Genomic DNA, 72,089 nt, shown 5'->3' with positions numbered 1-72,089 from the left:
GGATAAGATGCATCTCATGGCACACGGCCCAATTTGTAAAAGTGATCCAGGTTAACAAAAGAGTTTTATGTCTAGGAAGCATTCCTAAGCTTTCCATTTGGGATTTGTATTCCTAAAAGACATGTAATTCAATAGAGAAATGGACCTATTCTACCCTATTAAAAGTACAAAATATTATGACATTTTAAGTATAGGCCACAAGAAAAAAATATGCATGTAGCACACACACACACACACACACACACACACACACATATAAGATTACAGCTTGCATTTTTAGTCAACATGCCATTCATTTCATTTTAATTTTAAAACTTTCCACCAGGCAACTGATTGGAAAGTTAGTGCTATATGCAAAGAAGCTTTTATTTTCAATTAGTTATGCCCATTAAATAAATGAATGTGAAGATTTGGGTCCTCTCCACCCTCAAATTAGCAGGTACATTAACTAAATTTGGATAATAAATCATTTAATAATTCATAAGAACATAAATATGACATAAAAGATAATTGTAAATTTGTACTGTTTGCTTTCCTCTCAATCATAACCGAAGAAGAGAGTTGGCCCTATGGGTTGTTGATTGGGTTGGAAATGCAAGTGGGGAACTCATTTTATAAGCACAGTTACCAGGCTTGGTCAGCTTGGACTTCAACACTGAAAACAAATCCAACAATCATGATCCTACACTATAAATGCTCCATCCTGGAACTAGAATGGGAGGCAGGACTCTCTTCCTATTTCAATAATAACCTATTGCCTGGCATATACCGATAGGTACCAAAGCCAAGTTCTTTGCAAGAAAATGAATATTAGGTCTCATTGCATGAATAATAATTAAATTGGCTGGTTAACTACCCTAGATATGACAGTCTGTTAGGTTATGTTCCATTAGAGAACTGAAGTATCTGGATACATTACAGTCAGAATGGGTTTAAAAACTCCTTTCTCTATGAAACACAAACATGACCTCAGAATTATCTTTGCAGAGCTGTGAATTCACAGATGTGCCTGAAAGTCCGAAGTGTTAGCAAATAAACTGGATTTTGTGATCGCAAATGACTAAGAGATTAAACTTTTGAAAGAAAACAGTTTCATGAATATGTCTTATCTATCTGATTGTCAGAAAATTCCCTTCAAGTTGAACATCATTATAACCATTTTAGAGATGGGAACTGAAGCTCAATATGCATCAATAACTTGGGAGAATCACATGATGTAGCAGGTTGTTTTTTGCAAAGATTGCCACAAAGAAACCTCCTCTCCCACCTGCACTATGATGTGACCATAAGGTGACATTTGTACTCCTCTCTCTCTCTTTTGGGTAATTTGTGAGTACTCTAACCGACAGACTCCAGTAGAAGTGATTCTATTTGACTTCCAAGGATAGGCCACAAAAGACCATGTAATTTTTTCCTTTTTCTCTCACTCCCGAGGAAGCCAAATACCATGTAGGAAGTCCAGCTACCATGGGAAGTCACATAGGTGCTCTGGTAAATAGCCCCTCACTGAGCTTCCAGCCCACAGTCAACACCAACTGCTAGCCATGTGAGTGGACATCCAATCTAGTTGATTATTCAGATGACTCCAGCCTCAGGGAACATCTAACTGCAACTATATGAGAGACCCCAAATGAAGACTTTCCAGTCTGGCTCTCTAAAATTCAAGAATCGCTGACCTGCAAAAATTAAAAGCAAAAAAAAAAAAAAAAAAAAAACTGGTTGCATCAGTCCACTAAGAGTTGAGTGAATGGCTGTGAGACATACAGTTAGCAAATCACCAAGGTAGAATTTGGAGCTAGGTGTCTAATACAAGTGAATTAGTCAGGTTTCCATTGCTATGACAAATACCTGAGATGACTTATACAGATAAAAGGTTTAGTTTGGCTCACAGTTTTGGGGGTTTCAGTTTATACTTAGTTGAACCCATTGCTTTTGGTCTGTGGCAAAGGAAACACAGAAGGTTGAGGAGTGTGTAGCAGAGCAAAACCACTCACCTCATGCCAGAAAGCAAAAGAGAAGGAAAGGAAGGAGCCTGGACCCCACTATCCCCTTTAAGGGCATGCCCAATGACCTAGAGGCCTCCTACTAGAACCTCCTCTTAAAGGTTCTACCACTTTACAATAATACCACAGACTGGGAACAAAGCTTTTAACACACTGACCCTGGGGAACACTTATCCAATTACAGAATTAGAATGTTGCTTTTCCCATTGTTCAACATGATAAGTGTCAGTAGAGAGAACATAGAGCTTTCAAATCATCTTTCCTTTAGTTGTTAAATAGGTAGATCCAATTAAGACGAGGTGGAGCAAAGGCAGAAGTATGAAGCAGGATGTTGTATTAGTCCATTTTCTGTTGCTATAACAAAATGCCTGAAGTACTTTGTAAAGTAAGTAGATTTGTTTGGCTCATGATTCTGACAGCTGGAGGGTCCCAACAGGCCCCACCTCTTATTCTACTTTCTAACATTGCCACATTGGGAATCAAGCTTCCAGGATATGAACTTTTTGGAAACACACTGAAACTATCTCCAAACCATAGCGTATGCTGAGGCATAACATTCAGTGAATCTTTAAGCCAAAAGCATAAGGGTTCTTTGAGATACTGGAATCTAGCTAAGTTCTTGACACTTAGTGGTTCATTTGGAGACAAAAATGTACCAGAATGAAGGTCTTTACCTTATCCTTACTCCCCTGAAATAGTCTGTTATATAGTTCAGAAATCAAATAAGGCACATAGTTGAAAATGGACAGCTCTGTAGATTTTTATCTTCAACACAACACAAAGAAAGATGGGACAGTTCGTGGGTGTAGAAATTTAGTGGAAATGAATATCTTTCATAAGTGTGAAGCAGAGCTACTGAATTTATTCTTGTCAATCATTATCAAACAAGATATACTGAGTATCCATAGTGAACAAAAAATTCTGAAATAGAAGATAGGAGTTGCACTGAACTTCTACCTGCAGAGAGTTTCAGCAAGTTCCCGAGAGATAGGTGAAATATGTGAATTGATGCCACAATTTTTGTTTAATCACATGTATTTCTACAAAAGCTCTACAAAAACAAGGAGAGAGGAATCCAGGTAGAAAAGAAGTAATCTAACATTTAAAGACACAAAGCAGACATTATTTTTAATAGCAAAACCTGTCAAATTCAGTGTTCTCATTTACAAATACAAGGACACAACTGGAGATGTGAAGTGACTTTATCAAATCACACAACAGTGTCGAGTTTGGTTTTGGAGTCAATTTAGAATCATGCTTTCTCGAGTTCCGGCCGAGAGCGTGGTGAGGAACGGAGTGCGGCCTGCTCTCCGGGCCCTCTGGGGCCCTCCGGCCTCCGGCCGGTGGGTGAGCTGGGAGGCCCGGGGACAGGCCGCGGCCTCTTCCCTGCAGACATCCGGAGCTCCCGCTGCGACTGCCCACTGGCTGGCCTTGCCTGTGAAGGACCTGCGAGCCTCTTCCCCTGGCTGGATGACCTGATGGCGGCGGCGACCTGTCGGATCCCGGCCCCCGGACCCCGCGGGCGGCCGGGTCTCGTGGCCCAGTCCTGTTCGTCCCAGCCGAAGCCGCCGCAGAGCTCGTGGCGCCTTTGGGTGGCGGCGGGCGTGGCGGGGCGAGAAGAATGGCGGCCGCCCGGACGCCGCGGAGGCCGGCAGGGGCTTCGAGGGCCCTCGGAGGAGAGTGGACGCGCCAAAGCTCGGCCGCGCGTTGGACAGAGGAGCCGCGCAGACGAGGGCCCTCGGCGACCGCGCGGGGCGGCTCCTCGAGACCGCGCCCGGTCGGGACGGGCGAACAAAGGCCTTAACCGTCCCGGAAGGTGAGCGAAGCCCCGAAGACGACGACGGGTGGAACGGTTCGCGGCCTCGGGCGGTTGGTGTGCGTTCTCCCGAGAGAAGCGGTCGTCACGTGCGTGGCCGCCACCTGGGGAGAGGTCCTGGCCGTGTGTAGAAGGCCTGTGTATATAATATGAAAAAGCTGCTCTCAACTTGCCCCCAACCTGTTAAAACCTGTGCTGCGTCTGGACATCTCAATGTGAAGAGGTTGCCGAGGTCTGATGGTTAGAAAATAACGTCTTGTAAATGGCCTTTTGTTTTTAAAAATCGGAAATGTCTTCTGCAAGTGGCTTTGGAATGGATTCCTTAGCCCATCTCTGGAGCTGCACGCGTCCACTTTTGTTAAGGGGGTTGGAGGACGTGGAGAAGACTGACCTGAGGAGGAGGAGGTCCTGTGCAGACTGATTTTATGTCAAAGACATTTTCCTATTGTAACCATTGTTTTGTGTGTGCATTTTATTCCTCATTACTGTATAGATAGTTGAAAATGATAAGTACTTTTTTGGAAATATCTAGGCTTTTTAGATGTTCTAAAGTGCCTGATATATGTTAAAAGTAGAAGTGGTAACATGCAACACGTTTTGTACATTTCTTTTTGTTAAAATTCTTATGAAATTTTTTTGGGGGGGGCAGTAGCCAAACCCCCTTTTGAGTCGTACAGAGTTGTGTGCTGGTCCTTGGGTGTGCCTACCGTGAGCTAAGACTTGTACCTTATGTCTATGGGTTTTGTTTTACTTTGCTGTGTATATAGTGTATATAAAGGACAAGTGAATCCTAATCTGCATCTAGTCTGTCTAGATGTTAAAGAGGTTGCCAGTGTATGACAAAAGTAGAATTAGTAAACAAATTTTGTATGTTTTGTGTTAAAATTCCTAGGAAGGATTGTCTTCTGAAAATTTTGAGCATTATAGCCCACTGGGTCGGTGACAGGCCAGAATGCTCGTATTTTGAAGACATTTTAAAATTAAAACTATTGTTACATGTGTGCAGTTTATTCAAGACTGTCGTGTACATAGTGGACAAACTGAGTCCTTACTTGAAACATCTAGTCTGGCTAGATGTTTAGAAGTGCCCGATGTATGTTAAATGTAGAGATAGTAAAATATCACTTTGTAAATATCTTTTTGTTAAAATTCATATGAAATAGTCTTTTGGGGAAGGGAACTGTTAAACCTCCTCTGTGAGCAGTATAGTACTGTCTGCACTTGTTCAGTGATGTGGAGGAGGTGGGAGGGAAGCAATTGCAAAAGGTAAAATGTTAGTGTGTTCATACCTGGGACATTTTCAGACATCAATTTTCTTTGTTTCGTGCATTTTGTTTTGCTGTGTATATAGTGTATATAATGGGCAAATGAGTCCCAGTTTTGCAACATCTAGTCTCTAGATGTTAAAGAGGTTGCCAGTGTATGACCAAGTAGTTAGTAAAATTAGCACATTTTGTACACTTTGTGTTGAAATTCATGGGGAAGCTTGTCCTCTGTAAATGACTTTTGAATATGAATTTGTTCAGCCATCTCTAAGCGTTACATATGCCCGTAATTGTCCACTGGACTGAAAGAGAGGGATGCGAGGATAGAAAGGTTCAAGGACAAAATGGTCATATTAGAAAATACCTCAGATTCTAACCATTGCTACGTGTGCAATTTTATTTACCAGTGCTGTGTGCATAGTGGACAGGTTCTTATGTGGAATATCTAGTCCTTCTATATATTTAGAAGTGCTTGATATATTTAAAAGTAGAAGTGGTAGAATTAAAACTTTGTAAATAGCTTTTAAAAAGTGATGGGAAATACTGTTTGGGATTGTTAAGCCACCTCTGAACAGAATACTGTCTGTACTTGTTCACTGGGTTGAGGGAGGTGGGAGGGAAGAAGTTGCAAGGATGTTTTGTTAAGAGTGTGCTAGAAAACCTCAGCTTACCCATTGCCCTGTGATGTGCATTTCATTTAACTTTGCTGTGCTGTATATATTGTATATATACTGGACAAAGGAGTCCTAATTTTATAATATCTAGTCTCTAGATATTAAAGAGGTTGCCAATGTATGACAAAAGTAGAGTTAGTAAACTAACACATTTTGTACACTTTGTGTTAAAATTCATAGAAAGGCAGTCTTCTGAAAAGGACTTTTGGAAGTGAAATTATAACATCATGTGACACTCAGATGTGGCACATGTGACATGGGAGAAAGAAGTGGAAGAAATGAAGGATTCTAGGCCAGAGTGATCCTACTTAGAAGACACTTTCAGATGTAACCATTGTTACATGTGTGTAGTTTATTTAACACTACTATGTACATAGTGGACAAACTTAAGTCCTTATTTGAAACATCTAGTCTTTCTAGATGTTTAGAAGTGCACAAAGTATGTTAAAAGTAGAGGTAGTAAATAAAACATTTTGTAGATATCTTTTTGTTAAAATCCATAATGAAATAACTGTCTTTTAGAAATGGAATGATCAAAACAGTTCTCTGAGCAGTACACGTTGTATTTGTGCTGTTCAGGGAGGAAGAAGGAAAAGAAAATGCAAAGGGCTTTATACCAACGTATTTTCTGTGAAGCAAGATTGACCATTGTCTCTTATATCTGAGTTTTGTTTTACTATGTAAATAGTGTATATAAAGGACACAAGTCCTAATTTACATCTAGTCTATCTAGATGTTAAACAGGTTGCCAGTGTATGACAAGTAGAGTTAGTAAACTAACACATTGAGTATGCTTCATGTTAAATTCATAGGAAAGACTGTTCTTAAAACCACTTAGGAAGTGAAATTGTTAGTCATCTCTCAGCATTACAGATGCATATATCTGACCCCTGTGTTGATAAGAGACTAGAAGGGGAAGGGTTCTAGGCCAGAATGTTCTTGTTTGGAAGACACTTTCAAATTCTAGCCTTTAAAAAGAGGGGGTTTTGCTTCAGAGTGTAGCCTTTGTTCAGTAAGTTGCAGTTTATTCAGTGCTACTGTATGTATAGTTTAAAACTTAGGTCCTTGTTGGAAACATCTAGTGTTTCTAGATGTTTAAAGGTGCACAACACATGGTAAAAGTTAAGGACTAAAGTAATGCCTTTTAAGTATTTTTTGTTACTGTATAGGAATGGTTGCCATTTAGGAGAATGGAATTGTTGAACTTGATGTCTTGGAGAATACGTGGAAGATTCACTGGGTGGTGGGTGGGGGAATGAGAAAGTATGCATAGAGAAGCACTCTGTCCCCTTAGATTAGTTCCGATTGTCTAGCCATTGTTATATGTGCATTTTAGTTAGTATTGCTGGGTATTAAAGGATAAGTCCCAATGCCCAAAGTTTGTTAGAAGTAGCAAAATAATCCCTATATAAATATCCTTGTTAGTTTTTAGGAAGAACTGTCTTCTGGGAATGACCCTTGTTAATCCACCTCTTGGAGCTAGGGGTAGTCCTGAATTTAGTCACTGAAATGGTGCTGAGGGAGAAGAGAAAGGGTGAGGGGACATGCTCTTTGCTAGTAGCTCCATATCTGGAAGGCAGGTTTAGATTATAACCATAGATCTATATGCATTTTTGGTAAAGTACTTGTGTTTATTGTACACAAAGTTCATACTTTATTTCACAACATCTAAGCTTTCTAGATGTCCTGAGGGTAACAGTGAATCATAAAAAGTAGAGCTAGTGAATTAACCAATTTGTAAATAACTTTTAGTTATAATTGATAGAAAAGATGCATCTGGGACATGGAATTGCTTTGTCTCTGGGCTTTGTGTATCAGGACTTGCTCATTAGGCTGGCAGCAAAGGGGCACAGGGGCGCACACAGGGAAAGACAGGAGCAAGTGCTCAAGGATTGACATTTCCATGTGAGCCACTGGTGTGTGCATCTTCTGGCTGTACTATAGGAATACTTTAATTCACTGGGAACATGCATTCTTGCTAATACTTTAGTAGAAATCTGGTAATGAAACAAGCTTGGTGTATCCTGTTGCTTTGTCTCATTTTAAATTGAGCATTAAGGGAATGCATTATTTTAGTTGTAACTCTGCCAATATGTCTATCCTAGAGGCCTGTTGCCATTTCTGTCTTCAATGAAATTTTTGTCCACAAGAAAGGATAACAGATTGAGTTGGTATAGTGTATTCTTGGTTATCAAAAATACTCATGTAGCTTTGGGATTTTGAATTGGTGAGTATTCATGATGTGTGGAAAAGCATGATACACACTACAATCTCAATCACAAATGGGATATTGTGTATGTATATGCACGACCTGGAGGGACACGTCCAACTAAGCTGCTTGTGACTGAATGACTTTGTTCTTTGCTTGTGTTTTTATTTTTCCTGTAATGCACACATTAACATTTAAAAAATAAATGCTATTTTAAAAACAAAAAAAAAAAGAATCATGCTTTCTCTTCACTGTGGAGTGAAGACGGGGGTAGACAAAGTACAATAGACCCTGAAGACTGCATAGGATACTTCTTGAAATGCAAAATTAATAGGAATGAATGGCATCTCCTCTAATCCTCCCAAAATCCACCAGTAAAATATATGTGCCAACTTGCCTCCATGTCCTCTGCATCACTTGATCTTCTCAGTCTTTTAGTTCTCCTGTCGGTGAATTGGATTAACACAGAATTTCTCCTACTCATCCTACAGAACTCATGACAATCATTTTTACACATTGCATTTGGGGGGCCTCTAACTTACCTCCACAATCACATATGTGTGACCAAATCACATGCTGTTATTTTGTATTCTTGCAAGCATTTGTATTAATACCTTGATGAGAGCAAAGCCTGAGAATTCTTATGCACATGCTTCTATGCTTTTAAATTATGTTTCCCTCCCTTCAACTTGTTCCTCTGAGAAACCTAGACAATCATATAAAAACAGTTCAGAGAGAAATCTGTATCTGGACCTGAATTTGTTAGGAATATTTTCCTTGGTGAAGCAGGACTTGAACATGACACGAAAATGGGCAGAATGACTTGGATCATCGGGAAAAGTAGGAAAAATGATTTGGGGGAAGGGGTTGAAGGTATAACATTTTCAAAATTTAGTGATCTTTCAGTGAAATAATTTCACCTATAATTTAAAATAAAAGTTATACTTACCAGGTACCCGCTCTGCCCCAGGCATTTTGCTGTGTACTTTATTTCTGATGCACTTTGATAATAAATAGGGTTTATATAGAACTGCTAGCTGGAAGATGGAGACCCCATGGTAGGCTAAACGGCAGGGCAGGCTGACAGCAATGTATCTTGGAGACTTTTTCCCATCACAAGACAGATGACATAATCCCAACAGAGATGAACCTTGAAAAGACAATTTCATACTGAAGACTCTCCCAGTGCAAACTGATGTCTGAAGCAGTGCACCCCACCCCACACCCCCACCTCTCACACAGTGCTTGGTGCTTCCTGGAGAGGTTTCTGCCCTTTTAAAAATAACATTATTGGAAGCTTATTTTAACTGTCTTTCAGAGACATTGGAGAAAAAACCTAGATGTTTATAGCATTTAATTTTTTTTTTTAAACTCAAACACTCCCCAGATGCAAGGATGATAAGGTCTTAGTTTTTTTCTTTGTTTCACCTCTTTATTCTAGCTTACCCTTTGGGATCCAATTGATGATGACCCACATAGCTAGCAAAAATTTGTCCTATTTGCCCCATTTGCCTTTTCAGCAGATCTCACTACTCTAGATGGAATATCTGAATCCCTCAAAATTTCATCTTAGCCAGATGTAGTGGTCCACCCCTGTAATCCCAGTGGCTTGGGAGGCTGAAGCAGGAGGATCTCGAGTTCAAACCCAGCTTCAGCAATTTAGCCAGGCTCTAAGCAACTCAGTGAGACCCTGTCTCTAAATAAAATACAAAAAAGGGTTGGGGATGTGGTTCATTGGTTAAGTGTCCCTGAGTTTAATCCCTGGTACCCCTCCTCAAATAATTTTTCAAATCTTGAAATCCTAACCCCACGTGGGATGGTGTTAAGACATGAAGCCTCTCACAGTAGTTTTTTAAGTCACTAAAACTCTCTACGTTTTATGTGGTCTGTAACCTATGAAGATTTAATCAAAACAAATACTTAAGATTTTATACATATTTGTATGTTCAGATTTCCATGGTAGAACAAAAGCACTTCAAGAACATAAACTATATCTGATTTGTCCTTGTATCCATCATAGTGCATAGTATATTTTATACAGATATTCAATATATATTTATATGAATGAACAGATACTCTCTCATTTACTGGCATCCCATACAAACTACATATAAATAGTTCAGGAGAAAACATACTTGTTATGTAAAATGTCTATGTTTTCCACCATCTTCTAGTTTATGTCATATTAAATAAAAACTTTAGTTTTTTTAGCTAAAAAATTTTAAAAAGGCAAGAAGCCTTTGCTAAGTGGTTAAGGTATGAGGGCAAAATGCTCATGAATGGGATTAATTCTCTTTTAAAAAAGAACCTGATGAGCTCCCTTGACCTTCTATCATGCAAGAAAGCAGAGGACAGCACTCTATGAACCAGGAAGCGGGCCTTGCCAGGCACCAAATCATTCCCTGACACCTTGACCTTACTGAGACTTCTTGCCCCTGGAACTGTGGAAATAAACTGCTGTTGTTTTTAAAACCACCCAGACTATAGAGTTTTTATTATAGCAGCCTGAATAGACTAAGATGCTTGCTATCTGAGAGCCACCTATGGAGAATGTTGGCACAAGAGCGTGGCTCTGCTCTTGTGAGCACCTGAGTTAAATTCTCAGTTCCAATACACACCACAATAGGGCCATGGCACATTGCTTAGCCTTTGTGTTTCAGTTTCCCCATCTGTAAAATGAGAACAATAATAGCATTTCCCTTGTATGGTCTTTTAAGGGATTAAGTAGGATAACATTTATAAAGTGTTTTAGGAGATTCCTGGCAAGTCCTTTGCAGGTGTTAACTATTATAAGAACTGGGATGGAAGATCCAGGGGTGCAGAAATTTTTGCCTTTATTGTTCACTGCTGTGGATGTAGTACTTAGCACAGTGTCTGGCTCAAAGATGAGAAGTGTTATGCACAAAAGCATGAATGCAATGATACTCGGAGTAGGAAGAACATTAGCAGTCACCTAGAATAGTAGTTCTTATAATTCAGCCTGGGCCAGCAGCAGCAGCAGCAGCAGCAGCAGGGAATCTGATTCAAGAAATGCAATTTCTAGGCCCTCGCTCCAGAACTAAACCAGAAATCTTGGAGTGGAGTCTAGCTATTTGTTTTTAAAAATCCCTCCAGAAGAGCACTTCAGTAACTAAATAGTGCCTACCACATAACAGGAACTCAACACGTAATCATTCAATAATACATAATTTAATTTGCTCTTTTATTCATAATAACAAGGTAGACTCTGCTAAAATTGTTACTCCAGAACACTATAAATAAAAATTTAACTAAAGACAAAACATTAAACTCTACTGCTGACCAAATAAATTAGATTCCCATGCAATGAATCATACCTCTGAAGTATCCTTATTGGCCCACTAAACACAAAGAATTGGATATTTCAAGGGAAGTTGTGATAAATTTGTGGCTACAGCTAATATTTATTAAACATATACTATAAACCAGGAACTTGACATGCACAATTTTATTTTTTGCTAGCATAACTTTACAGCATCTGAATTTTATCATGTTACACATGAGAATCTTGAAATTTAGAAAAGCTAAAAAATACACCCAACATCACAGACCTAACAAGAGGCACAGCAAGGTATTGAACCAAGGACTTCAGACTCCAGAGATCACATTTAATCCCTTCAATAGGTATAGAGTACTTATTTTTAAAACAATACATTGAACGGTTACAGTATGTCAGTCTCTGAGTATTCAGCAAATGAAAATGTGGTTGAGGAATGGTTTCTAGGAAAAGGTGACATTACAAAAGGAAAGTAAAAGGATAAGGTGGTCATCTTGGTTACAAATATAAAGGAACATATGTACCAAACAGTCGTGTAAATTGACATATTTTCACAAGGTACTGTAATCAGGCCTTAATTGCCACTGAAGGTCAATGACTCCCAAAGTTCAAGTAGACAGTAAGTTCAACTAATAATAATAGCATCTGTTCATCTTTCATTAACCCAAGACACTGCAAAAATATTTGTATTATTTCTTAAATATCTATAACAATTCTGTTTTAATCTATACATTGAATTATATAACATGGGTTTAAGAAATCTAAATCGGGAACTTCTTTTATGAATGTACAGTATAAGAACCATCTACATAATAATTATTCATCACCAAACACATTCCATGCACTGGGAAAGGTTATTGACTTAGATCAGCAAGCTATGGTCCAAGGGCCAAATCTGGTACCTGATTTTGTATAGTCCATAAGGTAGGGATTTTATTTATTTATTTTTTTAATTTTAATGGTTTTAGAAGATCAAGAGGAGAATGATATTTCATGACACATGAACACGATATGAAATTCAAAATTTCAGTGTCCATAAATAAAGATATTGGAACACAACCACATTCATTCATTTATGTATTGCCTGTGACTGCTGTCAAACACAACAGAACTGAGAAGTTGCTATAGAACCATGTGACCTGCAAAACTCAAAATCTTTTTATCTAGTACTTTACAGAAAAAGCATGCAGACTCCTGACATAGAATACCCCTAAACCTTCTAATAACACTATAAGCAACATTCTTTACACAAAGACACTGAACCTCAAGTAGGTAATTACCTTGCTACAGTAGTTCAAAAAAGATGGCCACAAATTCTGTAGCATTCCTCCCAGTGAGAGATTAGGTTAATGTCTCCTTCCTTGAATCTGTGGGGTTAGAAGGACGTGTGAGTCTATTATTAAAAAAACCTGAGCTAATTAACTTATAAGGAAAAGGATTTGCTTTGACTCATTGTTGTTGAGGTTCCAGTCTATGATCTATGGGCCCCATTGCTTTGGGCCTGTGGCAAAGCCACACATCATGGCAGAAGCACATGACAAAGCAAATTTGCTAATGTCACAAGCCAAGGAGTAAGAATGAGGGCGGGGTATGGTGGCCACACCTGTAATCCCAGCTGCTCGGGAGGCTGAGGCAGGAGGATCCAGAGTTCAAAGCCGACCTCAGTAACTTTGAGGGGCTAAAGCAACTGAGTGAGACCCTGTCTCTAAATAAAATACAAAAGAGGGCTGGGGATGTGGCTCAGTGGTTGAGTGCCCCTGAGTTCAATCCCTGGTACCGCCCCCAAATAAAGAGTGAGGCAAGAGCATAAACTGCACAATCCCCTTCAAGGGCTTACTCCCAATGGTTCCATCACCTTCCAATAGTGCCACCATGGGATCCGAGCCTTTAACACATGAACCTTCGGGGGGTGTTCAAGAGCCAAACTAAAGTAACTGCTTCAGTGAAGGGAGTATGGCAGAAGTGGTACTGGTTTGGGTTCTCTGGCACTCCAGCTCCCAGGATGCTTCTTCTCCTGAGAAAGCCCAAGTAAGAACACCTCTCTTGGGTGCTCCAATCCACCATTCCAGCTGACTCCAGCTTTTGAGATGTCCCAGCCTAAACCAAGACCTGTGAATGACTAGATGATCCCAGCCACTCAAGTCTCCCAGCCCCAGGGAAGACCCATCTGCCCTCCTGCATCCTATCACAAATGTAATAAAATGGTGCTGCTTCCCATGGCTAACTCTAGATCATTTGTTATGCAGCAACAAATAAAAGCTCCAGTCATTTTCAAAATAATAAAGAGCATTTGACTTCAATGAAAGCTTACATGACATGAGAACATTTTAAACTAAAAGAATATAAAAATAAAGGTGAGGAGAAACTGAGAAGGGCTAGTCAAACCAAACCCCCGGAAAACCATACTTTGAAGCATAAAATATAAAGCTGTAAACAAGTTCAAATGGTGGGAACTCTAACTTTGATTTGAACTGAGAAAAGTTAGAGGACTTGTGTAGGGACACAATCAGGACAGTAGTATTCCCACCAAGGTAGGCTGAACCCACTTCTAGATCTGTCCCTATCTGCTGTAGACCCTTGTGTCACCAGATTTTGAGCCTAAGACACGGCTTCCCAACTGTGATCATAAAGGAGTACTGAAGACTTACCATCTGAACTAGTCCCAACCAGGAACTTCTCATGGATCTACACCTTCTGGCACCTCCTGGATTAGGTAAATATTTTACAATTACCTGTTCTTTTTGTATGTGTGTGTGTAATTGTGCAATACACCTTTTTTTAAATTATCTTTTTTTTTTATTTTTTCCAGACTGCATTTTGATTCATTGTACACAAACGGGGTACATCATTTCATTTCTATGGTTGTACACGATGTAGATTCATACCATTCATGTAATCATACATGTATGGAGTAATGATGTCTGTCTCAGTCCACCATTTTTCATACCTCCCTCTCATTTATCTGTTCTTTTAATATTTTTTTTAAGAATCTATGCTAATCTCATTGTGCAAGAAATTTACACAAATATTTTCTAAATAATTTTCTGGGCCAATGATTCACATAGGGTTTTATTGGATAGGACACATCAAGGAGCTCACCATCCCATGGAAGTGAAGACCAAGTAAAGACACAAATAATTAAAAGGCATACTCAATGCTGAAGCCCTTGGATTTCTTAGAGAATGCTAGATAGCACAGATACAAACAGGCAGCTCACTTCCAGCTCACAATGTGTTCACTATTTGTTTTTTAAGGTTATAAAATTTGTTCTAATTTGTTGGAAATGACAGTAGATAGTAATTTAGACATTTTGATATGTACAAATGCATTTACACATTTTGATAATCAACTGATTTTTTTTTCTTTTTCTACACTCACTTTTTCTTTGCCCCATTTTCATCATTTAATACATAAATTTGGAAAGCTTCTTGCATCATTTGCATTTTGTAAAATCATCTTTAAATTTTGTGCAACAATATGTAGGAAATTTAAGAAACTACTGCATAAAATTCAGAGTTTCTTTAAGCTATCTGGAGGCATTCAATGGAATTCAGTAAGTCATGAAGATCTACCAGAATGAACAGTTAGAAAATATTTAAGTATCTGAAAAAGTTACGTCTGCAGCAGTCATTGTAGAGATAAATTGGGGTAACAAAACATAGGACTCCTTATTTGATGTCAGCATGGAGGACAGCTGATTTTGTTTTGGGAACACTGCATTGTGGGATACTCTGCTGCAGGTGCATCTGAGCTAAATTTAACCCTAGTTTCAAGGACCAAAATAAGTTTGTCTTTTTCACGTTGTTAGTTGCATGAATAAGCCAGAGAACACAGTCCATCGACTTTGCTCAGAAAGAAAAGGAGAAATTATCAGAACATAAACAAACAAAAAAAAAACAGAAAGAAAGAAAGCAGTCATAGTTCAAGTGAGTTAGGATGAAGGTGGTCCTCAGCAAACCCCATGGCTTGCCTTCCCCTTTCCTTTTTCTCCATGAAGTATAGTGAAGAGATGCCACTCATCCACAGTGATGCTAGACTGCGCTCTGTAAAAAGCATTCTGTCTCCTAACCCTGCGTGTATCGTGGCCCTTCCTGTGAGACATTGTTAGAGTTCACTAAAATATTGTCTCTTTCACTAAATGCCACCTCCTCATGGGCAAGGCCTGGGTCTCACTGATTGATTTGTCACATTCTCCACTACCTCAGCTGTGGTCTGGGCCCTTGCACCCTAGTAAACACAAGAAACACAGTTGGTGAAACACACTTGCTTCTTACACTTTCAACAAACTCTACAAAGTAGACATGACTAACCCAAGAAGGCCTGAGATAGGGTGTAGGGTTAGGGTAGTGTTCTGCCAAAGGAAAGCCAGTCATGAAATCTCTCAACCTATGGAGAGACTTACATGGCAATGGGAAAATCAGCTGGATGGGTCAGGGCAAGTTATGCTATGGCAGCAGAGGTGAGAAAAGGTTTATAACTCTTTTTATGTTTTATGTTTTAGTTAGTTATACATACAGTAGAATGCATTTTGATGCATCATATATAATAGAGTATAATTTCTCATTCTTCTGGTTGTACATGATGTAGAATCCCACCAGTCATATACCTATATATGTACACAGGTTAATAATGTCTGATTAATTCTATTATTCTTCCTACCCCCATAACCCCTCCCCTCCCTTCATTTCCCTCTACCTAATCTAAAGTAACTCTACTCCCACCCTCCCACCCCACTTATTGTGAATAGTATCCACATAGCCGAGAAAACATTCGAGCTCTCTGTTTTTATGGGAATTGGCTTATTTCACTTAGCATGATATTCTTCAACTCCATCCATTTACCAGCAAATACCAGAATTTCATTCTTTTTTTTTAAGGCTGAGTAACATTCCATCGTATATATGTCACATTTCTTTTATCCATTCATCTGTTGAAGGGAACTTAGATTGGTTTCATAGTTTAGCTATTGTTGAGTTGAGCTGCTATAAATATTGAGGTGGCTGCATCACTGTAATAAGCTGATTTTAAATCCTTTGGGTAAAAAACCAAGGAGTGGGATAACTGGGTCAAATGGTGGTTCCATTCCAGGTTTTCTGACGAATATTCATACTGCTTTCCATTATAGTTGCACCAATTTGCATTCCCACCAGCAATATACAAGTGTACCTTTTTCCCCACATTCTCACCGCCATTTATTTGTTTGTATTCTTGATAATTGTGACTGGAGTGAGATGAAATCTTAGAGTAGTTTGGAGTTGCATTTCTCTAATTGCAAGAGATGATGAACATTTTTTCATATGTTTGTTGATCAATTGTATTTTCTTCTTCTGTGAACTGTCAGTTCAGTTTCTTTAGCCCATTTATTGATTGGGTTGTTTAATTTTTTTGGTGTTAAGTTTTTTGAGTTCTTTATATATCCTGGAGATTAATACTCTATCTGAGGAGCATGTGGTAAAGATTTTCTCCCATCCAGCAGGCTCTCTCTTCTCATTATTGATTGTTTCCTTTGCCTAGAAGAAGCTTTATAGTTTGAATCCATCCCACTTATTTTTTTAATTATTTATTAATTTTTTAGATTTTTACAGACTGTATTTTGATTCATTATACATAAATGGGGTGTATCATTTCATTTCTATGGTTGTGCACAACGTAGATTCATACCATTCATGTAATCATACATGTACACAGGGTAATGATGTCTGTCTCATTCTACCATTTTTCATACCTGCCCCTCATTTCCTTCTACTTAATCTAAAGTTCCTCCATTCTTCTCTCACTTCCCGCCCGCCACCCCCATAATATATCATCATCCACTTATCAGCGAAAACATTCGGCCTTTGGTTTTTGGGGAGTGGTTTATTTCACTTAGCAGGATATTCTCCAATTTGGTGCAGCCACTCTGGAAAGCAGTGTGGAGAATCCTCAGAAAACTTGGAACAGACCCACTTTTTGACCCAGTTATCCTACTCCTCAGTCCTTTGAGTATTCAAAGGACTTAAAATTAGCATACTATAGTAACACAGCCACATCAATATTTATAGCAGCTCAATTCACAATAGCTAGATCGTGGAACCAACCTAGATGTCCTTCAACAGATGAATGAATAAATAAACTGTGGTATATATACACAATGGAATATTACTCAGCCACAAAGAATAATAATATTATGGCATTTGCAAAGAAATAGATAGAATTGGAGAATATCCCATTTGTTGATTGATTTTACTTCTTGCACTTTAGGAGTCTTGTTAAGGAAGTCAGTTCCCAAGTCAACATGGTGAAGATTTGGGCCTACTTTTTTTTATATTAGGCACAGGATCTCTAGACTAGTGGTCTTTGATCCACTTTGAATTGAGTTTCATGCAGCATGAGAGATAGGGGTTTCATTTCATTTTGTTACATGTGGATTTTCAATTTTCCCAGCACTATTTATTGAATAGGTTATCTTTTCTCCAGTGAATGCTTTTGGCACCTTTGTTTAATGTGAGATAAATGTATTTATGTGGATTTGTCTCTGTGTCTTCTATTCTGTACCATTGGTCTACATGTCTCTTCTGGTGCCAATACCATGCTGTTTTTGTTACTATTGCTCTGTAGTATAGTTTAAGGTCTGGTATTGTGATGCCTCCTGCTTCACTCTTCTTGCTAAGGATTGCCTTGGCTATACTGGGTCTCTTATTTTTTAAAATGAATTTCATGATTGCTTTCTCTTGTTCTATGAAGAATGTCATTGAGATTTTAATTGGAATTGCCATCAATTTCTATAATGCTTTTGGTAGTATGGCCATTTTGACAATATTAATTCTGCCTATCAAAGAACATGGGAGGTCTTTTCATCTTCTAAGGTCTTCTTAAATTTCTTTCTTTAGTGTTCTGTAGTTTTCATTGTAGAGGCCTTTCACCTCTTTTGTTAAATTTATTCCAAAGTATTTCAATATTTTTTTGAATGGAATAGTTTTCCTAATTTCTCTTTCAATAGATGGCACTGGTGTGTAGGAGCACTTTTGATTTATGGAAGTTGATTTTATATCCTGCTGCTTTGCTGAATTCACTTATTAGTTCTAGAAGTTCTCTGGTGGAATTTTTTTGCTCTTCCAAATATGGAATTAAATCATCATCAAATAGTGATAGTTTGAGTTCTTCTTTTCCTTATTCATATCGCTTTAATTTCTGTTGTCTGTAGAATTGCTTTGGCTAGTGTTTCAAGGACTATGTTGAATAGAAGTGGTGAAAGAGGGCATCCCCATCTTGTTCCAATTTTTAGAGGAAATGCTTTCAATTTTTCTGTTTATAATGATGTTGTTCTTGGCCTTAGCATATACAACTTTTACAATGTTGAGGTATGTTCCTACTAACCCTAGTTTTTCTAGTGTTTTGAACACGAAGAGGTGCTGTATTTTGTCAAATTCTTCTTCTGCATCTATTGAGATGATCATATGACTCTTGTTTTTAAATCTAGTGATGTGATGAATTATGTTTATTGATTTCTGTATGTTGAACCAACCTTGGATCCTTGGGATGAACCCCACTTGATCATGGTGCACTATCTTTTAAATATGTTTTTGTATGCAAATTGCCAGAATTTTATTGAGAATAATTGTGTCTACGTTTGTCAAAAATATTGGCCTGATGTTTTCTTTCTTTGATGTGTCTTTGTCTGGTTTTGGTATCAGAGTGATATTAGCCTCATAGGATGAATTTAGAAGGGTTCCCTCCTTTTCTATTTCATGGAATAATTTGAGGAGTATTATTGTCAATTCTTCTTTGAAGGTCTTGTAGAACTTGACTGAGATTCCATCTGGTACTGAGCTTTTCTTGATTGGTAGGCTTTTGATGGCATCCTCTATTTCGTTACCTGTCATTAATTTATTTAAATCATGTATGTCCTTCTGATTCAGTTTGGGTAGGTCATATGCCTCTAGAAATTTGTTGATGTCTTTGATATTTTCTATTTTCATGAGTATGAATTTTCAAAATAGTTTCTAATTATCTTCTGTATTTTAGTAGTGTTTGTTGTGATGTTTCCTTTTTTGTCACATATCGTAGTAATTTGAGTTTTCTCTCTTTTTCTCTTTGTTGGCATGGTGAGGGGTTTATCAATTTTATTTATATTTTCAAAGTACCAACTTTTTGTTTTGTCAATTTTTTTGATTTTTTCTTTTATTTCAATTTCATTGATTCCAACTCTGATTTTAATTATTTCCTGTCTCCTATTGGTTTTGGTGTTGATTTGTTCTTCTTTTTCTATGGCTTTGAGATGTAGTGCTAGGTCATTTATTTGTTGACTTCTTATTCTTTTAATGAATGTGCTCAATGCAATGAACTTTCCTTTTAGCACTACCTCATGATGTCCCAGATTTTGATATGTTGTATCACTATTCTCATTTACCTCTAAGTATTTTTTAATTTCATCCCTGATTTCTTCTGTTATGCACTTGGCCTTCAATAGCATATTATTTAGTCTCCAGGTATGAGTAGCTTCTATTTTTATTCTATCATTGATTTCTAATTTTATTCCATTATGATCTGATAGGATGCAGGATATTATCTCTATTTTTTTTAATGTTTGCTAAAAGTTGCTTTATGGCATAAAATATGGTCTATTTTAGAGAAGGAGTCACTTGTTACTGAGAAGAAAGCATATTCACTCAGTGATGGATGAAATATTCTACATATGTCTGTTAAGTATAAACTATTAATCACAATATTTAGTTCTTCTTTTAGTTAGCTTTTTCACTGCTGCAACTAAAAGAACTGACCAGCACACTTGTAGAGGAAAAAGTTTATTTAAAGTCTCACAGTTTTGGAGATCTTAGTCTCCAGAAGTCTGGCTCCATTCCTTGGGGCTCAAGGTGAGGCTGAACATCATGGCGGGAGGATGTGTCAGAGGGAAGCATCTCACATGGTTATCAGGAAGCAGAGAGAGAGAGGCTCCACTCATCAGATACAAAATATATACCCCATAGCCATGTCCCCAATGAATCACTTCATCCAGCCACATCTCACCTGCCTCCAGTTAGCATTAAGTTAACCCATCAGGGATAATCCACTGATTAGGTTAAGGCTATGATCCAATCATTTCTCCTCCAAACCTTCTTGCATTGTCTCACACATGAGTTTTGGGGGACACAACATCGAAACCGTAATAGTTCTACAGTTTCTTTGTTTAGTGTTTGTTTGAAAGATCTATCTAATAGTGGGAGCAGTGTGTTAAAATCACCCAGTATTATTGTGTTGTAGTCTATTTGATTCTTGAAGTTGAGAAGATTTTGTTTGATGTATGTAGATGCTCCATTGTTTGGGGCATAAATATTTACAATTGTTAAGTCTTGTTGATGTGTAATTCCCTTAAACAGTATGAAATGTCCTTCTTTGTCCCTTCTCATTAACTTTGGCTGAAGTCCACGTTATCTGATATGAGGATAGAAACCCCTGCGTGTTTACACAAGCCATGTGAGTGATGTTTTTTCCCATCCTTTCACCTTCATTCTGTGGATGTCTTTGCCTATGAAGTGAGTCTCTTGGAGGCCCATATTGTTAGGTCTTGTTTTTTAATCCCATATGTCAGTCTATATCTTTTGATTCATGAGTTTTGACCCTTAACACTCAAGGTTATTACTGGGATATGATTTGTATTCCTGGGCATTTTGGTTTATTTCTGTTTTTTTTTAATTGTTAATATATTTTGTTTAATATTTCAGAATCACCAGAAACAAGAAAATATATGTGGGCAATAGAATCTTCTACTAATCAGAACAGGAAGATATGAATAGAGAGTGGAATATGGGCTTAGCAAATTCATCACCCAATTAGACTTGTCATTTAACGTGTGTTAAAATTGCATGCACTTGAATAACAACAAAAGAAGAAAAAAACCCCAAGAATCTATAAAACTATAGATCAAAATGACTGGCCACCAATGACTGAGTGATATCAGTCACAGTTCATAGTTGATGCTGTATGTATTTTCATCTTAGAGTTGTATGTTCTTTGGAAGTTCTGTGTTACACATGTATTTAACAAGAAAAAAATTAAAGAATGCTTTAATTTGAATAATTGCTTTTTTTTCTCTTCTATATAGTTTTTTTTTATTGTAAACAAATGGGATACATGTTGTTTCTCTGTTTCTACATGGTGTAAAGGCATACCATTTGTGTAATCATAAATTTACATAGGGTAATGTTGTTTGATTCATTCTGCTATTTTCTCCCTTCCACCCACCCCTCCCACCCCTCTCTTCCCTCTATACAGTCCTTCCTTCCTCCATTCTTGCCCCCCTCTCTAACCCTAACTCTAACCCTAACACTAAACCCTCCCATCCCCCATTATGTGTCATCATCCACTTATTAGCAATATCATTCATCCTTTGGATTTTTGAGATTGGCTTATCTCACTTAGCATGATATTCTCCAATTTCATCCATTTGCCTGGAAATGCCATAATTTTATCATTCTTTATGTCTGAGTAATATTCCATTGTATATATATACCACAGTTTCTTTATCCATTCATCAATTGAAGGGCATCTAGGTTGGTTCCACAATCTGGCTATTGTGAATTGAGCAGCTATGAACACTGATGTGGCTGTATCTCTGTAGTATGCTGATTTGAAGTCCTTTGGGTATAGGCCAAGGAGTGGGATAGATGGGTCAAATGGTGGGTCCATTCCAAGTTTTCTAAGGAATCTCCACACTGCTTTCCAGAGTGACTGCACTAATTTGAAACCCCACCAGCAATGTATGAGTGTACCTTTCTCCCCACATCCTCTCCAACACCTGTTGTTGCTTGTATTCTTGATAATCGCCATTCTAATTGGGGTGAGATGGAATCTTAGGATGGTTTTGATTTGCATTTCTCTTATTACTAGAGATGTTGAACATTTTTCCATATGTTTGTTGATTGCTTGTAGATCTTCTTCTGTGCAGTGTCTATTCATTTCCTTAGCCCATTTGTTGATTGGATTATTTGCATTCTTGGTGTAGAGTTTTTTGAGTTCTTTATAGATTCTGGAGATTAGTGCTCTATCTGAAGTATGATTGGCAAAGATTTTCTCCCATTCTGTAGGTTCTTTCTTCGCATTGCTGACAGTTTCCTTTGCTGAAAGAAAGCTTTTTAGTTTGAATCTATCCCACTTACTGATTCTTGCTTTTATTTCTTGTGCAATGGGAGTCCTGTTGAGGAAACCTCGTCCTAAGCCGACATGTTGAAGATCTGGACCTACTTTTTCTTCTATAATCTGCAGAGTCTCTGGTCTGATTCCGAGGTCCTTAATCCATTTTGAGTTTAGTTTCATGCATGGTGAGAGATACAGGATTAGTTTTATTCTGTTGCATATGGATTTCCAATTCTCCCAGCACCATTTGTTGAAGAGGCTGTTTTCTCCATTGCATATTTTTGGCACCTTTGTCTAGTATGAGAAAACTGTATTTATTTGGTTTGTGTCCGTGTCCTCTATTCTGTACCATTGATCTACCTTTCTATTTTGGTACCAATACCATGCAGTTTTTGTTACTATTGCTTTGTAGTAGAGTTGAAGATCTGGTATTGCGATACCCCCTGCTTCACTCTTTCTGCTAAGGATTGCTTTAGCTATTCTGGGTTTCTTATTCTTCCAGATTAAGTTTATGATTGCTTGCTCTATTTCTGTAAGGTATGTCATTGGAATTTTAACTGGAATTGCATTGAATCTGCATAGAACTTTTGGTAGTATGACCATTTTGACAATATTAATTCTTCCTATCCAAGAACATGGGAGATCTTTTCATCTTCTAAGGTTTTCTTTAATTTCTTTCTTTAGTGTTCTGTAGTTCTCATTGTAGAGGTCTTTCACCTCTTTTGTGAGATTGATTCCCAAGTATTTTATTTTTTTTTGAGGCTATTGTGAATGGGGTAGTTTTCCTAAATATTCTTTCCAAAGATTCATCACTTATGTATAAAAATGCATTAGATTTATGTGCATTGATCTTATATCCCATTACTTTACTGAATTCACTTATGAGTTCTAAAAGTTTTCTGGTGGAATTTCCTGGTTCCTCTAAGTATATAATCATATCATTGGCAAATACGGATAGTTTGAGTTCTTCTTTTCCTATTCATATCCATTTAATTTCTTTGGTCTGTCTAATTGCTCTGGCTAGAGTTTCAAGGACGATGTTGAATAGAAGTGGTGAAAGAGGGCATCCCTGCCTTGTTCCAGTTTTTAGGGGGAATGCTTTCAGTTTTTCACCATTTAGAATGATATTAGCCATGGGCTTAGCATAGATGGCCTTGACAATGTTAAGGAATGTTCCCACTATCCCTATTTTTTCTAGTGTTTTGAGCATGAAGGGGTGCTGTATTTTATCAAATGCTTTTTCTGCATCTATTGAAATAATCATGTGATTCTTGACTTTAAGTCTATTGATATGGTGAATTACATTTATTGATTTCCTGATGTTGAACCAACCTTGCAACCCTGGGATGAAACCCACTTGATCATGGTGCACTATCTTTTAAATATGTTTTTGTATGCGATTTGCTAACATTTTGTTGAGAATTTTTGCGTCGATGTTCATTAAGGATGTTGGTCTGAAATTTTCTTTCCTCGATGTGTCTTTGTCTGGCTTAGGTATCAGGGTAATATTGGCTTCATAGAATGAGTTTGAGAGGGTTCCCTCCTCTTCTATTTTATGGAATACTTTGAGAAGTATTGGAATGAGCTCTTCTTTAAAGGTTTTGTAGAACTCGACTGAGAATCCATCTGGTCCCAGACTTTTCTTTGTTGGTAGGCTTTTGTTTCTCTAAGCCTTCCTCAATCCCAATAATTCTTAAATTTGGCCTTTTCATGATCCCATAATTCTTGTAGATTCTGTTCATGGTTTCTTACCATCTTCTCTGTTTGGTCAACTTTTTTTCAAGATTAAATATTTTGAATTCAATGTCTGAGGTTCTGTCTTCCAGGTGTTCTATCCTATTGGTTATGCTTTCTATAGAGTTTTTAACTTGGTTTATTGTTTCCTTCATTTCAAGGATTTCTGTTTGGTTTTTTTTTTTTCAGTATCTCTAACTCTTTATTGAAATGACCTCTTGCTTCCCGTATTTGGTCTTTTAACAGTTGATTGGTATGATCATTTAATGCCTGCATTTGCTCTTTCATCTCATCCTTCAATGCCTGCATTTGCTCTTTCATCTCCTCATTTGCTTCCCTGATCGTTTTCATTATGTACATTCTGAACTCCCTTTCTGACATTTCTTCTGCTGTGCTGTCATTGGGTTTTATTGATATATTATCTAGGTTTGTTTGGGACATTTTCTTCCCTTGTTTTCTCATATTGGTCAGATATCAGTGGGACTCTGAGATATTGCAGATTTCCTGTATTGGCTTATAGTGTCCCTGTAGATTTCCAGTGTATCACCTCCCAGCCTTCAGTAGCCTGAAGTCTTGAAGGAACTTGATAATGCAGTGCTTCCGAAGAAAGCTGCCTCTAACCCCTTACTGGTTCCAGTGCCTGGAGCTGGCTCTATGTGGAAAGGTTCTCACTGGGGGGCCTGCACCACGCAGCTGGCCGTGTGGGAGGATCCCACCACCGGAGTGTGCAGGGCTACCTGGGGAAGACTCTAGCTGCCCTGCCCTGCTCTGATAAGCCGCCCTTATCCATGCTTGCCGCCCAGGCCGAGCTTCACCTGGTGGGGGGACTCACCCCATGGCTCTACTTTAGTCTGAGTCTCTCAATGCCTCCCCTTCTTGAGTCCTGGGTTCTGGAGCAACTGGAGATGCAGTCACCCTCTAGTCCGCCATCTTGGATCACCCCATGGAAAGAGCCTGCGGTCGGAGGGGGCAGGGCCGCCTGGAGAAGTCTCTGGCTGCCCTGCCCTGATCCCAGAGGCCACTTGCGGGTCAAAGCTCTCCATTGGCTCGGGGACTTGTGGCTGGCTCTGTGTAGAAAGGCTCTCACTGGGTGGTCTGCTCTGAGAAGCTAGCCTTGAAAGGCGCCTCCCGCCAGAGGGGGCCGGGCTGCTTGGGGAAGTCCCTGGCTGCCCTGTCCTGGTCCCTGAAGCCACTTGTGGGCCGGAGCAGGCTGCACTGTCTCCAGGACTTGGAGCTGGTTCCAATCAGAAAGGCTCTCACTGGGGGGCCTGCTCCGAGATGCTGGAGAAGCTGGCCGTGTGGGAGGGGCCCACCACCAGAGTGCACAGGGCTGCCTGGGGGAGACTCTACCTGCCCTGACTTGCTCCAATAAGCCACCTCTATCCGGGCTTGCCGCCCAGGCCGAGCTTTACCCGGTGGGGGAGACTCACACGTGGCTCTATTTTAATCCGAGTTTCTCAATGCCTCCCTTCTTGAATCCTGGGTTCTGGAGTGACTGGAGATGCAGTGACCCTCTAGTCCGCCATCTTGGATCACCCCTGTTGATAGGGTTTTGATGACTTCTTCTATTTCATTACTTGAAATTGGTCTATTTAAATTGTGTATGTCCTCCTCATTCAGTTTAGGCAATTCATATGTCTCTAGAAACCTGTTGATGTCTTCGAAATTTTCTATTTTGTTGGAGTACAGATTTTCAAAATACCTTCTAATTATGTTTTGTATTTCATCGTGAATGTTGTGATATTTCCTTGTTCATTCTGAATTTTAGTGATTTGGGTTTTCTCTCGTCTTCTCTTTGTTAGTGTGGCTAAAGGTTTATCAATTTTGTTTATTTGTTCAACGAACCAACTATTTATTTTGTCAATTTCTTTGTGTTGTTTCTTTTGTATCAATTTTGTTGATTTCAGCTCTGAGTTTAACTATTTCCTGTCTTCTACTACTTTTGGTGTTGGTCTGCTCTTCTTTTTCTAGGACTTTGAGCTGTAGTGTTAGGTTATTTATTTGTTGAGTTTTACTTCTTTTATTGAATGCGCTCCATAAAATAAAGTTTCCTCTAAGTACTGCTTTCATAGTGTTCCAGAGATTTTGATATGATGTTTCTTTGTTCTCATCTACCTCTAAGAATTTTTTAATTTCCTTCCTAATATCTTCTGTTATCCATTCATCATATAATAGCATATTGTTTAATCTCCAGGTGTTGGAGTAGTTTCTGTTTTTTACTCTTTCATTTGTTTCTAACTTCAATCCATTATGATCTGATAGAATACAAGGTAGTGTCTCTATCTTCTTGTATTTGCTAACATTAGCTTTGTGGCATAATATATGGTCGATTTCAGAGAAGGATCCATGTGCTGCTGAGAAGAAAGTGTATTCGCTCTTGGTTGGATGGTATATTCTATAAATGTCTGTTAAGTCTCAATTATTGATTCTGTTATTGAGATCTATGGCTTCTTTGTTCAATTTGTTTGGAAGATCTGTCCAGTGGTGAGAGAGGCGTGTTAAAATCACCTAGTATTATTGTGTTATGGTCTATTTGGTTTATGAAATTGAGAAGAATTTGTTTGACATACATGGATGAGCCACTGTTTGGGGCATAGATGTTTATGATTGTTATATCTTGTTGATTTATGCTTCCCTTAAGCAGTATGAAATGTCCTTCTTTATTCCTTCTGACTAACTTTGGCTTGAAGTCCACATTATCTGAAATGAGGATGGATATTCCAGCTTTTTTGCTGAGTTCATGTGTATGGTATGTTTTTCCCCATCCTTTCATCTATAGTCTACGGGTATCTCTTTCTATGAGGTAAGTCTCTTGCAGGCAACATATTGTTGGATCTTTCTTTTTAATACAATCTGCCAGTCCATGTCTTTTGATTGATGAATTCAGGCCATTAACATTCAGGATTATTATTCAGGTATGATTTGTATTCCCGGTCATTGGTTCATTTTTTTTATTTTATTTATTTATTTTTTAGACATGACTTGGTTCTTCCTTTATTTGACAATTCCTTAGGATAATTCCTCCCTTTACTGATTTGCTTCTTTGTTTTTCATCTCTTCCTCATGGAATATTTTGCTGAGAATGTTCTGTTAATGCTGGCTTTCTTTTTGTAAATTCTTTTAGCTTTTGTTTATCATGGAAGGATTTTATTTCATCGTCAAATTTGAAGGTAAGTTTTGCTGGGTATGAGATTCTTGGTTGGCATCCATTTTGTTTCAGGGTTTGAAAAATGTTGTTCCAGGCCCTTCTAACTTTTAGGAGCTGGATTGAAAAATCTGCTGATATGCATATTGGTTTCCCCCTGGATGTAATTTGGTTCTTTTCTCTCACAGCCTTTAAAATTCTGTCTTTATTTTGTATGTTAGGTATTTTCATAATAATGTGCCTTGGTGTGGTTCTGTTGTAATTTTGTGTATTTGGAGTCCTGTAAGCCTCTTGAACTTGATTTTCCATTTCATTCTTCAGATTTGGGAAATTTTCTGAAATTATTTCATTGAATAGATTGTTCATTCGTTTGGTTTGTTTCTCTAAGTCTTCCTCAATCCCAATAATTCTTAAATTTGGCCTTTTCATGATATCCCATAGTTCTTGGAGATTCTGTTCATGATTTCTTACCATCTTCTCTGTTTGTTCAACTTTGTTTTCAAGGTTAAATATTTTTTCTTCAATATCTGAGGTCCTGTCTTCCAGGTGTTCTATCCTATTGGTTATGCTTTCTATGGAGTTCTTAATTTGGTTTATTGTTTCCTTCATTTCAAGGATTTCTGTTTGTTTTTTTTTTCAGTATCTCTAACTCTTTACTGAAATGATCTTTTGCTTCCTGTGTTTGCTCTTTTAACTGTTGATTGGTGTGATCATTCAATGCCTGCATTTGCTCTTTCATCTCATCATTCAATGCCTGCATTTGCTTTCATCTCATCTTTTGCTTTCCTGATCATTTTAATTATGTACATTCTGAACTCCCTTTCTGTCATTTCTTCTGCCATGCTGTCATTGGATTTTATTGATGTAACATCTAGATTGTTTGGGGCATTTTCTTCCCTTGTTTTCTCATATTGTTCAGGTATCAGCGTACCGCTCAGATATTGCTGATTTCCTGTCTTGACTTAAAATGTCCCTGAAGATTTCTAGTATATCCCCTCTTAGCCTTCAGTAGCCTGAAGTCTTGGAGGAAGTTGATAATGCGTTGTTCCACAAGGAAGCTGTCTCTCTAGGGGTGGTGGCCTTCAGGTGGGGTATATTCCCTGATAGTGGGCAGATGTGCCTCCACTTGTTGACCAATGGTCATCCAAAGGGGAACTAGGCTGCAGGCTGAGGCAAGGCCTGTTTGTGCCTGTGTCTCTGGTTTTACCATCCTTGTGGGAAAACCTCACCCGGCAGGGAAGACTCACCCAGTGGGGCGGTCTCGCTGGTCAGTTCCCCTCCTAGAGGTTCCCCTCAATCTACAACTACCGCCTGGGCTGAGCTGCCTTCTTCTGCAATGTTCCCAGGGGCCCAGATCTATCTCCTGGGCATGGGAGCCTCACCCTTCACAATGAGTCTCCTTAGGCTGCCTCTCCTCAGAGAATCTGCCCGCAGTCCTGGAACCTTCGCTCCACCCCTAAGCGTGTCTCTGTGTGGCTCTTCCACCAAGAAGCCTCCTAGGTCCTGGGACCCTGCTCTGCACCTAATCGCCTGGCTATGCGGCCCCTCCTCTGAGCAGCCACCTGGATCCCTGTACAGTCACTCTGAGTCCCAGCGACCCGCTGCAAGCCTCTTCCTCCGGACAGCTGCCTGGTGTTCCAGTGTGGTCACTAGGAGTCCAAGCAACTCACTGCGCGCCTCCTCCTCCCGCCAACCACCCGTAGACCTGGGCAGTCACTCCGAGTCCAAGTGACCTGCCCCATTCCTCCTCCTCCTCTGGGTAGCCCCCCGGGTGTTCAGGAGCGGTCGTTCTGAGTCCAAACAACTCACCACTGGCCTCCTCCTCTGAGTAGCCGCCTGGAGCTCTGAGGTAGTCACTCTGAGTCCAGGAGACCCGCCACTCTCCTCCTCCTCCGGGCAGCCCCCCGGTGTTCAGAAGCAGTCTCTCTGAGTCCAAACAGCTCGCCGCGCAGCTCCTCCTCTGGCAACCGCCTGTAGCTCTGGTGCAGTCACTCCGAGTCCAAGAGACCTGCTGCGCTCCTCCTCCTCCTCCGGGCAGCCCCCCTGGTGTTCAGGAGTGGTTGCTCTGAGTCCAAACAGCTCGCCACGCAGCTCCTCCTCTGGGCAGCTGCCCGGAGCCCCAGTGGTTGCTCCAAGTTCAAGCGCTGTGCTGAGCGGCCTCCTCTACAATGCTCCCAAATGTCCGAGTTCACTGCTCCAGCGGCGGGAGGGGTGTCTCGTTGGGCAACTCTACTTCACAAAGTTCCCTGCGTTCCGGGACTACTACCTCTTCCGAGACGCCTCCCCAATGGGAGAGACTCACCTGGCTGCTTTGAGTCGGTCTCAAGTCTCTCAATATCTCCTCTTTTGAATCCTGAGTCCTGAAGCAACATGAAATGCAGCCACCCTCTAGTCCGCCATATTGAAAACCCCTATTTCTGGTTTTTAATTTGATTTAGTTTCTCCTTTGATTGACTGTTCCTTTAGCATAGTTCCCTTCTGCTGGGTTTTACTTTTTTTTTTTTCACTCCATTCTCATGGAATATTTTGTTGAGAATGTGCTATAGTACAGGCTTTCTAGTTGTGAATTCTTTTAACTTTTGTTTGTCATGGAAGGTTTTCATTTCACCTTCAAATCTGAAACTTAATATTGCTGGATATAAAATTCTTGGTTGGCATCCATTTTCTTTCAGAGCTTGAAATATATCATTCCAGGCCCTCCTAGTTTTGAGGGTCTTGGTTGAAAAATCAGTTGAGATCTGAATTGGTTTCCCCCTATATGTAATTTGATTTTTGTCTCTCATGGCTTTTAAGATTTTATCCTTACTCTGTTAGTCATTCTCATTATAATGTGTCTTGGTGTGGGTCTACTGTAATTTTGTACATTTGGAGTTCTATAAGTCTCTTGTATTTGATTTTCCATTTAATTCTTCAGGTTTGGGAATTTTCTGATAAATCATTGAAAAGGTTGTGCATTCCTTTCGTTTGTATCTCTTCTCCATCATCTATCCCTGTAACTCTTAAATTTGGTCTTTTCTTGTTAACCCACAATTGGATGTTCTGTTCATGATTTCTTATCATTTTCTCTGCATGGTTCAACTCTGTTTTCAAGATTATACATTTTGTCTTCATTGACTGAGATTCTATCTTCCAAGTGGTCTAGTCTTTTGGTTATCCTGTCTATTGAATTTATAATTTGGTTTATTGATTCCTTCATTTCGAGGATTTCTGCTTGTTTTTTTTTTTTCATAATCTCTAACTCTTCATTGAAGTGATCTTTCAATTCCTATATTTTCTCTTTGATTTCACTCTTTTTACTAACCTTTACTTAGCAGATCAGTTTAACTATGTACATTCTGAACTCCTTCTCTGACATCTCTTCTACTGTGTTGTCAGTGGATTCTGTTATTGGAGCAACTTAATTTGTTTGGGGCACTCTATTCCCTTGCTTTTTCATATTGTTCATGTGTTTTCCCATCTAGAAGTGTGAATTTGAGGCAGCACAGACTCTACCCTGCAGACTTACAGTGTCCCTGAAGGTTTCCAGTAACTCACCTTTAAGGGGGGAGACCAACATCAACAGCACCCAATGCAAACATACAGCCCCAAACCCACTAGATCCTATTAAGACTTCCATAGTTTTCCCACAATAAACAGAAATGATGAGTTCAACTATTGTCTACAGTAATATACAGTAAACTTGCTAAAAGGGTTTACAAATTTCAAATGTTGCCCAAAGAAAGAACAGAATTATACAGGACATGATGTCCATGAGGGAGGAGGAGAGAAGTCAGAAGTAAAAGTCTATAGGAAGAGAATAGGAATTGATAGACTTGCCTTTAGCAGGAGAAAAAAACAGAGAATCCAAGAAAACAAATGATGTATAAACTATATACATTTTAAAAATTAAAAATATAAGAATATACAAAACTGCAGTCTTCGATAAACTATTGCATGAAAAATACCCAGTTTCAAATATGGTAAAGAAGCTAGAGAAGAAGAAAAAAATAATATTTAAATAAAAAGAACAAACAAACAAACAAAAATAGTCAATGGAAAATTGAACAACTGTATGCATCTGCATTCAAAGGTTTCTCAGGATTGCCAGGCCCAGACTGGACCACATAGACCCAGTCACCATCCCACAGATCTGGGTCTTACATACCCCAGGCTAAGCCACATTGCAGTCCCAAGATCTCAACACCATTCCAATTTATAGAGAAACCACCAGAGATGCACTCACACAGAAGAGCTACCCTGAGAAGAAGCTACAAGATGGCGGTCACCAGCACGCCCCACAGGAAGACTCCACATGCAGCTAACCCTGCTGTCACCTCGACACTGTACCTTTAGGTCCCAACTGGTGTCCCCAGACAGTGGCTACTGTATCCTGAGAAGGCAGTGACAATAAACTGGCTGACCCCGACCCCCTGGACACTGGTTGGACTCCCAACATGGAGGCAGCTACATGCAACCAAACCTGCAGGCAATCTGGAAGTGGACCTCTAGGCCGTGAGGGTAGCCCTGGCTTGTCAGCAGCGGAGGACAGCAGGTTGTCAGCAGAGGCACCTGGAGAATCAGTGGAAGGTAGCATGGCAGCAGCACCCAAAGAAACAGCCTCTGGTTGATGCAGCATCAGCGGCAGGGGCGTGAGCAGCAGTGTAGGTAGCAGCCAGGCCCAGAGAAGAGACCTTGTGGTGATGGCAGTGGCTTTATGACTCTTGAGGACATTTTCCATTGAGTGATTCAGCATTTCTTGTACAAGCACCGTCACAATGCATTCCCTTAGAATTGTGGGCCAGGTATCATAATGAACTCTTTGATTTTATCAGCAAGTAGGCAACCATAAACTCCCTTTGCACTTTGTCTTCCATGAATCTCAAGCTACAAATCATCTTAGCCTTGACTGTAATAAATTAGTTTAAGTTGAATTTCTGCTATGATTATCTTTCCTTCTCCATTGTGCATGTTTTGTATCTATCTTCTCATTCCCCAGAACCCCATGGAAAATAAACATCTGTGTAGATTCCTTAAGATTAACATCAGGCTCTATTTTGTTCTTGGATGTGCACTAGAGCTATGAAAGAAATATAAAAATATCTAAGTATATCCAAGATGAATTCAAATTAATTCCTTTAAATTTAATGTTGTTGGGGCTGGGGTTGTGGCTCAGTGGTAGAGCACTTGCCTGGCATGTATGAGGCACTGGGTTTGATTCTCTGTACCACGTATAAATAAATGAAATAAAGGTCCATTAACAACTAAAAAAATTTTTTAATAAAAAAATTAATAAATAAATCTAATGTTGTTACTCCTCAATCCACTTTGATACTCTTTTAGCCCCACTAAAACATAAAACTACGACATAATCAAACCTTGAAAACAGTGAGTGAAAGAAGCCAGCCACAAAAGGCCACATGTTGCATGATTCCATTTACAGGAAATATCCATAATAGCCATAGAGACATAAAGCAAATTGGTGGCTTCTGAGGCTTGGGAAAAGGGGAATGGGGAGTAGCCACATAATGGGTATGGGATTTCCTTGGAGGTGATGAAATACTCTGGAATCCGGTAGTGGTGGTAGCTGCTCAACACTGTGAATGCACTAAGAGTCAATGAATTACTCTTTAAAATGTTTAAAAGGATGCATTTTGTTTTGTTTTGTTTTGTGAATTTTACCTCAATAAGAAAGAAAACACAGAGAAATATTAATGAGATCTTCTGCCTATGGAAATTTCTTTTTAAATTCAGTTCCAAAGCCTCAGGATTTTCATCTGAAATCAAACACACTCTGGAAGTTGCCAACATTTACTCCAATAGAGAGAGAGAAATGGAAGTAGAGAAGACCTTCAAGTATTTGCCCCTACAAAAGGAAGACTCTAAAACACTGTGATGGCAGTGGCTTTATGACTCTTGAGGACATTTTCCATTGAGTGATTCAGCATTTCTTGTACAAGCACCGTCACAATGCATTCCCTTAGAATTGTGGGCCAGGTATCATAATGAACTCTTTGATTTTATCAGCAAGTAGGCAACCATAAACTCCCTTTGCACTTTGTCTTCCATGAATCTCAAGCTACAAATCATCTTAGCCTTGACTGTAATAAATTAGTTTAAGTTGAATTTCTGCTATGATTAAGTTGATTTCTGCAATTGCAATCAGGAAAGAAATCATCCTAGACCACTTTTTCCAAACTACTTCTAGTAGTACCACCCTGAGACTTAAGAGCAACATGTATGCCTTGATTTTCATAATGGAAAAATCAAAACGCTTTAGGAAAAACAATTTTAGATGGCACAAGAATGTCAAATTTCTCAAATTTGTGAGAAATAATTAAAGCTAGGAAAATAACCAATATGTCTTTTTTTTTTTAATTGTATACAAATGGGATACATGTTGTTTCTCTATTTGTACATAGAGTCAAGGCATACCATTTGTGTAAACATACGTTTACATAGGGCAATGATGTTTATTTTTTTCCCTTCCCCCCCACCCCTCACACCCCTCTTTTCCCTCTATACAGTCCTTCTTTCCTTCATTCTTACCGCTCTCCTTATCCCTAACCCTAAACCTAACCCTAAACATAATGCTAACCCCTCCCACCCCCCATTATATGTCCTCATCCGATTATCAGCGAGATCATTCGTCCTTTAGTTTTTTGAGATTGGCTTATCTCACTTAGCATGATATTCTCCAATTTCGTCCATTTGCCTACAAATGCCATAATTTTATCATTCTTCATTGCGGAGTAATATTCCATTGTATATATATGCCACAGTTTCTTTATCCATTCATCAACTGCAGGGCATCTAGGTTGGTTCCACAATCTGGCTATGGTGAATTGAGCAGCAATGAACATTGATGTGGCTGTATCTCTGTAATATGCTGATTTTAAGTCCTTTGGGTATAGGCCAAGGAGTGGGATAGCTGGGTAAAATGGTGTTTCCATTCCAAGCTTTCTGAGGAATCTCCACACTGCTTTCGAGAGTGGCTGCACTAATTTGCAACCCCACCAGCAATGTATGAGTGTTCCTTTTTCACCACATCCTCGCCAACACCTATTGTTGCTTGTATTCTTGATAATCGCCATTCTAATTGGGGTGAGATGAAATCTTAGGGTAGTTTTGATTTGCATTTCCCTTATTACTACGGATGTTGAACATTTTTTCATATATCTGTTGATTAATTGTACATCTTCTTCTGTGAAGTGTCTGTTCATTTCCTTAGCCCATTTGTTGATTGGATTATTTGTATTCTTCGCGTAGAGTTTTTTGAGTTCTTTATAGATTCTGGAAATTAGCGCTCTATCTGAGGTATGGTTGGCAAAGATATTCTCCCATTCTGTAGGCTCTCTCTTCACATTTCGATAGTTTTCTTTGCTGAGAGAAAGCTTTTTAGTTTGAATCTATCCCAGTTGTTGATTCTTGCTTTTATTTCTTGTGCTATGGGAGTCCTGTTAAGGAAGTCTGATCCTAAGCCAACAAGTTGAAGATTTGGACCTACTTTTTCTTCTATAAGATGCAGGCTCTCTGGTCTGATTCCGAGGTCCTTGATCCATTTTGAGTTGAGTTTTGTGTAGGGTGAGAGATAGGGGTTTAATTTCATTCTATTGCATATGCTTTTCCAGTTTTCCCAGCACCATTTGTTGAAGAGGCTATCTTTTCTCCATTGCATATTGTTGGAACCTTTGTCTAGTATGAGAAAATTATATTTATTTGGGTTTGTGTCCATGTCCTCTATTCTGTACCATTGATCTACCTGTCTATTTTGGTACCAATACCATGCCGTTTTTGTTACTATTGCTTTGTAGTAGAGTTGAAGATCTGGTATTGCAATACCCCCTGCTTCGCTCTTGCTACTGAGGATTCTTTAGCTATTCTAGGTTTTTTATTCTTCCAGATGAATTTCATAATTGCTTGCTCTATTTCTGCAAGGTACATCATTGGGATTTTAATTGGAATTGCATTGAATCTGTATAGCACTTTAGGTAGTATAGCCATTTTGACAATATTAATTCTGCCTATCCAGGAACATGGGAGATCTTTCCATCATCTAAGGCTTTCTTTAATTTCTTTCTTTAGTGTTCTGTAGTTCTCATTGTAGAGGTCTTTCACCTCTTTTGTGAGATTGATTCCCAAGTATTTTATTTTTTTCGATGCTATTGTGAATGGGGTAGTTTTCCTAATTTCTCTTTCTGAAGATTCATCACTTATGTATAAAAATGCATTAGATTTATGAGCATTGATCTTGTAACCTACTATTTTACTGAATTCACTTATGAGTTCTAAAGTTTTCTGGTGGAATTTCCAGGTTCCTCTAAATATATAATCATGTCATCAGCGAACAGGGATAGTTTGAGTTCTTCTTTTCCTATTCGTATCCCTTTAATTTCTTTGGTTTGTCTGATTGCTCTGGCTAGAGTCTCAAGGACGATGTTGAATAGAAGTGGTGAAAGAGGGCATCCCTGCCTTGTTCCAGTTTTTAGGGGGAACGCTTTCAGTTTTTCACCATTTAGAATGATATTGGCCATGGGCTTAGCATAGATGGCTTTTCAATGTTAAGGAATGTTCCCAATACCCCAATTTTTTCTAGATTTTGAGTATGAAGGGATGCTGTATTTTATCGAATGCTTTTTCTGCATCTATTGAAATAATCATGTGATTCTTAACTTTAAGTCTGTTGATATGGTGAATGACATTTATTGATTTCCGAATGTTGAACCAACCTTGCATCCCTGGGATAAAACCCACTTGATCGGGTGCACTATCTTTTTAATATATATTTGTATGCGATTTGCTAAAATTTTGTTGAGAATTTTTGCGTCGATCTTCATTAAGGATATTGGTCTGAAATTTTCTTTCCTTGATGTGTCTCTGTCTGGTTTAGGTATCAGGGTGATATTGGCTTCATAGAACGAGTCTGGGAGGGTTCCCTCCTCTTCTATTTCATGGAATAGTTTGAGGAGTATTGGAATGAGCTCTTCTTTAAAGGTTTTGTAGAACTCGGCTGAGAACCTATCTGGTCCTGGACTTTTCTTTGTTGGTAGGCTTTTGATGACCTCTTCTATTTCATTGCTTGAAATTGGTTTATTTAAGTTGTGTATGTCCTCCTCGTTCAGTTTAGGTAATTCATATGTCTCTAGAAATTTGTTGATGTCTTCGAGGTTTTCTGTTTTGTTGGAGTATAGATTTTCGAAATAGCTTCTAATTATGTTTTGTATTTCACTCGTGTCTGTTGTGATATTTCCTTGTTCATTCTGAATTTTAGTAATTTGAGTTTTCTCCCTCTTTCTCTTTGTTAGTGTGGCTAAGGGTTTATCAATTTTATTTATTTTTTCAAAGAACCAACTATTTATTTTGTTAATTTTTCCAATTGTTTCTTTTGTTTCGATTTCGTTGATTTCGGCTCTGATTTTAACTATTTCCTGTCTTCTACTACTTTTGGTATTGGTCTGCTCATCTTTTTCTAGCGCTTTGAGCTGTAGTGTTAAGTCGTTTATTTGTTGATTTCTACTTCTTTTTTTGAATGCGCCCCATGAAATAAATCTTCCTCTAAGTACTGCTTTCATAGTGTCCCAGAGATTTTGATATGATGTGTCTTTGTTCTCGTTTACTTCTAAGAATTTTTTTATTTCCCTCCTGATGTCTTCTGTTATCCATTCATCATATAATAGTGTATTATTTAATCTCCAGGTATTGGAGAAGTTTCTGTTTTTTATTCTGTCATTTATTTCTAATTTCAATCCATTATGATCTGATAGAGTACAAGGTAGTATCTCTATCTTCTTGTATTTGCTAACAGTAGCTTTGTGGCATAAAATATGGTCTATTTTAGAGAAGGATCCATGTGCTGCTGAGAAGAAAGTGTATTCGTTCTTTGTTGGATGGTATATTCTATATATGTCCGTTAAGTCTAAATTGTTGATTGTGTTGTTGAGATCTATAGTTTCTTTATTCAATTTTTGTTTGGAAGATCTATCCAGTGGTGAGAGAGGTGTGTTAAAATCACCTAGTATTATCATGTTGTGTTCTATTTGATTTCTGGAATTGAGAAGGATTTGTTTGACATACGTGGATGAGCCAATGTTCGGGGCATAGATATTTATGATTGTTATGTCTTGCTGATTTATGCTTCCCTTAAGCAGCATGTAATGTCCTTCTTTATCCCTTCTGACTAGTTTTGGTTTGAAGTCCACATTATCTGAAATGAGGATGGATACTCCAGCTTTTTTGCTATGTCCGTGTGCATGGTATGTTTTTCCCCATCCTTTCACCTTTAGTCTATGGGTGTCTCTTTCTATGAGATGAGTCTCTTGCAGGCAGCATATTGTTGGATTTTTCTTTTTAATCCAATCTGCCATTCTGTGTTTTTTGATTGATGAATTCAGGCCATTAACATTCAGGGTTATTATTGTGATATGATTTGTATTCCCAGTCAATTGACTCATATTTGTTTTTGACATGATTTGGTTTCTCCTTTATTTGGCTATTCCTTTAAGCTAGCACCTCCTGTTGCTGATTTGCATCATTGTTTTTCATCTCTTCCTCATGGAATATTTTGCTGAGAATGTTCTGTAATGCTGGCTTTCTTTTTGTAAATTCCTTTAGCTTTTGTTTATCATGGAAGGATCTTATTTCATCGTCAAATTTGAAGGTAAGTTTTGCTGGGTATAAGATTCTTGGTTGGCATCCGTTTTCTTTCAGGGCTTGGTATATGTTGTTCCAGGCCCTTCTAGCTTTTAGGGTCTGGATTGAAAAATCTGCTGATATTCTTATTGGTTTCCCTCTGAATGTAATTTGATTCTTTTCTCTCACGGCCTTTAAAATTCTGTCTTTATTTTGTATGTTAGGTATTTTCATAATAATGTGCCTTGGTGTGGGTCTGTTGTAATTTTATATGTTTGGAGTTCTATAAGCCTCTTGTACTTGGTTTTCCATTTCATTCTTCAGATTTGGGAAATTTTCTGTTATTATTTCATTGAATAGATTGTTCATTCCTTTGGTTTGTTTCTCTAAGCCTTCCTCAATCCCAATAATTCTTAAATTTGGCCTTTTCATGATATCCCATAATTCTTGGAGATTCTGTTCGTGATTTCTTACCATCTTTTCTGTTTGGCCAACTTTGCGTTCAAGATTAAATAATTGGTCTTCAATGTCTGAGGTTCTGTCTTCCAGGTGTTCTATCCTATTGGTTATGCTTTCTATGGAGTTTTTAACTTGGTTTATTGTTTCCTTCATTTCAAGTATTTCAGTTTGTTTTTTTTTTTCAGTATCTCTAACTCTTTATTGACATGATCTCTTGCTTCCCGTATTTGGTCTTTTAACTGTTGATTGGTGCGATCATTTAATGCCTGCATTTGCTCTTTCATCTCCTCCTTCAATGCCTGCATTTGCTCTTTCATCTCCTCATTAGCTTCCCTGATCGTTTTAATTATGTACATTCTGAACTCCCTTTCTGACATTTCTTCTGCTGTGCTGTCATTGGGTTTTATTGATGTAGTATCTAGGTTTGTTTGGGACATTTTCTTCCCTTGTTTTCTCATATTGGTCAGCTGTCAGTGGGACCCTGAGATATTGCAGTTTTCCGCTATTGGCTTATAGTGTCCCGGTAGATTTCCAGTGTATCACCTCCCAGCCTTCAGTAGCCTGATGTCTTGGAGGAATCTGATAAAGCAGCGCATCCAAAGAAAACTGCCCCTAGCCCCCTACTGGTTCCACGGTTTGGAACTGGCTCTGTGCGGAAATGCTCTCACTGTGGGCCTGCACCGTGCAGCTGGCCGTGTGGGAGGAGCCCACTGCCGGAGTGTGGAAGGCTACCTTGGGAAGACTCTAGCTGCCCTGCCCGGCTCCGATAAGCCACCTCTATCTGGGCCTGCCACCCGGGCCGAGCTTTACCCAGTGGGCAGACTCACCTGTGGCTCTATTTCAGTCCGAGTCTCTCAATGCCTCCCCTTCTTAACTCCTGGGTTCTGGAGCGACTGGGGGTGCAGTCTCCCTCTAGGCCGCCATCTTGGATCGCCCCGTGAAGAGAGCCTGCAGCCGGAGTGGGCAGAGCTGCCTGAAGAGGTCTCTGGCTGCCCTGCCCTGATCCCAGAGGCTGCTTGCGGATCGAAGCTCTCCGTTGGTTCGGGGGCTTGTGGCTGGTTCTATGTAGAAAGACTCTCACTGGGTGGTCTGGTCTGAGAAGCTAGCCTTGAAAGGCATCTCCCACTGCAGGGGTCCAGGCTACTTGGGGAAGTCTCTGGCTGCCCTATCCTGGTCCCTGAATCTGCTTGCGTGCCGGAGTACGCTGCGCTGCACTGGCTCCGGGACTCAGAGCTTGTTCTGGTCAGAAAGGCTCTCACTAGCGGGCCAGTTCCGTTCCGAGAACCTGAAGAAGCTGGCTGTGTGGACGGGGCCCACCGCCGGAGTGCGCAGGGCTGCCTGTGGATGACTCTAGCTGCCCTGCCCGGCTCCGATAAGCCACCTCTATCTGGGCCTGCCACCCGGGCCGAGCTTTACCCAGTGGGCAGACTCACCTGTGGCTCCATTTCAGTCCGAGTCTCTCAATGCCTCCCCTTCTTAACTCCTGGGTTCTGGAGCGACTGGGGGTGCAGTCACCCTCTAGGCCGCCATCTTGGATCGCCTCGTGAAGAGAGCCTGCGGCCGGAGTGGGCAGAGCCGCCTGAAGAGGTCTCTGGCTGCCCTGCCCTGATCCCAGAGGCTGCTTGCGGATCGAAGCTCTCCGTTGGTTCGGGGGCTTGTGGCTGGTTCCGTGGTTCTATTTCAGTCCAAATCTCTCAATGCCTCCCCTTCTTAACTCCTGGGTTCTGGAGCGACTGGGGGTGCAGTCTCCCTCTAGGCCACCATCTTGGATCGCCCCGTGAAGAGAGCCTGCCCCAATATGTCTTTATAGCCAACAAAACAAGGGAAGAAATTTGTTACCTAAAATAACATTTTTTTAAATTAGCATTGTTTGCTTACTTCAAATTTTTTGGTTTCTCACTACTACCAAATAAATCAAGTTTATGCCAGATTTTCTTTTCTTTTTTTTGAAACTGGTAATGGAAACCAGGACCTTGAAAGGCAAGAACTTTACCACTGAGCTACATCCCAGCCTTCGTGCCAGTTTTTCTAACCCCTACCTACGCCATTCCATCTAGAATGTTTCAGTTCCTTAAAGTACTTGGCGAGATACTCCTCTGATTCCACATCTCCATGTACAATAATAGAGGTATTTGCATTAAAAAAAAAAAAAAACAGAAGGTGAAGCTCACAGATAAGAGAGAGAGGAGATGAAGGCTCAGTAATGAGTGGAGAGTTTAGAACTTACTGGCTAAAGAGGACCTGTTTTCCTGGATTGCTAGTCACTGTTCCTAGCCCAGGAGCATAGGCTGTCATGGCACAGTGATGTCAGGATGGGGCTGAGATTTCTGGTTACACCTGTGGATTTGGATCCAATATTCCATGAATATAGCCTAGTTTCTATCTACTCTTAGTCTGTTTATTCTTATGTAAAATGAGATTAATAACTGTTTTGATTTGGATATGAAGTCTCCCCAAAAAGCTCATGTGTGAGACAAGAGCAGCAATTTGCAAAGGTGAAATGATTGGGGTATGAAAGCCTTAAACAAATCAGTGTATCAATCTACTATCACAGATTAACTGGGCAGGGACTGTAGGCAGGCAGAACACCACTGGAGTAAGCAGGTCACTGGGGGATGTATTTTGGGGGATTATGTTTTGTCCCTGTGAGTGGAGCTCTTTGGCTTCCTGTGGTGCTGTCATGAGCTGCTTTCCTCTGCCACACCCTTCCGCCATGATGGTCAGTCTGAGGTTGGGCCCAAGGCTATGGTGTCAATCATCTATGAACTGAGACCTCTGCAACTATGAGCCAAATAAACTTTTCCTCCTCTACGTTGTTCCTGTCAGGTCTTTTGATCACAGCAACAACAAAGCTGACTAAAACAATATTTCATGAAAGCATAGTGATGAGTAAATCCGGTTTTGTTAACAAATGACTTAGTATGTTGTCAAGTTCATACTGAACTTCATTACAAGGTGAACATAGCCTTCCTATCATCATTATTCTGGATTTTACTTATCTATGAACATATTCTAAAGACATATTAGATTATTTAATTTTTATATTATGTGCTTATCCAACTGAGTATTCAACAAACATCCCAATAGCCATTTTGGCCATCAATAAATCTTATTGCCCTTATTTTAATTTTTTGTTTTACTTACTTAAAGGACTTTTACATTTATTCCTTCTCCATCTTGTCTAATATCCTACCTTGACTCTTTGTGTAACCCTCTAATATCCTACTCTGCCTTGAAGTAGACTGGTTTCATCTTTTCCTGGTTCTCTCATTGCAATTCCAAATCATATTAATGAGCCAAACATAAGTCAACTGAAAAACTGAAGAGGACAATCCTTCTACTTCCTTTTGCCTTTTAGAAAAGACTAATAAGTTGATTCACAATCCATAGCTCAGGGATGAATCTGGAGAGTCTGTTCCCAGCAGGCTGGGCATATGCGTTCTGTGTAACAGCTGTCTCTTTGTGCGATAACTTCAAGCACAGTATTGTGCTAAAACAGCAAGTAATGTAATGAAAATGGGACAATTCTGTTTCCCCACTGCGAGCTGGGACATGTGAATAGGAAAAAAAATAAAAAATAAAGAAAAAATATCTGATTTTTCATCAGTGAAATGGAGGAGCTGCCCAAAAACAGCTGGGGTAGAGGAAAGGTCTGGAAGATATCTTTCCCTTTCTCCTTTGCTAAAGAGAAACCCCAATTATTATCTGGCTTGCCTTCTGATCCCTTGCCAATAGCATCAGATTCTCTGAAATGAAAGCAAAGAGATGCTGACAGCTGTGCCCAGCATGGAAACCGCCAAACTGCAACAGACCTTGTAGCCCTTCCAGTGGCATCCAGCCAAACGAAGGTATCAGTGATGCACTTAATAAGATCCAAAAACAACTCGCACCTATTGGAGTATTTAAGGGAATCAGAGGGTGGAACATTTGGAAGAACCACGAACCCTACAATGCAATGCTTTGCTCCAAACATGAGAATCATAGAATTTTCGTGAGTGTGCTAAGTGAACAGATTCAATATAAGAGGATATCATTCTGCTTTGGTATCAGATGAAATTCAGGAGAAAAAGAAAATAACTATGTAGTCACAATGCCATGCTACTTCACGTATGTCATTCAAATGATCTTCAATGTTAACTTTCTGAATTAAGGAGAATATTTTAATTAATAGAAACTGATGTAAAATTTGCGGTCAGAAAGAAGAGAATTTATTGGCTAGTCTGATGAAGATCAAACTCACTTTATTTTTTCCTCGGAAAGAATTTCTCCCCTTAGAAAGTGAAATGATTAAAAGAAGAAGAAAATCTTAAGCATTCTCTGAGGTCAATTCTCTCCATGTGACTTTTGTGAGCGAACAATCATGACTTGTCCGTGCATCCTCAACATCTGCTATCTCCACACTGCTGACCAGGTATCAAAGTCATAAGAGAAGGAAGGGAGAACAAAGGAAGAGAAACAAAGAGAAATGATAGGTTATAGACAAAAGGGGAGCCAATCAAAGGAATGTGAACATAAGGGAATGCTTCAATGTGCTTTAATTTATTCTCATCAAAACCACAGTTTAGGATTTTATTAATCTTATAAGAATTCACTAATTCTGTACTAACAGAGTAGTTACCAGACACAGGTGGTTCCTCGACTTAAGTAAAGTTAAATAAAGTTAAAACTTGAATTCTTTAGCTGCACTAGCCACGTTTTTGGTCCTTAAGAGTCCTGTGTTGCTAGCGACTAGCATAGGGCAGCATGAATACAGAACAGTTCCACCAATGCAGTGAGTTCTGTTGGACAACAACTTGAGCTTTCTACACCTCTTATTTGGTGAGCAAAGTAATGAGAGTCATTGTCCATCCTGGAAGAAATGGAACTTTGAATTGAAAAACAAAAGGAGAAAATGAACTTTCTGACGGGGGAGGTATTCTATCAGCAGAGTCTTCTTATGAACCAAAAAAAAAAAAAAAAAAAACAAAGTTAGAAAGCCAACAGGGAGGAAATAAATGAAACTTTAACGGATAATCTCTGTACACCTGAAGTAGGAGATACAATGACAGCTGGGAAGGGAGAAAATGGCAACACTATTGTGGAGCCTGGGTGACAGATGAGTCAAAGTTCAATCTCAAACTTGAGAATCAGAGATATGTTGCTCAAGGTGAGGGATTTCTACCTGCCTGAAAATTGCAGTTCTCATTGTGAGTAGTTTGTTGTTGTTTTGTAGCAGTTGTTGCTTTCAATTGAATAAAATTTACTGATCAGGTTGCCTCATTTCCTAGACCAAAAGGTAAAGCATGCAAATTTTACTATGAATTAAATGCCAAGGAACGCATTTTCTCTTAATTTTCTTAGATAAGCAATCATACCCAAATGGAACCATTTGAGTAGACAGAGCATTCACAGATACAAACAGCCATGACTTTAAAATGGAAATCTTAAAATATTTTAAGCCCTAGATTTAGTATGAAGTGTGACAGCAGATGTCACTACATGTACATAATTGGAAATTTTTGTAAATCTGAACCTCTTTGTGATCTGATGCAAATTTGTTCTTTCTCTAATCTTCTAGATCGATTAGTATATTGACCCTGGTATCAGAAAGTCCTATGATTCTTGATAAACCAACTAAAACTGAGGATGCAAGTCAATATTTTCTCTATTTTTGTCACTATAAGATGACCCATAAGAGAAAGTAGAGGATTTTTTAAACTTTAAAATGTTAAAAACACATTTTAAATGTCCTTGATAGATAATTTTTAAATGTTAGACTTTAAAATAAATGTATTTATTATTTTTACAATAATATATGCCCACTGGAGACAATTAGAAAATCAGAGAAAAAGTAGAACAGAGAAAAATATTCTAACATACTTGCACAATTTAACTACAATGCTTATTGGCATTTTGATGTATTTATTTTTGTTGTTGTTGTTATTTATAGCTTAAATAAACATGCTTTTATCCCATGTTTACAATTTAGGATTAGCTCTTCGAAGTTGTCAGTATAAAAATTTTGTTGATATTATTTTATGTAGCAATTTTAATCATTCCCTTTACTTTTTTAATCTTTTGTATCTGCATAAATATAATAGCAAGGAATCATTTCAAAGATAAAATTTGCACAAAGTGTTGAGGTTTAGCAAACATGTGCTCAAATACTGAAGTTAGATTCCTTGGCTTGAAGATTCATTTTCTGTCTGTGAGCTCTTAGAAAAAAACCTAACACTCTGCATCTCAGTTTCCCTATTGGCGATGTTGAATTCAGAGGGTTAAGATTTTAAAAAGATCATTGCATCTGGCACAAAATAATGTGTAATACAAAGCTGCTCTGCCCCCCTTTCTGCTGCAGCCATTTTCCCTGCCTCCCAACTACTTGTCAGTCTGTGAACATCCTAGCTAGCTATTGGTTCATCAGTCAGCTTGCAAGTATCCTGCTCTGTTATTGGTCCCCTGTTAGCCCAGCAGAATTCAACTGCTTAGGGATAGATTCCCCACCATTTTTTCTCATGCTTTTCTTTCTCCTGCTCACTTTCTCTCTCCTCCTTGCTTTTCACACTCTCTCTTGCACATGCTCTCTCTCTTTTCCACTCATTTTCTCTCTTACCCTGTAGGGAGACACTCTATTTGCTTAGTAAACCCTCTTATGTCAATTCCCATGTCCAGCGTGGTTTTCCTGGTTTTCTTATGCAGTGACCCTGTCTCAACGTCATCTAGAGTAACTCCCTAAGATAGATTCCCAGAACTGAAATTACTAGATCAAAGCTATACAAAGTCTTCAGTCTCCTGAGGAATCCTGCCCACTTTGATGTTTCAAAGGTTTATGTCAATGGTAAATACCACCAGTCATTTTTTTTTCAAGCAAGCTTTGTTCTCTATGCAGTCACCAGCTCTGTTTCTAATTGATTTCTAATCTACACCAAGTAATCATGTAAACTACATCCCTTTCAACCAAAACAGCAAATAAAGCCCAAGTTCTTTTCTTTAAAAAAAGCTAAATTTAGCATCTTGCTGCAAGACACCTGGAAGGAACTAATCTGTACATCTATGTTTAAATATTTAGCACACCTTTCTCAGCAAGCTTTCTTTGTAATGATATTCTCAGTAGAGAAAACAATGTCCTAACAGCAAATGGAATATTGTGGTTTATAAGTAAAAGTAACTGGTATTCAGGGGATTTAGAATAGAAATGATAAACATCAAATGATAAGGGTTTCATCTTTCTCTTGTGTTGCAGCTAAATAAAGCTTTACAGTAGATCCCAGTTGAGGGAATCCACTGGCAGGTTTTGACTACCTAGAATTTCTATCACATTTCCCAAGGTTAAATGCGTTGCCTTGAGGCAGCTGCTCAAATGATAAAGGGGACACTGTAGGACAGTGGTGCTCTTTGTAATGTTAATAACCCTTGATTCTGATATCTAATGCAACTCTGGGGAAATCTGCCAGTTCCGTACTTTCAAAATGTAACTCAGTTAAGTGCACATTATTGAGAAGAAGGGAAAAAAAAAAAAGTTTTTTTTTTTAATTTGACAGAAGCAAGAAGATAATTTGAGTTACACATATTCAGATATTTTCATTGTTTATCTTGCTGAATTGAATTTCCACAGGATAACATGTTGTGATATAAAATTAATGTGATCTTCTTGCTACAAAAGCAGATGGTATTTGATTTCAAAATTCACATATATTTATATGCTTATAGGATTCATTGTTATGATATAAGCAAACCCGGGTACTGATCCTTTATCACATTTTATACTTATTTATTTATTGAAGATTTATGCTCCATCTGGCTTCAAAGGGGAATGATAAATGCACCGGTAAAATGTAACATAAATACATGGTAAGTTTAATCAGAAAAAAACAGAAGGAATGAGCACATTCACAGTTGGACTTAAAGCAGTTATTGCTTTGGGTTAAAAAAAAAAATTGTGCTCTGTATTTTCTAGTTGCTAATTTAAAATTTAAAAAGTAAACAAATACTTTGAATAATCATATATAATTCCCAGACCCCTCTTTACTTTTTAATGGGAGGCATGATATAAATCCATCCAAAGGAGAAATGAATGGGATAAAAGTGTTGGGGAGTCATTAGAAGCCAAGAGGAAGGGAGGAAAAGAAGGGGGAAAAATATCATAATGGAAGGATCCAAAATAGAAAAAAAAATGCCTTTCATGGGGATGGCGTGTACTGCAGTGGACTCAGGGAAGGTGAAAAGGAATAAAACGGAATTTCTGTTATCATGGGTCAAGGTTTGGCAAAAAGTAACTGTTCAGTAAATATCGGAAGCAAATGAAAATAAGAACGCCCATGTATTTCCTTCTTTTACTTATCACAATGCCTGAGTCGCACTGCCTCTGATGACAGTGCGTTAAGCAGGTAATAGACTTAACCACGATTTGACAGAAAGCATTCCTTTGCAGACATAGTGGTGCCTGCCTGTAATCCCAGCAGCTCAGGGGGCTAAGACAGGAGGATTACAAGTTCAAAGCCAGCCTCAGCAACCTAGTGAGGCCCTGAGCAACTCAGAAAGACCCTGTCTCTAAATCAAATATAAAAAAGGGTTGGGGATGCGGCTCAGTGGCAAAACACCCCTGGGTTCAATCTACAGTGCCAAAAAAAAAAAAAAAAAGCATTTCTCATTATTCAGTTCACTGTCACATTAACTCTCCACAAATGTTGAAGGCAAAAGATAACACCATAATCTGTGTTCCGATGGTCTAACTTGAAGGACAGAGTTTGGGAAAAGCTGGAAAAATTGATGAAAAAATTGATATAACCATATCACCTCCACAATATTGACTTTCTCAAATACCAATTCCCTCCTAAATGACAGGGTTTTTTTCCCTCCTTGAGATGACAGCACCATTTGCAGGCCTCATTCTTATACTTAATTCATGGAATGCATTTGCCATTCTACATCTGTGTTCAGTCAAGATGATCATCTAGTGGTCACCTCACTATTTGTGTATGAGGTAATGCTTCATTTTAAACAAACCCCAGCCATTTCAGCTGTGTTTTCCATCACCAAATAAAATGACATCTGGAGATTCAAGGATTAATCACTATGAAAGCAGAGAAGAAGAAAATAAGACTGGAAGATCATCAAGAGCAAAGTTACAGGCCATATTTTAAAAATAAGTCAGAGTTGGTAGAAAATACAGAGTTAATACTGCTGCATTTATCCTTCTTCCAGAGGTCACTGGGGAAGGTAAATGACTTACTGAAGGTCATACGACAATTAAGGAGGAAGAGTAGGTTTATAACTGAGACAGGCATTAGCTCTACCCATAATCCTGACTATTGAGTTCTCTTTCCCCAGTAATTGGATTCTTTGGAGACTAAAGTAAGGAACTCCTAACTACTAAATACTGAAATCTGCAGCTATATCAGTCTCCTTTCCTGGTGTATTATAACAGAGAATTAGAGTCTGCTTTCTCTTCCCTTGGTCCTGAGATGCCAATGGGTAACTAAAAGCAGGATTAAAAGTTTGGCATCTCCACCGTCACTTTATATCTGTCTCCTTGGTTACCTTAAACTTGGAGTCAGATTCCTGCTCAGCTCTGCACATAGACAAGTTAGTCATGTAGGAGTACCTGTCTAAAACTGGGAAAGTGAGGTTTCTTAGCTCTAAATTTACCTAAACTATCTCATCTCCCTTCAAGACTGAGAACAACAGAGTAAGAATAAGTATTTTCAAGATTTATAAGGACATTCAACTGCCAGATTTCCAAAGTGTTATTTCAGAGCCCTGGAGTGGTGCCTAGAAGTCTCCATTCATTACCTTACACCTTCCAGGAACAGCAGAGCCTCGCAGGCAGATCATGCCTCGATGAGACTGCCCCTCAAACAGAAGCAATCATCTCATGGGAACCAAACTGCACCCGGCTCCAAGGTCAACACAGATAAATATCCTGTAAAGAAAACAGAACCAGTGAAAATGCCTTGTCTGGAGCTGCCACAAGAAATCAGAACTGAGGTCATGATCATCCAGACCACAGTTGACAAAGACTGCTTAATCACGTAGACCTTAAACCTAAAGGTCGTGTCAGTCCCACCAATGACAGGGTCAACATGCATAGTCTCTCATTTTCCCAATATGGCCCTATTGGTTGAAGTTCCATTCCTGATTTTTACCATGACTGTTTATGTTTGCTTTTTGGAATCAGTGGCCAAACCTGATTTATTGGAACTACCAGAGTCAGGCCACTGACCTAGGACTCCATTACAGCCTGACTCTCCTGGAGACTTGGAGACAGAAATAAATGTAATTAAGGCATCTCATCAAGATACCTTAAAGAGATGGCCCATAATTTCTTCTCCTGATGTTCCAAGGTTTCTTCAGGCTCTTTCCTGAGAAGCAAATATTTGCCTGGGTACCTTGTCTTCTTTCTACAGATTCCCTTTGGGTTTCAGATAGCCAGAATTGCTTTTGTGTCTTACAAACAAAACAAAACAAAAAATGTAATGCAAGGCTTAGATTTACTAACTCCGGGGTATCTATTTTTTTTTTTAACTTTTAACTAAGGAAGTAAGTGACATTCTGAGGGCTTAAATGATTTGTCCAAGAACACAAAGTTAATAGGTGATGAAGTCATTTTTTCATAAATTGAAACAAGTCAATGATCAGTTTCCTCAGTGATAAATGAAAAATATTTTTAACTCTCTAACACGTTTTCTGTACCTTTCCCAACACAATCCTTATTGATAGGTATTTTTCCAATTGTCTTTTGGAAGTCCTATTTTTAAATTATTTAACATACCTTTTCTAATCCTACTGGCTGGGAAAAAAGGGAAAAGTAATAATAATAAGGCTAACGTTGATTGTGTACTTACTAGATCTCGGTAACGTTCTCATCTAAGTGATTTACATGCATTTACTAAATTTATTTTTGATACATTTCTATACCACAGCTCTATTATAAAATTTATCTTGTTATTGGAAAAACTGAGGAGCAGAGAAATAAAGTGATCTGCCTAAGATTACCTGAGAAGGTTCAAAATTGGTACCCCAAAACACTTGCCTATGCTGCCTCATATGAAGCTTGTGTCCCTAAGGTGTTTCAACTTGTTTTCTGGTCAATCTACATTTCAGGGAGGTCTTCCTAGCACACCCACTGAAACCTGGGGAAGGCAATATCCATAGGTTGAAAGAAAGCTTCCATGAAGGACAGACAGAAATGCATTTGGTACTTGATAAGAGCAGGACTCAAGTTGAATAGTAAAAACATGTGGGAAAGGGGGACATGGGTAAAGAGCAAGAAGGGTTTATGGAACTGGGGAGAGCAAATCTACCCACCTACCTGTGGTTTGCTATTTCTACCTGTCATGGGTGAAAGTCAAATGAGATCATCCATATAAAACACTTGAGCATATGCTCAATAAACTTTAAAGATTTTTAACCTCCATCATCCTCACTATCATCATAGTCATCAACATTTTATCACCATTAGACCCCTATCTACACTGTAAACTTCACCCCATTGCCCAAAATTTTGATAGCCTTGAAGTATAACATTATTTCTATTATGAGTTGGAACCTGTGGAAAAGTCATGGACTTGGTAAAATTACAGAGTATATAGAGGAAATTATCATTTCTTATTATAATATTAAGAAAGAAATTTTGCATAGCAGTCCTTGTCTTGACTGGCATGTAGTAGATGTTCAATAAAGAGTTGCTTATGGTAACAGTACTTCTATAAAGTGATGATGGAGAGGACTCTTATTTCCATTCAATATGTGTTTGGTTCTAAGTAGTTAATCCATGAGTATTTATTAAATTTAACTGAGTTACATGCTTCTCAGAGGCTACCCTTTCATTAAATAATGAATTTAACTTCTGTAGGACTCTAACTTTATATCTGGAAAATTACTTTACAGGAAAGTTTAAAGGATTTAGCCAAAAACGTACAGATGATAAGCCATGGTACTGGATAGGAAACAGGGTCCCAATTCCTGATTCAATATTTTCTCTAAGAAGTTTTCTGTTGAGTTTTCCAACTCCATTCATTCAGCACCCTGGACAGTGCCTGACACAGGGAGACAGGGTGATAATGGTTATCTGATCCCAGCTCAATACCAGGAACACTGTAGGTCCTTCCAAAGGGCTTCTTGTAAAACTGATTAATGAGAGGAAAGAGGGAAAGGAAAGAAAAGGTTTTTCCAAGAAAACAGTAAGCAATTTCTTCCTATTTGTGAGTTTTTGCCACTACAAATGGTTTTATATGGGTACCTCGTATATGTGTGTGTGTGTGTGTGTGTGGATGTGTGTATGCATGTGCACATACACACACACTGATAAAGTACATTGTATCAACAGTTAAATGCTTGGGCAACAAGAATTGTTAGGGATATTCTCTATCAGCTGATTTCAGAGCTATGGAAAGTCCTGAAAATCAAAAACCAAAGGAAAATGTAAGTAGAAATTTATGTAAAAAGAAAAAATGTCATCATTTTTCTGTGTTATCTTTCACAGCATTAAAAGACTATTTCCTATTTAAATATCAAAAAAGTATTTCATGTACTGAGCTCATTCTAGGCTAATCTCCCAATCTATGGGTGGAACAATCAAATCTGGCTTTTCTCTCAATGAAAAATTATTAATGGAAGAGCTTTAGAAATCATTTCCTTGTGAAATATATATCTGTCTCTTTGAATAAAGCATTCTGACATGCAGCCTAGAAAGTACTAATACAATGTAACAATCTATCTCTACTACTGAACTTTATTTGACTGTGAGAAAAACAGCATAAAATTCTATTATGGCACATCAGAAAATCCTGGCTCTACCCAAGCCTTTGTATTTCTTTCACAGAAATCCTCATCAATCATTTAAAATCATTGACCATATCTTACACCTCCCTTTTAGCCACAGTTCAGACGGAAGCTGTGTTATACTCCAAATGGCTTTGCTTCTCAGATGTAAAACAGAATTTATGTTTACTATTCTTCAGACACCCACACTTTCCTACTGCAAGATAAACCTTATAACTGCTTTAAATCATCCCTTTTCTGTGTGTGATTACTGAGAGAATGGCAGATTTACAGGCCTAAGACCATCTGTGCCAAGTAAAGAAGATAGTTTTTTAATAGAAGAGATGGTATTGTCTTATTGTCACTTTTATAATCTTACTTACATGCACACAGAAATCCTTGTGCATACTTGACCCGTGGGTATTCACTTGGTACATTGTGAAGGTCCTCTCCACTGTCCTACTTCCTCCTATGAACCAATGACACACACCCACCTTTATGTCAACTCAGGATTTCTCCACCTGTGCACTATTGAAATTTTGCTAACTGACAATTTGGTAACCCTTTGCTGAGGAGGGATGCCCTGTGCATTGGAGGATGTTTAGCAACATCCCTGACTCTTACCTGCTATTTGCCAGGGTCACACCCAGCCTCCCAGTTGTGACAGTCATAAAGGTCAAACATCATATTACAAAGACTCTGAAGTTGAAAAGCACTATGAAAACACTCCATACCTGCTTAGTAAATTGTGGAAAAGAAAGGAAAGCAGCCAAATACTGCAACAGAATCTACTTCAACCCATCCGCTTGTTCATTCATCAGCCCTTTCTTTCAAGGAGTCATTCTTTCCTGAGAATTTAAAGGTTCCATGGTAGAATGTACCCCCAGTAATGATATTCTTGTAATGAGTTCCTTTTTTAGTTATTTGAGGGGTATTATTATATGCCATCCTTGAAAAGACATGGTCTGTAAGTCCAGGAAAGAGTAAAATTCAAAGAAATCTGAAGGCCTGACTTATGAACTCCAGGAAGAGTATTCACAGTCCTATGATCACCAAAATTTTAGTTTATGCATTGGAGTTAGAAGAAGACAAACTGCAACAATGAGTTTTAGGGTACTAATGCCTCACCGGATTCCTAATACTGCACATGCTCAAACTCCTTTAAAAAGTCCAGTTTAGTAACACAGAGTTGAACTTATTTCTTCAGAGTAAATTATGTAGTAAATACAAGACAAAACCTGAATTACAGATAATTTTATTTGCTTGATACCTATCTATAATTTCAAGTTTGTCTACAATGAGTGTGCATTAGAAAAAAAAAATCAGTAAGTTTTAGTTTAAAAAAAAAAAAAAACACCTCATTTGAAGTTAAGCCGCTTATGGGAAACACTTTACAGTAACTTTCAGCCCCCATAGGGGATTATTTATGGGCAACCACTGAGTCTCCCTTAAGAGCAAGGAAATAAAGTTGACATGATGGCATTTTCCAAATTGCTTCTGAATACACCAAACAGCAGCAGGCCTTTGAAGACTAGGCCTGCAGCCTCTGCCCAGGGAACAACAGCCCATGTTACAAAGTCCTATCTCTACAGTCCTCACTTTTTCCCTAAGTGATTTCTGCTGTGGCAGCTAAAGCCCCTAACATCCCCATGCCCAGGCCTTTGGAAGGTCACATTTGCATTGGCTGGAAGGACAGTCCAGGTGGTGCTGCCTGTGGATACTGTCTGCTATCGCTCGTTTGCTTAATTATGGATTCTTCCCCTGCCAGCCCCTCTTCCCAGTCACCTCTTGCTGTGTGCTCCTTGGGCTTTGAGCTGGAAATAGGAGAAAAGGAAATATGAAGCTAGAGCTCAAGCCACGGGTATGTGAAAAGACAATCTACAGGTCTGTGCCTGTTGCTTATGCAATATACAACATTTTTTTTAAGTACCAAAAAAAAGTTACTTGGAAGAATATTGTCTCATTGAGGACACAAATAATATCCTTGGTGTGGCTTGGCTTGGGTTTGAATGCCCTGTTGACCTGGGTTCTAATACCAGTTATGAGCTATGTAACTCAAATAACTTAATAAAACCTACCACTCTATGCAAATTAAATGATAACTACTATAAACAGTTATTCATTGATTCATTCAGAGAGTTGAGTGCATAGTATGCGCCAGAAATTCAATACATGTTGAATACAACATGGTCAACTAATGTAAACAGAGTCCTTCTCAGGGAATTTCCAGTCTGATTAGAAATTCTCATATCCAGCAAATCTACACATAAATAAGCTAGATTATTAATAAGACAGATTATAGTGGTGATGCATACCACAAAGCAAAAGTTTGAGGAGGCAACAGGAGGGTGGGGAACTCTGTTAAGGATCATGAACTGGAATCTGAAGGATAGACGATTAAACAGATAAAGAAGGAAAGAAACGCATTCCACATGGATTGAACAACATGGAATATCATTCTCCCAAGCAATTTCTGCAGTGGCAGCTAAGGCCTCTGGCACTTTATGCTCAGGTCTTTACAGGATTCCTGGAGGTCAGCAGCTGATAGCTGGCAGAGCGGGAACACAGAAATCTCAAAATATCAACCCCTTGAATACTCAGTGCATAGCGCAGTGCCTAGAACACAGATGTCAATGAATATTTACTGAATGAAAAAATGAGATCTATAAGTATTTTGTGAATATTGCTTATGAGTAGTGCAGTCTTCAGCAAATCACTTAATTTGTCTAAGCTTCAGTGTCCTGATTTGTAGGCTACTCTTGTTTGTAATATGGACATGTCTGAATGTTTAGGGGATCATTTGAAATAATTTTCATGAAAGAATATATGGAATGCTGCACAAATGTCAAGTATCCTACAAATATGTGTCAAGTGACAAATATTACAGGAGGACAAGTCCTTCAGATGGGAGACAAATCTGTTTTGTTCCCCCTCTTAATTCATAACACTCAACAAAGCACCTGACCAAAAACAGATGATCAATAAAAATCTATAAATAAAATACCCACTGATATTGATTATGCTTTTATTTTTCAGTGTGTAAACATATATCACTTTGATTTTATCTATGTTATTTCTGTCCAAAACATCAAAACACAAGATGTGTTTTCATCAGCCTTTTAATCACTGTGACTTCAGAGGACCTGACAATAACAATTACAAGAGGAGAAGTTTATTTGGGGATTCATGGTTTTAGAGGTCTCAGTCCCATTGTCAGCTAATTCTGATGCTCTGGCCTGGAAGGGAGGCAGAACATCATGGTTGAAGAATGAAGTGAAGGAAAGCAGCTCAGAAAGCAGAGACTGTTATGGTTTGGATGTGAGGTGTCCCCCAAAAACTCACATGTGAGACAATGCAGGAAGGTTCAGAGGAGAAATGATTGTGTTGTAAGAGTCTTAATCCAATCAGTGAATAGATCCCCGATGGGATTAACTGAAGTGGTAGGGTGTGGCCAGAGGAGGTGGAAATTGGGGTGTGGGTTAGGGGTAAACATTTTGTATCTGGAGAGTGGAGACTCTCTCTCTCTCTGCTTCCTGATGATGCAAGCTGCTTCTCCCTGCCGTGCTCTTTCGCCATGATGTTCTGCTTCACCTCCAGCCCCAAGGAATGCAGTTGGCCCTCTATGGACTAAGTCCTCTGAAACCATGAGACCTCATATAAACCTTTCCTCCTCTATAATTGTGCTGGTCAGATCATTAGTCACAGCAGTGAAGAAGTTGACTAAAACAGAGAGATTGCCTCTCACTAAAGGCATCCCCCCAACAACCCACCTCCTCTGACCACACCCTACCTGCCTACAGTTACCACCCAACAAATCCCTATCAATGGATTAATGTAATGATTAGGTTAAGGATCTCATAACCCAATCATTTCACTTCTAAACCCTCTTGCATTGTCTTACATATGAGATTTTGGGGGACACCTCACATCTAAACCATAATAAAATGTCAGTAATATCAAGTCCACTCTCAGTCCAAAGTCTCTGTAGTTGTCCTCCCTGCCCTTTCCACAAACTCTGCCTATTAATTGATCTGAAAAGGTCCTGAAATATTCCTGAGAAGAGTTGTTGCCCCCTACTAATTGGTCCTGTCCCTTTTCTCTCCAATTCAATTTGTTTCTGACAAACAGGAGTGGGGCATAGGAAGAAGGAGGAGTGGGCAATTTATATCACAATTTATTGCAATACAGTATTAGTGCATTTTTGTTGCTATTATCACAAGACCACAGGCTGGGTAAATTAAAAGAAAAGAGGCTCATTTAGGCTCACAGTTCTTGTCCAAGATCAAAGGGCCATATCTGATGATGGCCTTCTTGCTGGCAGAGTTCCAAAGAGGCACAAGGCATCATGTGGCATGATGTAGAGACGGGAATTATATATGTGTTCTGGTCTCTCTATTTTCTTATAAAGTCACCAGTATTCAATCATGGGAGTTCCACCCTGATGATTTTATCTAACCCTGATCACCTCTCCAAGGCTGCACAGTTAAAGCACCATAGTGGCATTTAATTTATACCCTCTTAATACCTCATAATGGGACTAAAACTCCAACATGAGTTTCAGAGAGGACAAACCACAGTAAAAAACGAGAATGGCCACCTCGAGAACATAGTTAAGGGTTGGGAGAGATAATCTGCCAAGGACCTTAAGCCTCTCTATACATTTTTGCAGAGTATGCTAAGATTACAAGTATTCCAAGACCCTGCCATTCTTTATCTGGACTCTTTTTCAGGGCTGTGTTTCTAGAAAGAAACCTTGAATGATTAGGTAATGTCTCTACCACACTTCATCCCACTCCTGTCAAGTCACCAAATAACATTTCCATATTAGCATTGGGAGTTTCAATCTTTTCAAAATGGTCCTCCCTCTCAGAGATGACATCATTCTTTACAATCCAATGGGCCTGCATCTTCCTCGACTTTGATGCCCCTGGCCAAAGGGCTAGACTTCCAAAACAAAGCCCTGTTCTGCTTTTCTTCCTAATTTCTTTATTCATTGTTTGGTCCCTATCTTTATCTCATCTTCTTCCTACTATGCCAGGCATGGTGAGGCCTTTACACAGAGTCCTTAGCCCTCATATTCCTTTGCACCTTCATTCCTCAGAACAATTTTTGAAAGTATGTATTCCACTAATTATTCACACCAGCTAAAATGGCAGGCATTCTAATTCTTGCAACAATTCTAACAGTTAGTTCTAATGATCTCTTCTTTTACATATTGGTTTTATTCCTGGACTTCAAAAGAAAACTTAAAACTAGGTTTTTCTGACTCTGAGGATCATACACTTTCAGCCTCACACACTGATTCTTTATTCTCTTGGCTCTAGACTTGGTCGCCAAAATTCTTAGCTTATGTGCACAGTTAGCTAGATCTGGGTATTTTCAACTGGAGGGTTTTCAATTTCCTACAGACTCCCCTATGCCCATCCCAGCTTTTGTCCATTAGAATCACCATTATCCTTAAGTCCCTGAGCTGCTGAGATAATTCAGTATTCAGTACTGACCTTGGAGGATATTATAGTTTAGATGTGAGGTGTCCCCCAAAAGCTCATGCATGAGACAATGCAAGAACATTTGGAGGTGAAGTGATTGGGGTATGATATCTTTAACCTAATCAACGACTTAATCCACTGATATGAATTAACTGGGTGGGTGGTAACTGTATGCAATTAGGGTGTGGTTGGAGGAGGTAAGTCACTGGAGGATGCCTTTGAGATTTGTATTTTGTCCCTAGTGAGCAGAGCTCTCTACTTCCTGGAGCCATGTCCTGAGCTGCTTTTCTCTGTCACACTCTTCCACCATGATGTTCTACCTCATCTCAGGTCCAGAGCAATGGAGTTGGCTATCTATGGACTGAAACCTCTGAAACCATGAGTGACAAACTTTCCCTCCCCTAATATTGTTCTTATCAGGTCTTTTGACAATGATGAAAAAGTTTACTAAAACAGAGAATCAGTTATAAGAGAAAAGTAAGCAAATAAGTATAGATGGGCAGTATGTGGCACATCATTGATTATCAAGTTAGTTCTTGTTAATAGCAATTATCTTGATAACAGTAGAACTAATGAGTTAATTCATCTCATTTCCATTATTGTGTTATTATTACTGCCATCTCTACTTCTATGACTGAAATGCTCTAAAAGTTTAGGTTTTAGATTATAAGTAGATAAATGCAGAGAGTAACAATTCAATTAGTTAAATGCTCTGATATGCATTTGTATAAAATGCTCTATGATTACAGCTAAACATACATTGCCTGCACTTTAAATACTTAATCACTGAATAACATGCACAGAGACAATATGTGTGCTCCATATTTTAGAGAGGAAAAACATATTGGTAGGGATCCTCTGAACCATCCTCCATGAACCTGAAATTCTTAGTAAATGACACTTTGAGGTAAGAATTTCTATCTTCAGCTACCAGATTGTCCCCTAAAGTAATTGAAAGCTATAAGCCTTAGATAGAAAGCTGCTTAGTGCCATTGATAATAATAGAGCAATTTGAGTTTGGGTGACAATACTAGTTTTGAAATGGAAGGGTTTGCTTAGCTCATATAAAATATATAAATACATATTTATTTAAACATTTTAAAAGGATGTGTGCTGAGTGGCCCAGCTCCTGAATCTCTAATTACATTTTAATATAGTCAGCCTAGCTATTGCTTCTGACATGAGTCAGGATAATATTCAGTGAGTTTCATGAAGGGAGATGGCAAGGACCCTCTCTCTCTAAGGAGGATCCTAAAGCAGTAGAATCTGAACTTAATCCACACTACTCTTAAGAGAGGAACAGTTCCTCCTTGGTTACTACCTTAAGGGATGATAAACTAACCACTAATCCTTTTACCTCCTATCTCATCAGACTCTGGCAAGGAAGAAGATAGGTGGTACCTTTCTATTATTCATCACTTGTTGACTTTGCCTCTGAAAAAAAACTCAGAAAATCAATTCTTATTGAAACTAACCCAAGGAGGAGGTAGATGATAGACCAGGAACTACATGCCTCTTAATCATCTCCCTGTCACTCATGCACCCTGATGAAGACACCAATGTTCAGCAGTCACACTGCAGGTCACTGATTTATACAGGGGTGCCAAGATGGAGTAGGCAGTATTCCAAAGAAAAGCAAGGGAAAAAACTCTGGAATCATAACCACAGGTATTTAAACCCAGGCTGTCCAATATATGCTAAGGTCCCCAGCAAATGATTTAAAGCCTCTGAAGTCCAGTTGATTCAGTTGCACAATGGGGGGGGGGGGCGACACGTTAAACAACTCTTCACGGAATTAAAGAAGATGATATAGGCAAATGATGTGGCATGTAGTAAGTCTCCAGTCAATTATAGTTTCCTTCATTGTGTTGCCTAATTCTACCTCCTTCAAAACTACATTGAAAAGAAATATGAGGTAGAAGAACTGGTCCTTTTCTTCCCTTGACCAGATAGAAAAGACATTATAGCAAAGGAAAATAAATAACTAAGGTATGAACTTGTAAAAGAGCATATAAATTGATAAATGTAGATAATTAACTATGGTTGTTCTATTTCAAAAAGCATACAGTTGAAAGGTGGTAGTTTCAAAAGTATGACCCCAAAGCATTTATACTCCTCGTTCCAAGAGGTGGGAACCTATGTGCCCCCTCTTAAATCTGAGTGATTATGATTTCCAGTAGCAATTCTTTAATACTAACCAGCTCTCCTACAATTCAATCAAACGGAGACTTTCTTTCAGGTTCAATAATTTTGCAGAGTAACTTGCAGAACCTGGGAAATCATTACGCTTACTATTACCATTTTATTATAAAAAATACAAAATTAAATGCCAAACAGATGTAAAGGTCTGGAAGGGTCACAAGCACAGGAACTTCTGTTCTATGAAGTCAGACTCTGCCACCTTCCCAGCACATCAGTGTATCTGTGAACCAGGAAGCTCTCTACTCCTTATTTTTCAGAGTTTTTATTAGTTTCACTGTATAGGTATGATGGATGAAATCATTGGTCATATTACTAAACTTAGTCATCACTCTCCTCTTTCCCTAGTTCAGGAGTGAGGCCGAAAGCTCTACTCCTCTAATCCCATGTTTGTTTTTTCTGGCAACATCCATCCTGGAGCTATGTAGGGGCCCCACAATGAGTTTCTCACCCCTCTTTAGCATAAGTTGAGCATAATCAAAACAATTAAACCACCCATAGTTACCCTGGTTGACAGTGATGGTCCCCATGTTTTTGGAATGAATGACAATAAAAATGATGGGGTGGTAGTGAATTTGAGAATCAAGAATCTCTGCAATCAAAATAATGAGGAATAAACTGATCATTTAGGGAAATTATATGAATAAGCAAAACGAACAATCTTTAGGAAACATTGGTATTTAAGAGTTTTATAGACTAGGAATGATAAACTAAACAAAGAAAACAGCAAAGAATAATGAAAGAGGAAAAGAGTGAGATGTACTTCAAGGAATAAAAAATTTCAGAAACTCTTCCAAGTTCCCTTTCATTAAATGCAGCAGAGAGGCCCCCTAACCCTATGCTGAGACCTTTGCAAGACACTGAGAATATAAATTTGAATATATCAGCATCCTAGCTTTCACAGAGACACAGGAAGGTAAGCAATTATGTGACAACACAGTGGTAAAAGTGCAAACTAGAACTATGATTCAGTGCAGAATAACCTGGAGGAGGAAGAAATTGACTTCTCAGTGATAATAAAGGAAGTCTTCAGGGGATATAGTATATCAGGGTTTTTTTTCCTCCTAAAATAGTGTGTAAGCCACTTGAATCCAGGACATTTTTCATACTTATGCCCTGAGGACCACTACTTGGAGTTCAGTGGGTTAGTATATATGATGGACCTGATATTTAGCATCCTCTGGGAAAGCCCCACAGGCAGAAATAAACCATTTGCATTAATGTATGTGTGTGTGTGTTTTAATTCCACGAGAGAGGCAAGAGGACTGCCATTCACACCAGTCCTCGAGGGAACGGACCTTGCTCCTTATTTGGCATCAGCACAACTAATCTGTAAACTGCCTCTCTGCACACAGGACCTCCCTGCTATTGTTCTGACCCTGTGCCATTATGCGAAGTGGAGAGCAATTGAAAGAAGCATTTATTACTGCCTTGAATGGAAATCCAGAAGCCAGAATTGTTCGAGAGCTAAAAGCAATTTATTCCTAGGCTTTCATTTTTATAAAATTTGAAATGATTCCCTCTCCTCCAAGTTTTCCATCTGCAAGTTCCAGCACAGGTGTGTCAGGATTTGGGGTTGGTTTAACTCCAGATGGCTTCAAGTGATTGATTGCACAGCCCTAAGAATTTACACAATCTCAAGTTTTGTCTTTAAAGAAACCATAGAGGGCTGAGATGGTGGCTCAGTGTTAGAGCGCTTGCCTAGCTGAGTTTGATCCTCAGCACCACATGAAAATAAATAAATAAAATAAGGGCGTTGTGTCCATCTACAACTAAACAATTTTTTTTTAAAAAAGAAACCATTGATACTGTAAAAAAAAAAATTCTTCTATAGTCAAATGCACAAAATCACATTAAATACCATGCACACAAGTGACAATTTCAGTAAGCAACCTGTACCTTCAAAGTGCTATTGTATGTGTGAAGAAGGGAGAGAAGTGGGAGAGAGAGAATGATTCAACTGGGGGTGATTTTGCCCTTCAGGAGACATTTGACAAGGTATGGAAATATTCTTGGTGATCCCACCAAGAATATCTTGGGGCTGATACAAACATCTAATTGTTAGAAGCCAAGAATGCAGTTAAATGTTCTAGATAGAGTACACAGGACAGCACTGTACAACAAGACATTTTCCAGCCACTGTTTTCCAGCAATATCAATAGTGCTCAGGTTGAGAAACCAAAAGACAGAGATGACAGAGACAAAGAGGGAGAGAGAAAGAAAGAATAAAAATCAAGTAATTCCTTCAGTAATTTTGTTTTGTTTGTTGTTTATTTTATAAGAATTAAACATAATACTACATCTCAGAACTCAAAGGATATTCAGCGATCACACAGCCTTCTGTGCCATGAAATACTGCTTCGGGAGGGCAAGATGGGTTTGTGCATTACAATTCTATTAGACAGACTTGCTTGGATAAAAGAGAAAACATAGAGCATGACTCCATGATAAGGCTGCAAAAATGTCTCCCTGGTGCTGTGACTAAAAAGAGATAACCCCTCAAGCTAGCAACAGAAGGAGACTGGCTGCATGAGGAGACAACAAGAGAGAAAATATGTTTAATGTTCCATTTGGAAATAAGTGCCTGCTAGATGTAGCTCTGAGATGGTCTTGTAGATTTAAGAACCAGAAGGGAAAATAGACTTTGATTTCTGGGGGATGCTGGGAAACAGATGCCTGAGGATTCCAGGGAAGAATTTTGACCCAACAGCAGGCTTCTTGCATGTGTCAAATGGTATTGTGGGTGGGTGGCGGGTGTGTGAAATTTTGTTGCTTCTTGTTAAAATATGAGAAAACATCCAAATTCTCATGCAGCCTCCCTGAGGCTTTGGCTCATCTGGTTGGTCATACTCTCAGCTGGAACTCCTGATACCCAAATTCTCTCACTGCATGTTACTTAGGAATTCACTGTTCTAGGAAATAGCATGGGGTTCCCCTGTCTCATGGTTCACTGGGCAGCACATATCTTTGTAGATATTTCAGGAAATTTGATGTATATTCATAGTGAAAGAAACACAAGCTTGAGGAACAGACAAGCTTGTGTTTGAACCCAGCTAGACTCTTACCCTAGCATGTGACCATGGTAACGTCTGAACTTCTCTGAGTCTCAATTTATGAATAAGTAAAGAGGAGACACCATTGTTGGGAGAATTAAGTGAAATGACATATTAAATTCTGCCGGCACCATCCCTTTGTCACGGTAGGTGTGTATTCAGATTGCTCATAATGCAATGAGTCTGATCTTTGAGAGAAACGTCTAAAATCCACTTTTCTACCTATTTTCAGTTTTTACTTATAATCAAGCCAAATACCAAGTTGAGAACTGTACCTGTGCCTCTTGTTGGTTAATCACACTGGTGACAAAGTGACAAAAGTATAATCCATACATAATGGAGAAAAAGGTAGAGTTTAAAAGACAGCTTTTCCTGTTGAAATACATTTTAGAGTCTTCACACGTCTGTCCTTATTTTCCTGCATTTCTTTACAATGGAGGAACTAGAGTGGAATGTCTTTAATTAGAGCAGATGGGGAAAGGTGATTCATATGAATGCATAACCTCTCAAAAGAAAAGACATTTTTCTTATACTCAAGTGCATTTATTCTGGAGAGGCATAGTATGAATCATTTTTCTCTTCATGTGTCCACCCTTTCCATCATTTAGCAATGACCTCCTAAGTCAAAACAAAGTCCAGATCTTCAAGAAAGTAGTGGAGGAGAATGAATTCAGTCATCCCTTGGTATCTACAGGACAGTGATTCCAGGATTCATGATACTCAAGTTCCTTATATAAAACAGTATACTAACTGCATCTAAACTATGCACATCCCTCCACTTAAACCAACCCAAGATCATTTAGAATACCTAATATAATGTAAATGCTACCAAAAGGGTTATTGTGCTATATTGTTCAGGAAATGAGGACGAGAAAAAAAAAAGTCTACATGATGCCACTTTTTAACATACTTTCAATCCATAGCTGGTTGAATCCATGCATGTGGAACTGCAGATATGAAGGGCCCACCACTATAAAATATGATGAAATTTCACACACTCAGAGACTCCAGTTTCGAAAACTGGTTCTAAGACTTATTGTAGTACGAGCAATCCAAATGCACACCCACCATGAAAGAGGGATGGTGCTAGTTGTGTCCAAAGGAATATACTATTTTAATATGTTAGGCATTAAAAATAAAGAACACAAATTTTAGTCCAAGGATCCAGGGATTCTGTCCAAACATCTAAGTGCTGAAATTCTAATAACCCCTACCTCCAAGTCTCTCTCATAGTCAAAGGGATAAAGGAAATGCCACTGCAGTCCAAGAGAGATTCCGGAAACACCGTGCCGGGTTGTGGGTCCTGTCTTCAGCACCTACTGAAAAAAAGAAATGAATTTGGTAAGGCAATTTCACTCTCAACTGAGAAAGTCTCAGCTTTCTTATGTGTTGGTGCTGGTAAAACTGGATATCCACATGCAGAAGATTGACGCTTCACCCCTGTCTCTCATCCTGTACAAAAATCAACTTTAAAAGGACCAAGGACCTTAATGTAAGACCTGAAACTGAGATTACTAGAGGGAAACACAGAGGAAATGTATCTAGATATTGGTGCAGACCATAATTTCCTAGCTAGGACTCCAAAAGCACAAGAAACAACAGCAAAAATTGATAAATGGGATTACACCAAAACAAAAAGATTCTGCAGAGCATAGCAAACAGTCAACAGAGTGAAGAGGCAACCAGCAGAATGGGAAAAAATATCATCCAGCTATGCATCTGGCTGAGGGTTGATATCTAGAGCATATAAAGGACTCAAATAACCTAAGGACAACAACAACAACAAAGTAATCCAGGTTAAAATGGGCAAATTATCTAATAAACACTTCTCAGAAGAAGAAATATATATCATCAATACATAGATGAAAATGCTCAGTATTTTTAGCCATCATGGAAATGCAAATCAAAATTACAAAGAAATATCATTGCACCCCAGTTACAATGGCTATTACCCAAACAAATAAACAAAACACACACACACACACAAACATACACAAACACTGGTGAGGATGTGGAAGAGAGACCAGTGGAGGAGAGTTGAGGGGAAAGGAGGAAGGATGGGAAATGGGAAGAATGGTGGAATGAAACCATCCTATGTACATATATGAATATGCCTCAGTGAATTTCACCTTTACATATACCTATAATGCACTAATTTGAAAAAAAAAACTATAAAAAAAATAGAAGAAAAACTAGTAGAGTAAAGGAAAGGGAACAGCAGGGGAGGAAGGAGGAGAGGGAAAGAGGAAGTACTGGGTACTGAATTGGACCAAATTATTTCCCATGCTTATTTGATTATGTCAAAATGAACCCCAATATTATGTATAGCTAAAATGTACTAATATTTTTTTACAAAGGAACCCTTATACCCTGTTGGTATGAATGTAAATTAGTTCAGCCACTATGGAAAACAGTACAGAAGTTTGTCAAAAAAAATAAAAATGGAACTATCATATGATCCAGCTATCTCACTCCTGAGTATATATACCAAGGAAATAAAGTCAACATACAAAAGAGGTACCTGCATACCCAGATTTATTACAGCATTACTCATAATAGCTAAATAATGGAATCAACCAAGGTGCCCCCTCAAAAGATGAATGGGGAAAAAATATGGTATATACAATACACACAATGGAATATTATTCAGTCGTGAAGAAGAATAAAACTTTGTCATTTGTAGCAAAATGCACAGAACTGGTGGTCATTATATTAAGCAAAATAAGCCACACAGAAAGAAAAATATCTTATGTTATCTCTTATATGTGGAAATTTAAAAACAAATAAGATGACCTGAAAGAAGAAGAGGGATTACTAGGGACTAGGAAACTCCCAAGGGAAGGCAGGGATGAAGGGTGGATGGGTAGAAGAAGCATGAACAGACAAGATCAATGCATGATGAATACATGTGTGGAAATATCACAGCGAACTGCATTAATTTGTGCAAGTAGCCTGTATTAATAATTATAATACAAAATTGAGTTTTTTCTTATTTGTAATACAGGGATATTCTTATCTCCCTTAAAGGATGTTTCTATGTATTAAATTAAATTATGCTTATAAAGCATATACAAAAGCCTCTGATAGTAGACTTGTCTTTGTTACTCTAGATTCCCATTTCACCTTTTCTTAGAAAAGTTGCATAGTACTCCTCTCATCTCTGTCTGATGACTTGATACTTTATAATCTTGGCTCATTTTCTAAACTGCACATTTCTGCAAGCCCCAAACCACAGAGCAAAAGGTGCCCTCATTTGAACAGATTCCCAGATGGCAAACCACGCCCTATTGGACTTCAGAATAAAATCATCCCGGCCAATGTCTCACTAATCATGATAAACCTTCTTCCACAGTTATCCTAATTATCCCTCACCTTTTCAGAGTCCTTTGGAGACTTTACCCTAATATACTTTTTAAGGCAGCTGTCCTAGCAGGTTGTATGATGCAGGACCCTCAGCCCCAATGCAGGGTTTCACACATGCTGGTCTCCTCTGTCTGGGTTTTGACCCACATGGCTTCCCTTGCTGTGAAACCAGTCCTTAGGTGTCAAGTATACACACTTCAGAACCTACCAGATTCCAAAATCACAAAACTGCTCTGCTTTAGACCACCCCATGGTACTTAGCACTGTATTCTTCACCATTAATGTGTATCATAAATACTCACTGAAGATATACTAAATTCTACGTTTTCACCAGTCTGAAATTTGGGAATTAAGGGCCTCCTCTACTCACACAAAGCTAACTTCATATACTGGGAAGAAACCTAGTTAGAAAGGAAGATGAATTCTTTCATGGCACTTACCACAAGGTAAAATCAACAAGTTTAGAGGTACAAGACAGTTTAGATGCACGGTCGGGAAAGGTCTCGAGAGCAATATTTAAACTGAAACTCAAGGAGCAGAAAGAGCAGAGAATGAAAAACGTTGAAAGAATCTCCAGGCAGGGGAACAGTTGGCAAAATGATCTTGAGCTACAGGAAAAGGTGTGGAGAGTGGTAACAGATTGGGAGAGCAGTGACTGAAATTGAGGGTCTCTGATGACTTCATGGCTGTGGCATGTCCACTGCCTGGGCATGTTTCTGTGCAAGGGTACAAGATGCCCCAGTTCCTAGAGTGACACCCCAACCAGAGGATCTGTGCAAAAGTCTTATCAACTTCCTCCTTGACCTCAGGCACACAGCTCCCAGAGACATAGGGACTCTGAGCATGCAAAACAACCACAATGTTTCACCAGTGCTACTGCTCCTGAGTCTTCCCAAACGGGAACTTGAGACAGTGGGCTTCCTGAGTGCAGCACAAAGCTCCTAACGTTGCACATTCCAACTGTGGAAAAGCTACATTGATGTTTCTAGTCCTGTAACTTTCTTGAGCACAAAGACTAATGCTTGCCTAGTCTTTAACTTAATTATGAGACACATATAAATAAAACTCGCTGGGCTAGCTCTCTAGTCACTGCGTCTCCATCAGTGAGCAGGGCTCCACCTGATCCCAGCTATCATCTTTTCATCTGCTCTGTGTGTGTTACTTCTTCAATCCCACGTCACCCCTCGCAGGTTTCTTGGGTTTAGCTGCACAGGTTGCAGCAAGCAGAGATTGGAATATTTAGGTGAAAGGTGAAGTCTGGGGACTGGGAGACCAGATTCTATGAGGTCAGAGAGGCCATGGAAGTGTTGTATTGTGTTTAAAAACAGAAGACATTCATGCACACTAAGCAGGGGCATGTAAGGAACCTATTTGCCTTTTAAACATGCTCCTTGGGCTTCTACAGAGAAAAAGAGTGAGCAGTTGGCCTACCAACCTGTCCACAGTCTGCAAAATTAGGCCTTCTCATCTATATTTATTCCATTTGGTAAAGCTGAGAGATTTAGTTTCACATTTCAATCATCTTGTTTGTTTTGATAGTTTAATTTCTGATGCCCTTAGTCCTACAATAAAGGCTTCATCAGTTTCAAATAATCCCTGAAGATTACTTGAAAGTCTAGGTTTCTGCCTTAATCAATCCTTGCCATTCTTTCAAGAAACAGAGCATACATACTTTATTATACCTCATATATACTTCATATGCAATGAAGATAATGTAGTTCTTTAGCACCTCTTTATTACATTTATACCTACATTTAATTATAATATTTAGTAAATTTGTACTATGTATCAGGAGTCATGCCAGACATTAAATTTATAGTAATCATTAAGATTTATTGATTACTCCTACTACTTGTATGGGAATAAATGAATGAACAAATCTTATAAGGTTAAAGTCAAAGTTCATACTAATTAGTAAAATTTGCCTCTAACATAGACAAACAGTCACCTGGAAATGGAGAGGACATTGGTTCATGACTTGTAGGATGGCTGTAAGGATCAAATGTTAAAAAATATCAAATTGATTAGAATCTAGATGAATACATTTCTAAGAAGCCATATCGAGAGAGTTGTTCATATCAGAAATGAAGGATATTAGATTTTTAGACCCACTATGATGATCTGTCTAATAATCGAGCCTTCTTTAAGCTGTAGATGTCAATGGATTTTAGGAATGGATTTATACATGGTTTAGTATGGCTGAGTAATTTGTTAGCAGATCACATAGACCAGTTGAGGGCAACCTTCAGTTATATTGTATGCCCTTGTATATTGATACATATTTAATCTATTAAAGGGACCATGAGCTTGGTTCTAGAAGCAAAATTAGCTATAACAAACTAATACAGAAAGAGGGATATCAATTTGAATCTTGCCAATAGCAAAGCAGCAACTTAGGACCCACACAGTGGGTACCACTTTCTCCCAGAAAAGAGAAAGATGAGATATTGTGTCATAAGTATAATGGTATCAATTATATCATTTATACTGGTGTGAGGGGGGAGCAAGCTTTACAAATAACAAACCATCCTCCTGGATCGATAATAATAATAATAAATAGCATGTATCAAACGTCATGATAATAGTAATGTTTTTTACTGAACATTAGCATGTGCTTCTCCTCAGCACTTTGCATCTCAACCCTCTAGCAGTCTAATGAAATAGTCTGTTATCTCCATTGACACGTAGTAAAGCTAGACTTAGAAAGGTTTTGCAAGTCACTGATGGAACTGAGAGTGACATCCGGGCATTCTAATTCCAGAGCTATGCTCATGGTCACAGTGCCGTCAGCCACGGGACGGCAGTCCCATGGAGATCTTCCTACCATCCAGAGATGCCGCTTGAAACCTGCTTCCCCCTGGATGAGCAAAGAAGGCCGTTCAGCCACTGTCATGCTGGAAATGAGCAGCTTTCAGAGGCCAATGGCAATGACACTGAATCCAAGTCCACTGGTGGTAAAAAGGAGTCTTTTGTAATAACGAGCATAGGTTTCCAGGCCTCTGCCAAAGATGTAGTCGCAGACTGGCCGAGAAAGTCATACTCTTCCTATGAAACCTACAATTCTGCACACTTCTGTTGTACTGCATGACTTCTGAGCAGGCTGGATTTTAAAGCATTCTCTAGGAGGGGGGAAAAAAAGCAAGCTCAGTAAATCCCAGTATTTTTACTGCCTTTGCCAAATTTGACATCTTTCAAAGTAACTGTGAGAAGCACGCACAATCTCTGCCAACTGCATGATTTAGCAGCTATAAAATCCCTCTGAATCAAACCCATTTTGAAATAAAAAGGAACCTGCTTGAGAATTTCATTGCACTGTTGGATACCTACTCAGAGATCAATCACCTCTCTTCATTCTGTATTCCTGGTATATTTTTAAGTTTAATCTTTTTTGCAGCTTACCCATTTAGTTAAGGGTAGAATTTTAAAAGACTAAAGATTGAGCAAGGAGGAGGAGGACACAGAGTCTGAACAAAAGGTTTCTTTATATTCTGCACAATAGAACTGGAAAAGATGGTCTATTTTCTTTTCAGTTTTTTCCCCAATGGTGCAGTACCTACATTCTCAAAAGTTGAGTGTCCTTTCCCCCAAGGAAAATAGTATCTCTCTGCAGGCTGCCTAGAAGGATAAAACAGCGGTGTTTCCTACTCCACAGGGAATTGCTTTAGATGAAAGTCTATTTTTTAGGCTGAATGTGATTGGGTGAGTAGAAGGCTAAACACATTGTTTATGGTTTGGCCTCCAATGACAATTGGAAAAAAATGTGTTCATAAAATGTGGTACAAAAGCAATTAACTATCTTGAAACTGAAATACACATTGTAAATAAAATGCTGGCTATATGGGAAAATAAAGGTGTGAACAGCATCAGACCTCAAGGGAAAAATAAAATTGCTTGAATTTGAGTTTCTATAAAGATGTAGGATGTAAGGAACAGAAACAGTTCTTGGATCTCGCTGTGAGTTTTGCTAATGCAAATATTTCAATTACACCATGCATAGACTCTTCACACACTTAGATGTGTGTGTGTGTGTGTGTGTGTGTGTGTGTGTGTATACACACACACCACATATTTAAAGGCAGAAGCAACAGAGGAAGACTTCATTTCACAACAAGGACGTCTATAGGATAAATATGTTTACTTATTTACTTACTAAGAAAATATTAAAAGTCAGATACAACTTAATTCCCTTTAGGGGAAAAAATTCTTATGTAGGAAGTATTGTCATAGCCTTTATTATTCTCTCTTCCTGGGACATTCTCCCAAAAACATCACACCTAGACACAATTAATAAACTCTAAACATCTATTAGACCATATTTTTCTGATTTGAACAACAAACACTTATTATTAGCCCCAATTGATTTCAATAGTGGTCAACCATTTATGGGTATCCATTTATGGCAGCACATGCCAATTCCACATGAGTGGGTCCACCATGGAATTGACCACCATGGAAATCAACAGCAGTGCATAAGCCACCAATTGAGAATTAATGTCTTGGAAGCAAAATACATCAAATTAGGTCACCAAATAGTGACTGCTACTTCTTTATAAAATACCATAAACTGGTGTGTGTGTGTGTGTGTGTGTGTGTGTGTGTGTGTGCATGTGCGCATGCACGCACACATACATGTATATATAGGTGTTCGGTAGGGAGTTTGGGCCATAGGTAAAGTTAGAACAAGAAATAAAAATTTGTGACCAAAACCTAAATTTAAATGTGGAATAATAGTGAGGAGATAATAAAATTTATTTATTGTCCAATAAAATGGACAATCACAAGAATTCAGAAGAGCACTATTAATACTTCACTGAAGGGCTGGGGAGATAGCTCAGCTAGTAGAGTGCTTGCCTTGCAAGCACAAGGCCCTGAGTTCGATCCCCAGTACCACAAAAAAAAAAAAAAAATACTTCACTGAGAAAATAATCAAAAATCAGGATATATGATTATACTTATATATTAGGAAAACATCTCTATAATCAGTGTACAATACAATAGGAGCATGGTAAGGCGAGACTGCTTTAGAAATAGCAATACTTAAGATCTAAGGTCTGACTTGCATTGGTTTTAGGCATTTGTTCCCATAACTCTCAACTGCCCAGTTTGTTAGATCACAGAAATATCTAATTTTGATTTAGTAGGTTTGGTTTGGTTTTGTTTCATGGTACTAGGTATTGAACCCAGGGCCTAGCACATGAGGCAAGTGCTCTACTACTGAGCTACAAGCCCAGACCCTTGTTCATACTCTGAAACATTGCAATATCTTGAACATAATAACATCAATTCTTCAGTGTTCTTGTTAGAGCTGAATGATTTACTGGATGCCAGGAACCTAGCACAATGTCCAAAACATAGTAGAAAATAAAAACAGTTACTAATAATGGAATTTTAAAAGGCTACAAATGTTTTTTTCAGGCAATACTTATGAGACCATTTTGGAGCAATAATGATGTTTAATAAGGTCCTCTGGGTAATCTCCCTCTTGACTAGAAAATCTCTACTAACCTGATCTATGCTGGATAATAATCCATAAATCAGAAGGTGAGAATGAGGTAACAGTATATTTATTTCAGTCTGGGATCACAGCCATTATTGAATTTTCTATTTTTTTTTTTTCATTCAAGTCACTCAATATTTTTGGTCTAAGAAGTATTTCTTTTCAAGAAGTGAAAAGAATTGACTAGGTTGAAAATGCTTTGTCAAAAAGCATTTGACAAAAGTCAACATCCATTCATAGTAAATAACTTTCAGCAAACTTGGAACAGAAGTAAACTTCCTCAAGGTGATATAGAGCGTTTAGGAAAACATCATCAGCTAACGTAATATACCATTGTAAAGGACAAAATGCTTTCCTCCTGAGATGTGCACAAGGCAAGAATGTCCACTCTCACCAAGGCTATTCCACATTGTGCTGAAGGTCCTTGCCAGTGCAATTACTCAAGAAAAAATAATGATATTCATGTATATTGCAAAAGATTAAATATAATTGTATCTGTAAATTACAAGATTATTTACAGAAGGGCACATTTGGATAGGAGGAATAATTTCTAGTGTTCTAAAGCACAACAGGATAATTATGGTTGACAACAATAAATTATACATTTCAAAATAGCTGAGAGAGAGGATTTTAAATGTTTCTAACATAAAGAAACCATAAATGTTTGGGATGTTGGTTATGTCAACTGCCCTGATCTGATCATTACACATGGAATACGTGCACCAGAATATCACAAAGTATCTTATAAGTATGTACAATTATTACATGTCAATTAAAAATAAAAATTTTTTAAATTTTACCTACATAGAAAATTCTAGGGACCCTATTTTTAAAAATTTAGAACTACGTGAGTTTAGCAAAGTTGAAAGATGGAAGATCAACATAAAATCAATTGTGTTTTTACATAGAGTAACAAAAAATTGGAAATTGAAATTTGAAACTCTGTCATCTCTTTCTTAGTAACTAGAACACTGCAAAGAATATTACTCCCACCTAATTGCAAAGAAAAACACAATTTTTCTCATACTCATCAAAGAGCTGAAGTCACACAATCAAATAACCTGAAATTTGAGGAAAGACAGGCACTTCCAAGGAGAGATGTAGACACAGAAACTGCCTCACCTGAGGCAGAGCACAAGAAGAAAGAACGACTGTAGAAGCAAAAATACTTCTATTTCAGTTAAAATTTTCAACAAATTACTAAAGGTCAGCTGTGGGTTAACAAGAGAATACAGAACCTCTAGGAGCTGCAGACACGAGTCTACAGCTACTTCTAGACTATTCTCACAGAACACAGGGGGTGCTTATCATGGTTTGGATTGTGTCCCCCCACCACCAAATTCACAAGTCGGAAATCAGATTCCCAGTACCATAGAATGTGACTTCACTTGGAGATGAGGTCTCTACAGTGGTCATCAAGTTAAAATGAAA

This window comes from Sciurus carolinensis, chromosome 16, assembly GCF_902686445.1.
Source record: "Sciurus carolinensis chromosome 16, mSciCar1.2, whole genome shotgun sequence".
In the NCBI taxonomy this organism is placed as follows: domain Eukaryota; kingdom Metazoa; phylum Chordata; class Mammalia; order Rodentia; family Sciuridae; genus Sciurus; species Sciurus carolinensis.
The sequence above is the reverse complement of the archived record's forward strand: the minus strand, read 5'-3'. Positions refer to the sequence as shown.